Raw genomic sequence first — 59,655 nt, forward strand, 5'->3', positions numbered from 1 at the left:
AAGATACCTTTAGACCAAGTGCGCACATTTCGTCTAAATATCTTTCGAATCCTAGCAGAAGTGGACATATGTACGTATGATCACCATAATTTTCCAATTATTTAGTGTGAGGGTCATAAAAACTGACGTTGTGACTGACAAATTCACAAGTTCCGGTTGATCTTTGACAGGTTTTAAGGAAGTGGCTGCGCGAGGCATTCTGACGTGTCTTAAAGTATACGGTAGTAAAATGTAGAAGGTGTTCTTGAAGGTTTTCACGAACTGTAGACATAATTATGCACAATTATAGTTTAATAGCGCTAATATTTGTTTTTTACAATTTATGGTTGTTTCCGATTAATTCTTGAGCGCATACACATCCTTCACACACGAAGATGAAGTCTCAGTTTCAATGTAACTAATCAGGTCATAAGTATTGTCACACAGTAAAAACTTTTCTTTTAGAATGCTGGCCACAAAAAAGTTTATTGAATTCGAATTTGGAATTGCTCATGAAAATAAAAATGTATACTTTTAGAATTTTACTCATTTTTAAATATGGAGTGGACGCTTAAAGAAGACCGTGTTGCAGTTATTGCGTTGCATCGTTGCGGTTACGCGCCAATTCAAATTTTTAACATACTGAAAATTTTGAATATAACCAAAAGATTCGTTTATCGTACCATCAAACGATACAATGAAGACTCTAGTGTAGATGACAGGTCAAGAAGTGGTCGCCCTCGGTCTGTTAGGACTCCAGCAGTGTTAAAAGCTGTGAAGGCGCGAATTCAAAGAAATCCCAAACGTAAGCAGAAACTATTGGCCCTTCAGATGGCAGAAGCAGAACCACGGTGAAAAGAGTGTTAAATGAAGACTTAGGGCTTCGGGCATATCGAAGAAAAACAGGACATCGTTTGAATGCTCGTCTAATGGACCTGAGACTGAAGAGATGCTGCGCTTTGTTTAAGCGGTACGCGGGAAAAAAATATCGGGAAATTCTTTTTTCGGATGAAAAAATTTTTACCGTAGAAGAGAGCTACAACAAACAAAATGATAAGGTGTACGCACACAGTAGTGAAGAAGCGAGCAACCGTATTCCGCGTGTCCAACGAGGTCATTTTCCATCCTCGCTCATGGTATGGTTGGGAGTTTCTTATTAGGGCTTAACAGAGGTACATTTTTGTGAGAAAGGTGTAAAAACGAATGCAGTTGTGTATCAAAATACAGTCCTGACGAACCTTGTGGAACCTGTTTCTCATACCATGTTCAATAACAGGCACTGGGTATTCCAACAAGATTCGGTGCCAGCTCATAGAGCGAAGAGCACACAAGACTGGCTGGCGGCGCGTGAAATCGACTTCATCCGGCACGAAGACTGGCCCTCCTCCAATCCAGATTTGAATCCGTTAGATTACAAGATATGGCAACACTTGGAGGAAAAGGCGTGCTCAAAGCCTCATCCCAATTTGGAGTCACTCAAGACATCCTTGATTAAGGCAGCCGCCGATATTGACATGGACCTCGTTCGCGCTGCGATAGACGACTGGCCGCGCAGATTGAAGACCTGTATTCAAAATCACGGAGGTCATTTTGAATAAACTTTAGTGTCATAAGAATCTATGTTTTGTTAAGTTCATTTTGGTATATGAATGGTTACATAATGAATAAACTTGTTTCAATTATTTTATATTAAACATGTGACAGAATTTATGACCTGACTAGGTATAATCACTGCCCTACTCTTCAAATTGGAACTCATGTCTATATTGCGCAGAAATAGTGGTACTTACTTCGGTAGGCCATATAATTAGTGGTGTAGAGACCTCACTAGACGTTGTAACGTTCTAACCAATGAGGTGGACGGATGACCTGATCAAATTAGCTGGTTGGGACTGAATGCGAAAAGTAAGGACACAGAAGGAAATGGAGTGCACGTGAAGAGAACTTCAGTCAACATTACTTGAACACAGGTTGAAGAAGAGAGTGGTAATCATGCGGATTACAATTACGGTTTGCCGATAGTAAAATTGATGACATTAAAATTTCGCGACACCATGTTGCTGACCAGCCAAAGTATTTTTGATTGCGTTCTTGGGCTGATGATATCACGACCATAATTTGATTGTAATAGTGCCTATCCTCCCCTCGGGTCGGAATGGATGAGACCTTCACGCTACATCTAGGCTATTACTACCCGAGTAAGCTTTCGAAATGGTCTAGTTTTTACGTCTTAATATCCATAAGTCCGGCAATCCCGCAGCATTCAGATTTATAAAAACTTAAAGCTCAATTTGGTTAAAGCGAATACCGAACGATAAAACTTTATAATTTTTATAATGTAATTTATTATTTTTTACGTGTTTTGTACAAAAAAAGGGTAACTCGTGTTTTCGTTTTGATGTTATTCAATTTTAAGTATTTAACGTTAAAAGAAAAAACTTGTTTGTCTTGGTACCTATCGTGTGAGGTTTTGTGCGACTGGCATGATTGAATATTGGCGGTTTAAAAAAAAATGTATATTTTTATTAATATGTATTTTAAAACTGAGTCTCACAATTCATTTTTATTTATTTATTGCGTAGATGGGTGGACGAACTCACAACCCACCTGGTGTCAAGTGATTACTGGAGCTCATAGACATCTACAACGTAAATGCCGCCACCCACCTTGAGTTATAAGTTCTAAGATCTCAAGTATAGTTACAACGGCTGCTCTACCCTTCAAACCGAAACGCATTACTGCTTCACGGCAGAAATAGGCAGGGTGGTGGTACCTACCCGCGCGGACTCACAAGAGGTCCTACCACCAGTGTTTACGCAAATTATAATATTGCGGGTTTGATTTTTTTTAAAACACGATGTTATTCCTTCACCGTGGAAGTCAATCGTGAACGTATTTCATTAGAAAAATTGGTACCCGCCTGCGGGATTCGAACACCGGTGCATCGCTACATAATAATGCACCGGACGTCTTATACTTTAGGCCACGACGACTTCAGCTTTAGGCCACGACGACTTCAAGCACACGGTACATCCATTCCTCAGAGCACTCCCCATGGAACATACGGTACAAAATACAGAGGGAACCGAAGTCCCTCCGCAGACCCAGAGGTTCCAAACGATCCATGAGAATGGGATTATCGACAATCCGAACGGCCCTCCTCTGTATGGAGTCAAATGGAAGAAGCCATGAGCTTTTTGTTGTGGAATTATTCACGGAAATCGTTACATGTTATTAACGCCAGATTATCGATGTAACTATGTCGTTTCTACGCATTCCTACACTCTTTGGTGTAAGCTATAACATTAACTTAAAAGCCCCAATTAAGTTTTAATACAAAAGATCAGAGGCCTAGCCGTGAACTTTCAAGTAGGAAGCGGATTCCAACGGTAGGTTGAATTATTTAAATGATTTACTTCTGTAATTATTATATTATTATTAACGCTTTCGTATAGAACACTCTGTAGATCAATTTTTGTCGACATTTCAACTTGGACGAAATTATTGTGCCTCAATTGTGATACTACTTTAATTCTCGTTTTGTGAACGATCGCGATATACAATATACATAAATGTGGCATCCTCTATTCGATTTTGAGGTAATAAAACAGTTGATTGGCTCACACAAACTTGATTTTGATTCTTTATTATAGCAAAGTAAATAAATGATACAGGTTTTCCGATAGCCCAATGAGTTTCTCACCGGATCTTCTCAGTGGCTCGCGATTACGATTCGGTGATAGATTCTTGCTAGGGCTTATGTTAGCAAATTCTCTCAGGTTGAGCCCGTGAGCTCACCTACCCGTCCACAGGTAGCTGTAATAGCTCTTGAGGCTACCTGTGCATAGGTAAAAAAAGAAGGTTTTGTCTGTTTACCGTTGCTTTCCGTAACTACCCTCATTTTTCCTCAAAACTGTATGTCAAACATTTATTCGCCAACTCTCTAACATTCTCACACGACATCTCCTATCTCTCTCACTTACTCATGCTCCGTATGTGTCATTCATCTATACATTCCGTTCCTACTTAAAATCTATACCAATATATAAATCTACAGTAGTTTTTACGGATGTTCCGTTATAACTACTGAACCATGCATCCGATTGACTCGAAACTTGGTACCCGTGTAGAAAATATATGTACTTAATGGATAGGCTTATATTCATATGAGTGTTGGACTCCCTACACCAGTTGCGGGGGCGTTATTGATGAGAATCTTTGTGGGGGTGAGAAATAATAATGTTAATTTTAAATGCCCAGCGAAGCGGACGGGTACAGCTAGTGATTAATAAATTTTCAAAGGAACTCCAAAAGAAGATACGGTTGAATCGCTTCTCCAGTAATTATGTGGTCTTAAAGATCAATAAGGTCGACCCGTTCGTATCTAACTTGAATAATGGTGAGCCAAGAAACCAGTTCATTGACGAAATTATGATTAGCGAAGAAAAAAAAACTCACGAATGCCATAGTTCAAGGTGTTTTTTTTTTTGTTATTTACAGAAAAACGGCAATAAAACGATTTAATTGTACCTGTTTGAGTAATGTTTTTATACGTTGTCCTTCTTCATTGGTTTCAGTATTTTATTCTAATCATAACAATCTAAATAACCGAACTAATCTACAACTAAAGCGTACAAAAAGCGTACGTAAAGCGCTCTGCCGTAACTGGGGAACTTAGGACCTTAAGCAAACAATGTAAACTCTGATACAATGGCGTCGATTAAAACTACTTTTACGGATTTAAATAGCTGGTCACGAATTACCGATTAAATGTTTTAAAAATAATTTATAAATACAGGGCGCTAAAACCTTTATAGGGGTCAGCGACGTGAAATTGCTCAGTAGACTGACGCTCCGAATGATACTCTACAAAACTTGTGTATGCAAGCTTAGGTTTTTTTTGTTTTTTTTATTGCTTAAATGGGTGGACGAGCTCACAGCCCACCTGGTGTTAAGTGGTTACTGGAGCCCATAGACATCCACAACGTAAATAACCCTACAACTTGACATATAAGTTCTAAGGTCTCAAGTATAGTTACAACGGCTGCCCCACCCTTCAAACAGAAACGCATTACTGCTTCACGACAAAAATAGGTAGGGTGGTGGTACCTACCCGCGCGGACTTACAAGAGGTCCTACCACCAGTAATTACGCAAATTATAATTTTGCGGGTTTGATTTTTATTACACGATGTTATTCCTTCACCGTGGAAGTCAATCGTGGACATTTGTTGAGTACGTATTTCATTAGAAAAATTGGTACCCACCCGCCTGGGATTCGAACACCGGTGCATCGCTCAACACGATTGCACCGGACGTCTTACCCTTTAGGCCAGGACGACTTCAAAAGTATCAAGCAATCTGTAGTCTTTTTCTCATCATCTATCGACAGTACATCTGTTAACATTTAATTTGAGAGAACATGATCGAAAGCAGATCGAATTGAAAAAGAAGGTCGTTCCCACATCTGGCGCAATCAAATAAAAGGTCGTATCGACATGTGAGAATTTAGAGAATTCCTTCCATTTTTATTGTAAGACGTCTTGGGAGCCCGCACGGGTCGTTACCACTGCCTATTTCTGCTGTAATGTCGTGATTCGTTCTATTTTGAAGACAGCCGGAGTATTCAATTGATTCCTAGACCCGTGTCTTGATGAGAGTGTCGGTGTTTACCTTGTAGTGACCGTAGTCTCTAGTAACCATTTAATACCAGGTAATATCTCATTCATCCATTTAAGCAATAGACAAAACAAACTCCATGCCCCGACGGAACTGAAAAGGCCTTCGGGTTACCAGTAATTTTTCCATCTTAAAAAACAAAAGTACTTCTTTGTACAACGCTCGGAGATCTCCATGTTTGAACGTGATAAGTGTTCTACGGTAACAAGAGACCTTGGACTATGACATCTAAGAATCATTTCAATCTAAACAGATGTAATATAATGTTATTTGTTTTGTTTTGTTTGTGTGTTTGTGTTGTATTATTTGTTTTTTAGGACGCGAAGCAGTGAGCTACTTAGGATGTAATTTAAGTTTTAGCTTTTTGAGGGTAGGTACGTAAGCTTTTAGGACAAACGTTTCTAAGGGTTGAAGACTCAGGTGAGGGTTTGCAAATTCCCTAAAAGTCAAGGGGTATAGTAGGTATATTAAGTCTGTTAACTTTATCACCAAAATTCTGACTTTTTTTCTATCTACTCACGATAGCCTAAGGGGCAAAAAGAAGGGAAATCCCACATTTTCCGCTTACGTATGCGTTAGTAGACCAAGGGGCTATTCCAGCTTCGCGCGGGTAGGTGAGCTCACGGGCTCATCTGAGAGAATTTTCTAACACTAGCCCTAGCAAGAGCAGTGCTTCGCAGAGTCTATCACCGGATCGGAACCACGACCATTTAGAAAATCTGTATATTCTGATCATTCAACAACTTAGAAAAAATCTCAAAGTCAAATTACTTCTTTCTTTTATGCGAGCTTTCGTAAATGTTAGATGAAGAAACGACATCAGTTCACTTGTGCAACTCCGTTTTGTCATATTGTCGATGTGTGTTGTGTGTTTCTTTTCTCGTTGCTCCTGTAGATGGCAGTAACATATTACCTATCCTATATTTTATTTTTAATGAAGGATTTTGTAAATTTTCAGAAACCACTAATTGATAAAATTTGTCTATAATATAATATTTGTCTAACAAATAAAGACTTGTGTATGATTAATAATTTTTTTTTTCTGTATGTAGTTACACAATAATTGAATGTTATAACTTTAACAACGTATAAATTTACGGGCATCTCCAGGTTATCTACAAGATGTCGATATTATTATTTTTTATTGCTTAGATGGGTGGACGAACTCACAGCCCACCTGTTGTTAAGTGGTTACTGAAGCCCACAGACATCTACAACGTAAATGTGCCAAGTATAGTTACAATGGCTGCTCCGCCCTTCAAACCGAAACGCGTAACTGCATCACAGCAGAAATAGTCACGGTGGTGGTACCTACCCGTGAGGACTCACAAGAGGTCCTACCACCAGTAGATAGTTTCGATACAAAAAATATATATGTCTTTATAGTATCGCAGTTTCGGTCGTAAGCTTTTCTATTTGAACCGACGATCGCGCTAAGGAATCCGCCGAGCTAGCGCCGCCGTGCCGATAGCTCGTGTAACTCGAAGTAGTGTATGATAAAAACCGGTGTGTGTGACTTTTTTAAATCCCCGTTTTGTTGCAGCTCGAGCATCATTGGCTGAAGAGTGGTCAGTCGTGCGCGATAGCTTGCGACGCGCAGACGACCGGAGTCACTGGACAAGAAGAGGAGACAAAAAAAAGAGAGAATTGTGATTTAGTGCGGTGTCCGTGAAATGCTCAAAGTGTTGTGCTAGTTTTTTTTTTGAATATATATTTTATATTTTTTTTATTATAATTATTCACAATGCAAGGAAGAGATAAACTCTGTGCAAAGCTCACCAGCGCTTTCCTGAGGAAGTGGTGTAAGTATTTATTTTGTGAATTTTAAGTCGACACTTCAAGAGATTTTATTCAATGTTTTTTTATTTATTGCTTATGTGGACGAGCTCACAGCCCACCTAGTGTTAAGCGGTTACCGGTAGATGTCTATATCTACAACGTAAATGCCACCACCCACCTTGAGATATAAGTTCTAAGGTCTAAGTATAGTTACAGTCGTATGTATATGAATGTATTAGGTTTGATAAGATCCGTTCTCGAAGTCGCTGGCACGTATGTACGGACGTATCGCCGCATGCTGGGAGCTTACTTTGTCGATTGTTATGGTTGATGTTAATATTACAGTCAACGTAAATTTAAAAAAAAAACAGGCCTCTGAGAAAATCTAAGCGGCGCGGCGCCATGAAACGACATCGAACGAATATGACAAATATTTTAATCGAGATATAATAATAATTATCGATTGGAGTTAACGTCCCTAGTGAATTTGACACGTTAAAGTATTATCGTAACTAATCATCATTTAGTTTTCTTCAATTTTATCATTAAAAATTAAATGATTAAAAGCAATTTTACAAGTTCGGAGTTTTCGCACACTTTACAATTTTCGAGGTCACTCATGACAATTTGTTGATTCGTAAAGAATAAAAAAACGTGTGAATTTCTCGTAAACATAAAGATTGATTGCGGAAGTCAACGTTGTTTAATTTGACGCAAAACTTATCCGCCTTATATACTCTGACTGTATTATAATGACATACAAATTTAAAAACCAATATCGGATAATGTTTGTTTAAACTTTCAAATTTATAGAAATTTAAACCTTAACATCGCTTTAAGCATTCAAATTCATATACTGTATCGAATACACACAAGACAAACAATAAAGTTGTTTCGTGTTCACTTAAATTTCTTATCATTGCGACCGTGCATACATTTACCGTAACATCTAGGTAGAACATGGATATTTATTTGCTTTTTTTTTTATTTTTTATCTTATTCCTACCTAAGCTGATAGCCTTGAGAGGCTATGTCAGCGTAACCCTAACTTTAGTAGGTGAGCTCACGGGGCTCAACCTGACGATGTTGCTAACACGAACCCTAGCAAGAGCCGTGCTTCGCAGAATCTACCACCGGATCGGAAACTCGACCCACTGAGAAGATCCGGCGAGAAACTCAGTGGGCTGTGTCTGAGAGTTAGTTTACTCGTCGAGCCCTTCGTCGCAAGCGACGGGTTCGACGAGAACGGTGACCGGTGCTTGAATTACCTAAAAGCACCGTTAGTGGATCGGGAGGATCCGAGATGACGTGTTTTGGGCGACGTCGACTGCTTTCCATTCTGTCCGCAGGATCGGGAATGTAGTTACCGGCGGCCACGATGAGAGGGTTCTCGTGTCGTGCCGCTTTATCGAAGTGGCGCATGGACGCCGACTGCAGATACTTACTGATGGACTCTAAGTCCAGGTCGTCATGGAGGTCGACATTCCTGACGAACCACGGGGCTCCGACGGCTATCCTGCAAAAACGGGATTGAATGACTTGGAATGATTTCAAGTGTATGCGGGCCGCGTGAGCGAACACTACACTTGCATAGGTCATGACGGGGCGTATGCAAGTTTTGTAGAGTGTCACCTTATTTCTAAGGGACATTTTACTTCGCCTACATATCATCGGGTAGATTTATTTGCTAAATACGAAGCTAATAACTGGGAATAATCTTAATAGCATTCGTTACATTGAGCATTACGTTAATAAATCGACTGAGATGTCACACTATAGCAGGACTCTCACGGCGAATGTAATATCTATATATTAATACGTGAAGCAAAAACTTTGTATCCCTTTTACGAAAATTGTGCGGACGGTGAAGTATGAAATTTTGCACACTTATAGAGAATATAGAGAAGAAGTGCACAATGCTAATATTTTTTTAAAATAATGCATAAAAGATACATTAAATCAATAAAAAAAACATTACACACACTACCATGTATTTGACACAACACATACATATAAATATACTCTTTGTTTATTGTCAATTGTCAAACTTTTCTTATTATTTAAAGTATGTGGTCAAATTGAGAATAGATTAATATTGTTTGTCTTGAATACTATTTTTCTATAGTGTAGTTTTGGCGAAATCTGTGATTATATTATAGAAGTATAATAGTGTTTGACAGTTGAACATAATATGTAATGTTTGAACATAAAATTTCAATTAATTATAGGCGAATTTCAACTTCTGTGGGACCACTAGTTCATTGTTAAAACATGAGCAGTAGGTTAAAAGCTGTGAGGGAGTAGATCAACTTGAACAATAATTGTTTTATTACATATTAACTGTTAGAACAACATACACAATACACATCAGACGGTCCGATGCTAAATAATCAAACGGTCTAAATCATAATGTAAGCAGTTTGAAGAATCGCTGTTTTATTTTGCTAATTGCGACATAAGAACTTGCGTCGGATCTGACTGGTCGAGCCTAGTCAATTCCATCCACGCTTCTGCAATGTCACCATGGTTCGTGAGGAACGTCGACTTACAACTACGACCTGGGCCTTGATTCGATCCGGAAACACTCGAAGTCAGCGTCAGAACGGTACTTCAACAAGCCTATGAGTCATGATAATCGCCTTGTTGCTGTATACTCCCAGATTTCTGCTCACGGCGGAGCCAGTCACTGTTGACGCACTTGACACGTCCTTATGAATCCATCAGATTCATTAACTCTTCCATTAGATGCCTTCGGCTCTAACACTAGGAGCAGGCTTAGGGACCATGGTCAGCAGGTCACGATTCTGATCCGGTAGTAGATTCATTCGCGAAGCAGCTGCTCTTGAGTTGTTAGGTCTCCTTTGGAAATGCTCGAGCAGCGATTAGCAAATCTCTTCCCTCCTGGCTGAGCCTTTGCTCGCCCACCAGTCCTGGTAAAATTGAAACGGCCTCCGGGTCACCCATTATTCCGGAAAAAAAGTAATATCGAGCGCAAAAACATATCGCCAAGTCAAAATTATTTTAAACCTTCTTAGACGTAACATCTCATGCTGGAGGATCTTCATATTTCTTTTGTTTTTTATTGCCTTTGTAGGCAGACGAGCATACGGCCCACCTGATGGTTAGTGGTTACCGTCGCCCATGGACTTCAGCAATGCCAGATGTAGAGCCAAGCCGCTGCCTACAGCTTAATACTCTCCACAAGCCTCGTTTGAAGAAGGACATGTCATAGCGCTCGGGAAACACCGTGGAGGGGAGCTCATTCCATAGCCGGATGGTACGTGGCAAAAAAGATCTCTGGAAACGCACTGTGGATGACCGCAGTGGCTCCAGGTAGTATGGATGAACTCTACTCCGGAGGTGGGCGGTGCGATGGTAAAAACGAGACGTTGGTATCATCTCGAACAATTCCTCAGAGCACTCCCCATGGAACGTGCGGTACAAAATACAGAGGGAACCGAAGTCCCTCCGCAGACCCAGAGTACCATATTAGTGTATGCATTGCTTCATTGTATTTAAGGCCCTATCCTGATTTTTAAATTTATCTTATTTATATGTATGAGATAACGAGGACAAAATTAAAACTAATTATACGGTTTTTTTTTGCATTTTTTTTGTCAGTTGTCTATATCAGTTAACACAATATTAAAATTTAAAATAGACGTATAGCACCTTAGTCGTCCGTGGTGACCACACAACCTATAAACTGTTAGATTTAAAATCGTAAAATTAGTTTAAAAAATTCACACAACTCATAAAAGTCGAAGGATGCTACTCAAACCTGGACAATTATTACTACTCAACTCAAATATGAAACCGCATTAGCGAAATAATAATTTAATGTCGAAAATCAATTGCCAAAGTGAGTAAGTAACTTAATTAAACAACATTTTAATGACACTTTACCAAAACGTTGTTAAGAAATTTTAAACGATAGCAAATATCACTGTTTTGACTATGCTTAGGTCTTAATTGCATTGTTTAAATTGAACCACGTACCTACTAGCAGTAAATAATTCGCTTTTATTCACAAAATCGACTCAAATCGAAGGCAGTTTTTTTTTGCCCTTAATTGTAGTAAATTGGCAGACGGACTTCGTGTCTTGCGAAATTAGCACGGATGCCGTGACCCATCTTGAGATATAAGATGTAAGATTCTCAATTTTAAAAGTACAACGGCTGCCCCGCCCTTCACACCGAAACGCATTACTGCTTCACGGCAGAAATAGGCAGGGTGGTGGTACCTACACGTGCGGACTCACAAGAGGTCCTACCACCAGTAATTACGTTCTTCATCACTTTCTTTTACGTTATTATTAAAATACACTATACAACAAGTTTCAAATTTATTTGTTTTCAACGCTCATATCCGATACTCGCTATTTAATGGTGAAATCGTCAGCACACGTGTGTTTACAGAGTTGCTTCTCAAAAATTTTAATCTGCTAGTGATTTTGATACAGACTAATTTCATATGTACGTATTACTCTGTCGTGGTCTAAACGCCGGCCAAGCTACTATCGAACCGTTAATAAATTATGATCTTGTATTATTAAGCAAATTCAGTTTCATTAGTGTAGCAGTTAGATGTTTTAAGTCGTTTTAACGAAAAATTTCTCAAGACTACGCGGCCAAACACGTTTTACTGCGACCGGTTTTTTTTTAAAAAGACGAGATGTCATGAATATTTGCTGATTAGAGACCAAAGTACAAGCGAATGGTTCTGTTATTAAAGACACAACAACTTCGGAATTGTAAATAACGGACAATCATAGTGAGTTCTCGAAGCATTGTCGAGAATCCCATTCTTACGGATCGCTTGGAACATCTAGGTCTGCGAAGGGACTTCGGTTCTCTCTGTATTTTGTATTGTATAATCAATGGGGAGTGCTCTGAGGAATTGCTTGAGATGATTTCTTTTTTACCATCGCATCTCGTCCTTCGTCCGCATCGTGTCCTTCTTCAAACGAGGCTTGTGGGGAGTATTAAGCGGTAGGCAGTGGCTTGGCTCTGCCCCTGGCATTGCTAAAGTCTACGAGCGACGGTAATCACTCACCATCAGATGGGTCGTGTGCTCGTCTGCCTACAAGGGCAATAAAAAAGTCACAAAAAAATTGCGTGTTCAACAGGCTTAAAGTATATTTCTCAGTCATGCCTGCCACGGATACTCAAATCCTAACAAAGAACTTGACTCTGACTGGATAACGTCCCGAGTTCTGTAGTCAGGGCTAGATCGTTTTACTGGTGGTGGAATGTATCGTAAGGCTACGCCTGTATCGAAAGGTGCTTGGCTATTTCTGCCGCGAAACAACCGTGCGTTTCGGTTTGAAGGGCGGACCTTTAGGTAAAACGCGAAAATTCGACAAAAAAAAACTTAAATTCGAAATAAATATTTCGAAATAACTAAATATTTACCTTTCCAGAATTTCGGTCTTATAGCGATAAGACCGCCTATTGTTTTAATGAATCAGCTTGATGACTGTTTTTTAATGTTAATTGCGTTTTGGTGTGCCTTGTATTCTATCTCTCTCTCTTTCTCTCTCTTTCTCTCTCTAAATAATCCTTGAATTTTATTCCAATATAATTAACTAGTCGTTTTAGCCTAAAGGATAAGACGTCCGGTGTAAGATTATCAAGTGATGCGATTGTGCCGATGTTCTAATCCCGCAGGCATTTTTTTTTTCTTACGTTAGCTGATAGTCTTGAGAGGCTATTTTAGCTTCGCCCTAACATGTAGGTGAGCTCACGGGCTCGACCTAAGAGAGTTTGCTAACACTGGCCCTAGCAAGAGCAGTGCTTCGCAGTATCTACCACCGGATCGGAAACGCGACCCACTGAGAAGATCCGGCGAGAAGCTCAGTGGGCTGTGTCTGTGGGTTAATTCGCTCGTCGAGCCCTTCGTCGCAAGCGACGGGTTCGACGAGGACGGTGACCGGTGCTTGAGGTACCTAAAACCACAGTTAGTGGATCGGGAAGATCCATAATGACGCGTTTAGGGCGACGTCGACTATTTACCATTCGGTCTACAGGATCGGGTATGAGACCCGCAGGCAGCTACCAATTATTTCAACAAAATAATTATTTAAGACATGTACACGAATGACTTCCACGATCAAGGAATGGTATCGTGTAGTAAAAATAAAACTTGTATATTGAGTAATCACTATATCATTTTCGACATAGACCTAAAAATATTGAGTAATCACTTGGTATGCCATTTGCATCATAGACCTAAAAGTATTGAGTAATCACTAGGTATACCATTTGCGACACAGACCTCAAGTGTGAGGTCCTTCACCCATCTAACTAGATTCTTCCTCAAAACATGAACACCTAAGATTTTTCTTTACAATTATCAGAATCGATATTCAATTAAAATTCAACCTTCGCATTCGACTTGCGTCATTACATTAAACATAATTACTATATCGATTTATATGCAATTTGATACAATGCGATCGACGTATCGACTGATGGAACTACAATGTGAAACAGGTAAAAAATTAAGATAGAATCTTCTTTAAATGCTGTACCGTGAATTGCTCTGTACGATGTAGACGGATAAACATCTGCCTAGTTTCTGTTTCCACCTGTCCCCACCATTTGTGACTACATCTCGAATAGCTCTAGGGATATTTACGGACAAATTTAAGTCCCGTCTATGAGCTTAGCATCGGGAAAAGGGGTTAAAAAACAGTACCCTATGTTGTTCCCAGGATTCAAACTATTCGCATACATTATTTTGGAGTGATCGTTGGATATCCGCCATCAATCTGAAGTCGGTGAGTGAGTTATGCTGGGGTGGAACTTTATCTTTTTTTCTAATGCCTGTGTAGACAGACGAGCATACGGCCCACCTGATGGTGAGTCGTTACCGTCACCCGTGGACGTCAGCAATGCCAGGGCAGAGCCAAACCGGCTGTCTACCGTTTAATACTCCCCACAAGCCTCACGTGCTATTAAGTGGCCATCGGGACCCATAGACATCAACCAAGTTAACACCGTACGGACTCAAACTCCCTACCACCAGTTAACTATTACCCAACAAACAGCGTCTGAGTCTCGCCAGAGATGAAACTTGGTCGACGTCACTAAAATTGCAGCAAAGCACTTAATCCAGTTGACACTGAGCCCACTGAGTTTCTCGCCTGATCTTCTCAGTGGGTCTCGTTTCCGATCCGCAGGTAGATTCTGCGAAGCACTGCTCTTGCTAGGGTCAGTGTTAGCAAACTCTCTTAGGTCGAGCCCGTGAGCTCACCTACATGTTAGGGCGAAGCTAAAATAGCCTCTCAAGACTATCAGCTAAGGTAAGAAAAAAAAAGTGCCTGCGGGATTAGAACATCGGCACAATCGCATCACTTGATAATCTTACACCGGACGTCTAGACTCGCAGGAGCAAGTCACCGTCGTCACCCTAGACACGTCCTTACGGATCCATCAGATTCAATAAATTTTGCATTAGATACCTTCAGCAATAGCACTAGAAGCAGGCTTAGGAATCTCGGTAACCGTACTCGTCGAACTCGGCAAAGAGTTCGACGTGCAACCCAACCCATGCATCAGCCCGCTGAGTTTCTCCCGGATCTTCTCAGCGGGTCGCGATTCTGATTAGGTAGTAGATTCATTCGCGAAGCAGCTACTCTTGAGAGGTCTTCTTCGGAGGCACTCGGGCAGCTGTTAGCAAATCCCACCCCTTCTGGTTGAGCCTTTGCTCGCCCACCTGTACTGGTGAAACTGGAAAGGCCTCCGGGCCACCAGTAATACTTCAATCATAAAAAAAATGTCTAGCCTTCTCCGTAAACCGGAACGCGCAAATGCCTCGTGATAAAAATAGACAGAACGCCTGAAACAGGAATGCGGCTCCGCTGGTTAAAATACCAAACGAACACATTAAAAAATACATTTTATTGTACTTTCCATGATGACTTACGTGGTCGCAAAAACCAACGCTACTGACGTATGTATGTAAGTACGTGTTTATTTTGTTAACATGGCGCTAATGAATCAAGCGATTCTCTCGTTGACAAAGGATCTTAAAACGTTTAGTATGTAGATTTGAGAGTTTTATAACGGGTTGAAAGTCTGAGTCTAGTTTCAATCGTATATAACATTTTACAATTTTCCGATTTAAAGCGCATTTTACAATTTTGGCGGCAACGGATGACTGACAGTCTAGTTTCAATCGTAAATAACATTTTACAGTTTTCCGATTTAAAGCGTATTTTACAACATTCGTTGTAACGGATGACTGATCCGTAAAAAGTGTCCGGCGTCAAGTGACGGATCCGGCGTCAAGTAAGTCAACGGAATTTTTTCGAATTATTAACAAACGAACGCAGTAATTATGATTGCAATTATTATTTACTTCCTGCTTTAACTAAGTTAATGGTAAGCGAATGGTAAAATGTTCATAAACTATGTCACAATTTTTCTCGTCGGTATGTTTTATTTGAATACTAGCGACCCGCCCTCGCTTCGCTTCGGAAACTGTAATTTATTATTGATTTCTCCACTATGTAATGGATGTTATATATAAACCTTCCTCTTCAATCACTCTATCTATTAAAAAAACCGCATCAAAATCCGTTGCGTAGTTTTAAAAATTTAAACATACATAGCATCGATATGGTGGTAATATATCGATGATACATTGGGACAAACAGATATAGGGATAGAGAAAGCGACTTTGTTTTATACTATGTAGTGATTTGTGAATTTTCTACTCGAATTATTATTAAACATTGATTGATTTTTTTAGATCCAAATATCTACAAAAAATCTACTACTTTCACTCTTTGTTTTCTATTTTATTTGAATTTAATATTTAATAAAAGTTCATCACAATCGTCAGCTAACTCCGTGCGAGCGCTCGCTTTCGTCGTCAAAATGACAGTAATTGCATTATTGCTGTTAGCACAAATAGTTTTCGTTAAAAAAAAACAACAACAATAAAAAAAAATATAACACAGAATTAAGTAATTCAAGCAAACCTTTCGTTTCAGCGCTCGCCGGTCAGTCACGATCGGGCGGCCGCCGTAACGGAATGTCTTGTTAAAAACCGAAATTTTATTTAATATTTAATTAATTCGGCCATTTTTTTTTTTCTCGACCTGTCAAGTGTAAAACTTTTCCCCCGAAATGGCGTCCCGTTCCGTTACGCGTATGATCGAATACATAAAATCGAATCGGAGGATAAGTGAGTTTGATTTTATTTGTTTACGTGTCGCAATATGTCCGTGCCTGTGTGTGTGTCCGTGTTGGATTGTGCTGATTTTTTTTAAGTATCGTTTTATGGTTAACAACAGCTGATTTCACTCTATAACCGTGGTTGTGTGAAAAGAAATGCAGTTTTTTTTATTTATTTATTTTTTAACTCTAACCTATTTAAAGTAAATTATTTTGTGAAATAATATTTGAATACGCCGTGCCAATGAAAATATTTGTGACCATTAGCTGATTATTGCGCGATTGTGATATGAATTAGAGAAAGCTAATGTTAACGAAATTAATGTTAAAATTATTTCGAAAAACGTTCCGTCACGGTTGTGAGCATTCTGGTCGCTGGAAGCTCGTGCTATGTGGACTGTGGTTTGTGAGTTCCCAAGATCTCTCAGAGACTGGGCTCTCTCCAGGCTGCAAGACTACTCCGTACCTGATTATCCTCCGCATTGTGTGCGTTTGTAGCGGAGGCTCTGTGAGTCCTCCTGTCCACTGCGATACAAGCTCTCCACTTGACAATCCACAGGCTTATCCCGCACTCAACCAATGTGCTTAGTGCAAATATGTATAGAGTCGGAACGTCTGCCTTCGTTTGCCGCTAGGGGCGCTGTTCCAACTGCATATAAATTTGAGTTAACTTTTACGCTATCGAGAACGTTAAAAAACTCGCATTTAGCACAACGGGCACATGCAGCGTATGTTTGTAGTGACTCTTTGAACCGAGTGTTTGACAGAGCAAGTACATGTCTGCGGTGACGCAATCAGATTCTTTACGTAACCACTAGATTGCATGCAAAAAATATGTTGTGAAAACTATGTTGAGTTAGTAGTGTTCACGCGAGACTCCTAGTTTCGAGGTCGCGAGTTCGACGTCAAGAACGTGGTTTTTACGATAATTCGTTTGATCCGAAAATAATTATCTTTCATTTATCTTTGTAATTATATTCGTCATTACGGATCCTCCCGATCCATTAACAGTGCTTTTAGGTACCTCAAGCACCGGTCATCGTCCTCGCCGAACCCGTCGCTTGCGACAAAGGGTTCGACGAGTAAATGAACCCACTGACACAGCCCACTGAGTTTCTCGCCGGATCTTCTCAGTAAAAGGAAAAAAAAAGTAATTAAAGGTGCGTTTTATTTGGTATCAGCATCAACAATCCGATGTTTTTAATTGAACTACAATTAAGTTTACCCCATTCGTATACCTGAAGAAGTTTTTTTCGTTACGATATTTTCTGCAAATTTTAAACTTTAAATGGCTCTCCTGTAAAGTTGCAAAAATGTCGCTCAAACCACCACGCCTTTCGTCCCTCGTTATTATTAATAGTATTTTATCACGTATGCGAGCTGCAGGTATCTGTTGATTGTAAAGTTTATGACGAGCGACAATCATCAGCATTTAATACCTCTACCGGCGTGTTCTCGGAAACATTTGCGGATAATATCGTCAGCGCGGCGACCGCAAATGTTATTGACGTGCCGTATTAACATTGTCCACTCGACGTACGCGCATTTACGAGGCAGACACGATTTTATGAAAAATGACAATATAGAGCGAAATGAAATGAAGATGAAATGATATAGTATGAAATATAATCGTTTTACGTGATAACATCAGTAGCGGAACTATTGGAACTGCTAGTTGTGACGTCACGCGAGAAGAGATAAACGTGTCACAAGCCAACGCTTGGGCCGATCGTGCCTCTCTATCGCTTGTTCCGTGCTCTAGCGTACACGCTCAGGCTCGGGCAGAACGTGACACTTTTTCTTGCGTGCGGCCGGCGTCATAAGACGTTATAACATTGATAAATAGATAGGTCTCCGTGGGTGGACATTAAAAACATTTTTACGGTCCGCGACCACGTAAAGTGTAAATAATAATAAAGTAGAAATAAAGTAATCGTTGTAATACAAACATTTTAATTTGAAACTTGCGTATTCATTTTGCTAACATTCTACGGTGTGAAGGTTGTGCGTTCGTCATTGTAATTTAAGCAACAAAGACTATTAACTTCACTTATGTCTTGCATCATACGCAGGGCTTACCTACGAGCAGCTTCATCTGTAGTTAGGACTTAGTTTAGAAAGACAATAATCTATTCCCAATTCGGCTGTTTTAACTACCATAGCAAGAGTTTGTGGTATGATGTGAATATTAATGCGATGTAAGCTACTGTTTAGTACTTTACAGTTTTTGGGGGGTGATATTTGAGTGAATCTTTCAAATATACCTATGTGATATCTTTTAGGATATTATAATTGTGATATGTTTGTGTAAAATTAATATCTTTGTGAAAGTCATAATAATATGGTATTCGACTGTATGATTATCTCGTAACTGCTGAATTTTCAACTTTCAAATAAAATTCAAACACGCAATGTTTTCGAAATGATGCTAAATAATAAATTAACAGAATTAAGTGATTGACTCGCCTTCCCGCCAAAAAATCGAGACCATAGATTATACATTTTTACTTTTACTGGTGGTAGGACCTCTTGTGAGTCCGCACGGGTGGGTACCACCACCCTGCCTATTTCTGCCGTGCAGCAGTAATGCGATTCGGTTTGAAGGGTGGGGTAGCCGTTGTAACTATACTGAGACCTTAAAACTTATATCTCAAGGTGCGTGGCGCATTTACATTGTAGATGTCCATGGGCTCCGGTAACCACTTAACACCAGGTGAGCTGTGAGCTCGTCCACTCATGCTAAAAAAAAATACATTTGTGGTAAATTAAAACTTATTGCAGTATTCTATAGATTTATTCATAATTTTTTTTCACTTAAATTTCATTCCTGCTGTTAGATTAATTTAATTAATAGCTAAATTTCGTTTCGATGTAAAATGCATCGCCAACGGAGTTGACTGTAAATCATAGCTGCTTATTCACATGCACCCGCTGTTATGTTTAGTTTGGTAGTTTTTGGAACGAAGTTCCTTATGGGACGATGCGGAGAGGTACCCTAACCGAGAAAAAACGTCCGTAACGTAAGGTTTTTATTAGTAATGCACACAGTGTACGACTTAACTTTGTACTAGCGTACAAAAAATAACATTTTTTTTTATCATTCATTGACCACGATCTCAGAGCGTTCGTTTGCGCAATACACTAACTCTTATGCAAACAACCGTGAACGAAGTGTACCACAATAAGTTCGCACGTTACCGAATGACCGTGGGTTCTTGTGAAACCTCTAATTTTATTTTCTTTATACCTTGAATAGAACTTAAAATTAATATTTTTATAATAATAAACTTCGTTCCTATCCGGTGTCCCACGACACCACACATCTTTTTTTTTTCTTTACGATAAATTTCCAGTACTATTTTCCATAGTCATAAATTTGAAGTACACCACTATGGATTTCGTAGTTATTCCCTTTACTAGATCTCAGTAAAAGGAGGTCACAGAACGCAGACTCGATCTAGCGAAGCGGAAAACGCAAAAACATGAAATACAAGTTTTTTTTATATGAAATTTATATTTATTTACGGTACGAAATCGGGACTAGGTTATGGTGATTTATCGGTTTGCTTACCATAAGCCATCGAGGCCTTGGTATCAAGCTGCTGACCGCGTGGACTGACATCAAGCATCGCTTGAACGAGAAAGTTGCATTTATAATAAGCAGTTAATAATTACAGAATCCAGAGGTCAGAATACCTTGGATCATGATAGACTATTAGAAGTCATTTAGCAGATCAGTGCGCAGTTTCTCTCTCTCCCTGGTGGATAGCTTTTTCCAATAGTCATTTAATCTCTCAAAAGATTTTCAGTAACTTTTAGAGACAAAATTTCTTTTCTTATATGACAGATGTATTGAATGTAATTGGGAGTAGATCATATTGATTAGAAGTAAAGGGTCAAATGGGATGATCTTATTGTAGTATCTTACTGGCTCTGAAATATTATGAGGATTGACGAGGCATTAGCACATACGGCTCGTCACCGTCGCCTAGTCGATTTCTATCGCCAAATAATTGAATGTTTGCCTCCATTTTAAAGATGGTGGTAGGTGGTAGGATATACTGGATAAGACCTCTTGTGAGTCCACACGGATAGGTACCACCACCCTGCCTATTTCTGCCGTGAAGCAGTAATGCGTTTAGGCTTGAAGGGTGAGTAGGTAGTCGTTGTAACTATACTGAGACCTTAGAATTTATCTCTCAAAGTGAGTGGCGGCATTTACATTTGTAGTTGTCTATGGGCTCCGGTAACCACTTAACACCAGGTGGGCTGTGAAAAACATAATGTCGTCGTCGAAGATCGTCAGCCAAATACAAGGCGAACTTTTTAAGGCAAACCTGTGATATTCTTCACCTACACAGTTCCCAGCTATGTCTGGAGGTGACGTGTCTCCAATTTGAACAAATTGAGAACTGGTGGAAGTAATTGATTTTGACGAGTTAATTGAAAATCGTTTTAAAATTGGGCTCGATTAATTTGCCAATTGGTAAGGTAGGTAACAAATAACTATAGATATCGCCATGTTACCAATATCTGTCGCAAAGTCTGGCGTGATAGTTTGAAGTGTCAGTTTTTTTTTCTATATATGCTGATAGCGTTGAGAGGCTATTTCAGCTTCTCGTTGACGTGTAGGTGAGCTCACGGGGCTCAAACCAGGGTGCTGCTAACACAGGCCCTAGCAAGAGCAGTGCTTCGCAGAATCTACTACCGGATCGGAAACGTAACCCACTGAGAAGTGTTTTATTAGAGGAATCGGTAGCGATCCCCGGCGTTCCCGCGTGTGTGAAGTACGCCGAGCCTTACCCATTACGCCCCAAATAAGGGAAGGTTTTGTTATTTTCAATCCCAGCCGAGTTGATAAAATTGCCCGCTTATCGCGAAGTTTTAGTATTGTACAAGGACTTAGTCCAGCTAGCTTCCCGGATGAGATGGCTTCCGAGGTTTTTATTTTATTTTATTTTTATTGCTTAGTTGGGTGGACGAGCTCACCTGGTGTTAATTGATTAATTGGTTACTCGAGCCCATAGACATCTACAACGTAAATGCGCCACCCATCTTGAGATATAAGTTCTAAGGTCTCAGTATAGTTACAACGGCTGCCCCACCCTTCAAACCGAAACACATTACTGCTTCACGGCAGAAAGAAGCAGGGCGGTGGTACCTACCCGCGCGGACTCACAAGAGGCCCTACGACCAGTAATTACGCAAATTATAATTTTGCGGGTTTGAGTTGTATTACACGATGTTATTCCTTCACCGTGGAAGTCAATCGTGAACCTTTGTTAAGTACATATTTCATTAGAAAAATTGGTACCCGCTTGCGAGATTCGAACACCGGTGCATCGCTCAACACGAATGCACCGGACGCCTTATCCTTTAGGCCACGACGATTATTCTCGAAGCTTAGAATGCAAAATAGAGGCGAGTGGTCAGAATTGCAACAACGACGGTTGTCAGCTGTCATCGAATTGTTGCCACTCTCAAAAAGTCAAAGGGCCTTCGTAATTTTTTTAATAGGTTTTGCTAGATATTTATTATGGCACAATGAAGGGTCATAAACGTTTCGAGATCTGCGCTTGAAAAATATCTTTGTCCAGCCACAATCTTAATAGATAAAGGACAATATATTATCCATATAAACTAAAATACGTTTCCGAAGTTTCTTTGATGTTCAACCAAAGGGCTACTATATGCATTAGTAATGACGCATTGAGCATCTAAGTTCACAAACAAAGTGACTCAACTCTTATAAAAACATTGTTTAATCATGATTCAGAAGAAATAATAAGTTAATATAATAGTTCTTTATGTTAAATTCCTTCAATGACGCTACGTTAGAATAGACTCCTCACAAAATAGCCTCGAATAAAAACGTTTGTGCGGTGTGCTGGTATCTTAATGTAACTCCAACAAGGATCAAGGATCAAGTGTTGTTGAGGAAGTTCCACATCACGATATGTCTTACTAGAGCAGCATCCTATGAATAAATGCGACTAACAGATTCTTCGGTTAATGGGGAGCATCATAAATCGGTATTTGTTAGTAGTACACAGCGTATTATGTGTGTTTTTTATTTGCAAGCCGTTACTTCTCATGTCATTCCATTAAAATTTTATCAAGATCTTACCAGTTGTTTTTGGGTTATCCTTAATATAAATGTGTAATTGACTACATTGATGATAATCTCGTTTTCTTTAGTCGAATTTGAGTTTCTTCTTTGTGATCCTTTTTTTAATAATGACGAATTTCATCTTAATTTTAAGTTATGGACAAGCGATCTTGTTCCTTCGATATCAAGATATCCTTTCTTAGAAATGAGGAGGCATTGAAACAAAAAATCTTTCCAACATATATGATTTTACGTTAAAGTTTTATTTTATTCTATCTGTTTCTAGCAGATGTATGATTTTATGATAACGACAAAAGCGGATTGCGTATACAGTACCTACCGAGATGTGACGAAATCATTCCCAACGATTGCTTCAAGTTATTCGTCATTGAGCACACGACAGCGACAGGGAGAACCGAAGTCTCTTCGTGGCGTAAAACATTTTACAATGTAAATTTTGTACACCGTTTTATGGCAAATTATTTTAATCTTTAATTGGGACTAAAGTTTAACTTGCGCAAGTGTTTTAATGTCGTAAGCTTATACTGCGCTGCTGGAAAACGAGCTGTATTCATTGTTGGTGTTAGGATTTATTCCGTACCCGCGCGGGTAGGCACAAAGAAATTTGTTTTTACCGCTAAGCAATCCTGAAGGTACATTTATCTCGTCTTGTATTCTGGCATGGATTAAGTGAGATATTAGCAGCCTAGAACTGATTGAAAGAAAGTTGTACTTATGAAGAATCCTACAATTACGTTATTAGTTTATAACAGTTTTTCCATGTAAAACAATCCTCTTATTGTGGCCGCAGCTACTACATATCCGATCCAGGCGATAGGATAATGCAAAGCCGCCCTCACCCAAAACCTGTCTTGTCAGGCCCCTCGGATCTGCTTTCGGTGCTTTTAGGCCCATAAAGTATAGGTCACCGTACGAACTAACCCATAGACACAGGCCACTGAATCTGTTTCTAGACGGAGCTTCTTAGCGGGTCGCCATTTCAAACCGGTGGTAGATTGTGCAAAGCGCTCTTCTTTCTTGGGACTACTTTTAGCAAATTCTCTCAGATTGACCCCGTCAGCTCACCTCCCCGTTTCCACGAAGCTAGAATAGGTAGGCTACCAGCGAATAGATAGGAGAAAAAATATATATGTACTTTTTCGAAATGCACGGTATACCCGCAATCAAATTCTGAGTATTTTCACTTGTAACACAAATACTAAGATACCGAAACATGAATTGATCGATATTTGGATAACATTTCCACGTATGGTACGTTATACGTTATATATGTACGTACATATGTATGTGTGTTTAAAGACGCGATTCCCGCTTAAACAACATGGCCGACGGATGCTCGTGTTTTCATAATATTGTCTGTGGAAGTTTGGTCGTATGAATCACAACTTAGTTTGTTTTGTACTACCAACATGCCAACAAATTATGTTCTTCTTCTTCTCAGTCGTGTCACTCTTGACAGAGTGGTCGTGATCGTCATGTAGTCTTGGAAGGGGCAGACTTGATGCATCTCACGATGTCGCACCATCTCTCCCTGCTCGAGGCCATTCTACTGCACTCATTTAGGGGACCTCCCACTGCAGTTTTAATTTGGTCGGTCCACCGCATTGGTGGCCTCCCGCGTGGTCTTGTACCATCAACGCTTCCCTGTACAACGAGGCGTTCTATGGACCGGCCATCTCGTCGCGAAACGTGTCCGAAGAAATCCACCATTCGAGACTGTACTATACCAAATAGACGCTGCTTGATGCCGAGTTCCTGAAGTATCGAGACATTTGTACGAAAGTCGGTCCACGAAACTCCAAGCATTCTTCTCCAGCACCACATTTCCAGAGCGTCTATTTTCTTCCTTTCCACAAATTATGTACCCATAAAATAATTTTGTCCAGACTACAAATGTTTATTAGACAAAATAAACTAATTGTAATTATTATGTATGTAGGATTCGTAAGAATGGAACATATGGAAAAAGTGTGGAACGGATCGTTAAGATGTGAGTGATAGAAAACGGTAAGAAAGGGAAAAGAGATTGACAGAGAAAAGGAAGATGGCGAAGACGATTGAAATGAGCAAGGCGTAAAAAAAGGGTCAATTCTTTTTTTAATTATTATAATAAAGAAGATTTTAAAAAGGAAGAGTAAAAGTGCAAGAGTGGAATAATTTTATTTTATGTGATCCATCCCAATTCTACATTTTTAACAAGCTTTTTTTTGTGCAACCGGAATTTAATTTTTTGTTTATAGCAACATTTATCATTGCGTTCACAAACATAAAATTTGGTTTTGTTCAGCTTTAATAGAAAATTTTAATTCGTTACGTTGGTACAATGCATTTTAAATATGTATGTTATGTTGGTATTTACTTGCAATGACTATGCATGTCTAAAACTTCCGTTTGAATATTAATGTTTTTCATAGATTCTCCGGTTCGCATTTATTGCTTGCTTTGGGCGCGAATTAAATCAAATAATGGTTTATTGTCAGATAATGATATTTTCAGTTTAATTTAACCATTTTTTTAATTAAAAAACGAAATATGAAACTTCCCGCGCAAAGTACGATGTGTTATTAGCAGTTTTTAATAGTCGCAATAGACAATAAATAAGCCAATCCATATTCAACCTGTTGTTACTTCGATACTATTGATCAACGTAGAATATTAATACATGAGAATATCACACATGAACTTGCTAGTCGCAATAATAGATTCGCAATTACACGTACAAATTACAAAACAACCGAACCTGACGTTTGGCGCTATTTTTGACGTAAGCTCTAAGATGGCCGAATAATTTTTTAAATTCTGTCACGTAGAAATTTCCTATCGTGACGACACACATGACTACATGTTTAAATAGTTTATTTGCATAACCAGTAATGTTGCATTCGATTTAATATTTATTTGGTTTTCGTAATAGTTTGACCGTTTGTCGGAAATATTTTTATTTAAGATTAACAGTGAGAGGCAGCCATTGCTCTAAGCACATGTGCCCCGAAACAACACTTATCTACAATTTGCCGCTGGACTTAGCGTGATGTCTGTCATATTTTTATTAAAATCCCTATTAAAATACCACTGTGTAAAAACGATTGTCTCAAAGAATAACCTATTAGCGGTAATGCTGTCCATTGCACAAATTATACTAGCCTATTGACTAATATTCAATGAAAATTATGTTTTACTGGGCGATAAAGTAAGTTTATTGATATGGATTCTTCCACTGAGTTTCTCGCTGGATCGCCTCAGAATAATGCGTTTTGACTATACGGTATATTGGGGGGAATCGTGACCCTTTCCAATTTCAACACAAATTTTCAATAGTTTTCCTTGTTAATACCAATAAAATTGAGATTAAAATGGTTCCGGAGGTTTAAATTTTTATATACGACGAATTATTATACATAGTTCATTACAAAACATACACAAAAACAAAAAAAAGCTAGCTTGACCCGATTCACTTTGGCTTTTGGGTGAATCAGGTTACGTATGGGGACATTATAGTTTTTTTATAGGACTGGCACTATTTAGTTGTTAGGTTAGTACCTAACTTTAGGTAATTAAATTTTTAATATCTTTAATGAGTTACAAAACTTTGATGACTAAATTTAACTATTTAATAATCTTAAACACTAAATAAAAGTCAATTTCAGTTCAACAAAGTTAAATCTAACAACTCAATAAGAGTATTGTGACATCCCAGATTTGTCCCTATTCTACTCTAATCTCTATTCCCCCCAATCTACTATATCTTTAATTAATCCGTGCACGAGTCAAACGTCAATTTTGTTATGTTTTTATTGATACCCTCAAAATACTTTTCTAACGTTACTGTTTTGAGAAGATGTAGGTCGACATTTGAATACTATGCCAACTACGATATTTATGCGTTATTTTTATTGTAATGCTAGTTAATTAATCAGTTATTAACTTAATTAGTGGTGATTACAAAAAAAATAACAACATTATAACAAGCTTATGCTTGAAATAAATATTTTATTTTATTTTTTGTTATTGCCCTTGCAGGCAAGCGAGCATACGGCCCACCTGATGGTGTGAGTAGTTACCGTCGCCCATGGACTTCAGCAATGCCAGGGGTAGAGCCAATCCGCCGCCTACCTATTTATAATGACCAATATTTCAATACGACTTCGTCCATATTTTTTTTATGAAAAATATTTTTAGACTTGCGTTTCATTTCACGCAGAACGAACTAATCGTAATTGATGTATAGATTTGATTACCGTGAAGTGCTTTTGTATTTTTGTACACTAACATTCGCGTGGAACTTTGCTCGTGGACTACACACACATTACAAGCGGAGGCTCATCTTGAGTAGTACGGAGAATACTGATGTCTAACGGTAGGCAGTGGCTTGGCGCTGACCCTGGCATTGGTGAAGTCCATAGGCGACGGTAATCATCAGGCGAACCGTATGCTCGCCTGCCTTCGAGGGCAGTTAAAAAGTTCCGCTCTTATACTTTAGTATAAGAGCGTGGTTCACTTACGGTTAGCGCTTAGCGTGGTATGGACATGTGATGCGTAGGGAGAAGATGCATGTGACTAGGAGATGTATGGAAATGGTAGTGCAAGGTAGAGTGGGATGAGGTCGACCGAACAAGACATGGATGGAGTGTGTGAATGACGATATGAGAGAGAGAGAAGAGTGAGTATTGAGATGACAGCAGATAGAAAAGATTCGAAATTGGAAGAGAAATATTAGCTGTGCCGACCCCACCTAGTGGGATAAGGTGGAGAAATAGAAGAAGAGAATCATTTGAGACTTGAGAATCGTTTCAGTGGGTTGGACTGATCAGAGAGCTAATAACGTATTTATCTTGTCTGCTGTATCCGCTCTTAAATTAAGAAGAATTACATTTTTATATCAAACCATGACATATGACGATAGCGCGATAAAGAAAACTAGTAATGCCCTCTATCGTGCCCTACGCGTAAACGCGGTTATTAACTCAAATTGAACTTATTAAAAAAAATATTAACATACTATATCCAGTAGCTTTTGCGTGATGCGCTCAAAGCAGGGAAAACTTGTTCATTTTACTAAGTACTATATGGATTATTATCGGTTTATGTTATCGAAAACTACGGAGGTATCGCTATTATACTTATAAAACTTTTATTAAATGGTGGTAGGACCTTTTGTGATTCCTCACGGGTATTCCTCATCCTGCCTATTTCTGCCGTGAAGCAGTAATGCGTTTCGGTTTGAAGGGTGGGGCAGTCGTTATAGCAATGACTGACACCTTAGAAATCGTATATCAAGATGGTTTGCGGCATTTACGTTATAGATGTCTATGGGCCCCGGTAATCACTTTACATCAGATGGACCGTAAGTTCGTCCACCCATCTATGCAATAAAATAAAATAAATTAGCACAGTACTGATGGTAGAATGTCTTGTGAGCCTGCACCACTGCCCTGCCTATTTCTGCCGCGAAACTAACTGTAATGACTTCGGGTTTGAAGGGAGGAGCAGCATACTACAGAACTAAGATATAGAACTTGTAATGTGTACGGGGTCCGGTAAACACAACATCAGATGAGCTGTGACCTCGTCCCCTTATCTAGGGAATAGAAAACAAATATAAAAACTCGTGTTCAATTTCCAGGGTTCGTGCTCGCATCAGCAGTCATCCTACTCCTCCTAGGCATAGTCATTGCCATATTCCTCGGGACTTGGATTCGACTCTTCATAGACCATGTGAGTATTTTTGTTTCAACAATCAACCCCAAAGGACCAGAGCTTGTCTTTTTTATGTTTGAGACGTTACTGGTGGCCCGGAGGCCTTTCCAGTTTTACCAGGGCAGGTGGGCGAGCAAGGGCTCAGCCAGGAGGGGTGGGATTTGCTAACAGCTGCACGAGCGCCTCCAAGGGAGACCTAACAACTCAAGTGTAGCTGTTTCGCGAATGAATCTACTACCGGATTGGAATCGCGACCCACTAAGATGTTCCGGCGAGAAACTCAGCGGGCTGTTGTTTAGGTTAGGTAGCACGTCGAACTCGGCAGAGCTCGTCTGTGTCACGGGAATCACTACGCCCATCGTTCTTGCTGAAGATATCTGATATTCAGGGTCTGCACGGCCTCGTCTCGTTTGTGAGTTTCCGGTACACATAACATTCGGAAGATTCAATCAGCAGCAAAACCTTATAGATGGTCCTGTCTTGATGAAGTACATAGGGCCACCCTTATTCTTTCTTCTTTTATTGCATAAATGTGTGGACGAGCTCACAGCCCACCTGGCGTTAAGTGGTTACCGGAGCCCATAGACATCTACAACGCAAATGCGCCACCCATCTTGAGATATAAATTCTAAGGTCTCAAGTATTGTTACAACGGCTGCTCCACCCTTCAAACCGAAACGCATTACTGCTTCACGGCAGAAATAGGCCGGGCGGTGGTACCTACCCGACTATTGGTCATACTAATAACGCACGGTAACCAAGAGTCACGTTGGAAAGCGAGTCGATGCTCGATTGAGCGTATCGAACCTTGGCCTGGGGCAATGAGGACGATTAATATGCAACTGAGGTGATGGGTAACGGGAAACTGTGTTATAAGCTCACGAACACGACGACTCTAAATGATTTTTACGGTTTTAAGGAGGTACACACATTTAATTATTATTTTTTATTGCCTGGATGGGTGGACGAGCTCATCACAGCCCACCTGGCGTTAAGCCCATAGACATCTACAACTTAAATGCGCCACCCACCTTGAGGTATAAATTCTAAGGTCTCAAGTATAGTTACAACGGCTGCCCCACCCTTCAAACCGAAACGCACTACTGCTTCACGGCAGAAATAGGTAAATGCGCCACCCACCTTGAGGTATAAATTCTAAGGTCTCAAGTATAGTTACAACGGCTGCCCCACCCTTCAAACCGAAACGCACTACTGCTTCACGGCAGAAATAGGTAAGGTCTTGTTACCTACCCGTGCGGACTCACAAGACGTCCTACCACCAGTAAAATTAACTTTTGTTTTTTTTTCCTACCTAATCTGGTAGCCTAGAGAGGCTATTCCAGCGGAACCTTAATTAGTCGGTGAGCTCACGGGGCTCAAACCTGACGACGATGCTACCACGAACCCTAGCAAGAGCCGTGCTTCGCAGAATCTACCACCGGATCGGAAACGCGACCCACTGAGAAGATCCGGCGAGAAACTCAGTGGGCTGTGTCTGAGGGTTAATTTACTCGTCGAGCCCTTCGTCGCAAGCGACGGGTTCGATGAGAATGGTGACCGGTGCTTGAAGTACCTAGAAGCACCGTTAGTGGATCGGGAGGATCCGAGATGACGTGTTTTGGGCGACGTCAACTGCTTTCCATTCTTTCCGCAGGATCAGGAATGGTAAAATTAACCTTGGTGTACCCCATTTAAATAGCTGAAGAAGTTTTTGTTGTTAGTATATTTTTTCCAAATTTATGCTTTAAATGGCTCTTCCTGTAAAATTGCAAAAATTTCGCTTTACCAAAATTAAATATCCTTTCACCCTTCGATATAAACATTACTATACACAATGATGTTATAGTCTTTTTACTATAACATCATTGACTATACACGTTCGGTGCGCTTAGAACGAGTTTTTTAACATTCTCGATCGCGTAAAAGTTAACTAAAATTTGTATGGAGTTAAAACGTTTGCCTACGTTAGCCGCTAGGGGCGCTGTTCCAACTGCATACAAATGGGAGTTAACTTTTACGCTGTCGAGAACGTAAAAAAAATTCGCACTAAGCACACTGAATAAGAACATTCGGAACGTCGGTCTACCGAGCAATATCACCAGCTCGGTGGAAGATATCCGCTTTATTGTTTCTTTATTCCAAAGCTTAAAATCCATTGACGGTCAACTTCGAACCGCTTCGCGGAAGTTTCCAGCCAACTACCTACCTCCACATTGCATTGATGCTTCATAAAATATAAAATTAATGACGAAAGACACGTTTTTAGTTTAATTAAAATGAAACTCGATTTTCTGGTTTATATTCCGAGTGGTCTGCATTCCGATTCTGATTGTATTACTGCAATATGTGCATCGGTTTTAATGTTTTGAAGATCACTCCATTTTGTTATTTCTCTCATGTTTGCCACTAAACGCTCACCATGGAATATCCTCCTACACAAGGAAGGTTCGAAAGGTGGGGCAGCCGTAGTAACTATACTGAGATCTTAGAACTTATATCTCAAGGTGGGTGGCGCATTTATGTTGTAGATGTCTATGGGCTCCAGTAATCACTTAACACTAGCTGGGCTGTGAGCTCGTCCACCCCTTTAAGCAATAAAAAAAAAACAAGTCAAGATCGACTGCAAAACGAAATCAACTCTAACATTAGATGGATACGTTTGAATTTCATCAAACGCCTTCAATGTATCAAAGATACTAAGAGTTTCTTTAGTCCACGGTGAGTTTCTTGCGAAACCTTCCATCGACAAAACCACCTTGACCCCGTTCGGTCGTCATAGAGACAACAGACCGCGCTCAAACAGACACTATTACTAATTGTTAAAACGTGTTATTTGTCTCTAGAATTTTCTACGGATAACCGTTAAAATGACCTTAGAATAAAACTAGCTGTACCCGTCCGCTTCACTGGGCATTTAAAATTAACATTATTATTTCTCACCCCCACAAAGATTCTCATCATTAACGCCCCCGCAACTGGTGTAGGGAGTCCAACACTCATTTAAATATTAACCCATTAAGTACATGTATTTTCTACATGGATACCAAATTTCAAGTTAATCGGATGCACGGTTCAGTAGTTATAACGGAACATCCGTAAAAACCACTGTAGATTTATAATTAGTATAGATATAGATAACGTGAACGGGAATTTTTAAGACGGCGTACGACAAAAGAAAAATACTATATCTCACAACCCAGTGAGTTTCTCGCCGGATCTTCTCAGTGGGTCGCGTTTCCGATCCGGTAGTAGATTCTGCGAAGCACTGCTCTTGCTAGGGCCAGTGTTAGATCCACTAGGCTGACCCCGTGAGTTCGTTTACATGTAGAACTTAGTATAACTCTTTGAGGTTACTAGGATAGAAATAATGAAAAAGCCACTATTTCAGAGGTAGAGTGGTAAAAAAAAGCCACTATTTCACTGGAGCATTGAATCCCTTCAAACGACTGGTCAAGGAGAATTATTTTAACGATTAGTTGTCAATTTATTTAAGGTACTATTGTGAGTCCGCACGGGTAGGTAGGGTCCACCACCCTGCCTATTTCTGCCGTGAAGCGGTAATACCGATTTGAAGAGTCGGCCAGGAGTTGTATTGTAAAATTGAGACTTAGAATTCGCGTCCCAAGCTGGATGGCGACATTTACGTTGTTGATGTCCATGGGCTTCCGTAATCGCTTGTAAGGTGGGCTGTGACCTCGTCCACCCATATAGGCAAATAAAAAAACTTTTTAATCTATATCATTAGTATGTCCATAATATTGCATTTATCATAGGTATTCTTTGTGTAAAAATGTGATATTTATCCACAAATTGTTTAGTTATTTTTTGTGAAATATAGTTATAGTGTCATTGAGAAGTGCGCTTTTGGGATGGTATGGACATGTGATGAGACGAAATGAAAATGAGTTTGGTAAGAGAGTGTTAACTATGAATGCGGAAGGATATAGAGGAAGAGGTAGACCTAAGAAGAAATGGATGGATTGCGTGAAAGACGGCATGTTTAAGAGGGGAGTGAGCGAAGAAATGGTATATGATAGAGGAGTATGGAAGGAGAAAACATGTTGCGCCGACCCCAGGTGACTGGGAAAAGGGCAGGAGAATGATGATGATAATAACACCATAATACTATCACCATACTGTTGATATTCATTTATATACTAGTTGGCCCGGAAAACGTTGTTTTGCCATATAAATTATTTCTAGAAAAGGTAAATAACCTAGATACTGACTTCAGTGCCATTTGTCGCGCTGATTTGTAAATCTAAACTATTCTCGAATCCATCTGAAGATACACAGAAAATTTCATAAAAATCGGTCCAGCCGTTTAGGAGGAGTTCAGTGACAAACACTCGCACAGAAGAAATATATATATAAAGATTACTTTTTCAATCTCTAAATACAACGCGGTTAATTTCTTTTCTTAGATAAATCTAGTTCATCCATGATTGTGTGGAAGAGATCGTTCCTAGCGTTAAGAACGCCCATTGTAGGTACTGTCTTATTTAATGTTTTGCATTTGTATTAATTTTATATTGGCGTGTAATGAAACGAAGACACTCTAATTTGTGTGAATGTGCATAGTAATTTGATTGATGCAATTAAAATTGAAGAACGCAATTAATTACTTAACATCAGATATGCATAACAATATAATTAAATTTAATAGCATTAAAATTAATTCATAGTTATGCATTGTTCTAGTTATATATAATTGAGGCGCTAAATTAGAATAGAGTTTTGTTAAATATTTTTGAATAGTTCCCTGTCATATGCACAAAAGGTACAGTCCTTGTTGATTTTCGTTATTATGTCTCTAGAGATGAGTTTCTAACGGCTTACCACTTTTGAAATTTTTTTTTTTTTTACATCGAGACAGTGTTAAGTTTATAAGTTAAAAAAAGATGCGCGAGGAAAAATGACAGTTTTAATTTTGAAGAAGTAAATTTACTGTTACTTTTCCCTGATTGTGAAAAATTGTATCGGAATACATGACGTTTGGGTTGTGGAAGTAATTCAGCCGACTTATTGTCAAATAGGTTTCTTAACAGCCTCTCAAGGCTATCAGCTTAGGTAGGAAAAAAAAATGCTCATTACATTCTGGCTCGATCAGTCGAACGGAGCGGAGCTCTCTATTGTTATCGCTGTACACTTGAAAAGCAATAAATGGAATTTATTGGAAAAGTGAGTCTTCATTACGGCCACTACAAAAGTCAATAACAATAACGAACAGAATCATCATTTGTAATAACAACGCGGTGTCGGTCGCGCCGTCATCATGCACCGACGTCATCAACAATGGTGACGTCATTATTTTTAAAACACCACGGAACAAGTCACTCCGTCATACACAATAAATGATGTCCATTGCTGGTTTTAGCGGCATCTGGTCCGCGCTTCCTCTGCAGATCTTGACAAACAATTACTTTATAGCCGAGCCATGACGAAATCATGACGATTGCAGGCTGCAACCTGCAACTATTTGGTCATATTACGTTGCTAAATCTAAGCTTAAATTATGCGCATACGTTTCCATGGCAAGTATTGCGATAACTTCTTTAGGCGAACGCCGGAGCCGCCCCGGATTTGACCGCTCGGGCGATTAGAATTTCATTTTTCGACGCGACGGTAACTTTGAAATACCTAAATCGGTTAAAACGTCAAATATATCTTCGTGCTTTCCGCGGTCACGGATATCAGTGACGTATGATCGAAGTTGATCGTATAAAGTTTTGTCAATAAACCAAATAGGAAGAACCAAAATATCTTGCTGTTGTATTCTATGTTACCTTCCAACCCTCTAGTTCGATTGACAATGCCATTTACATCGTCAGCTTAAGCGGTGGTGCTTGTGGTCATAACGATGTGGATGAGGTCTCCGCGTTGAGACATCGAAGTCTCAATTTCGCAGTAAAAGAGCAATGTTTTAAGCCATCAAAGCGTTGTAGAGATGGTCCGAAGTCAGTCAGTAATCGGAACTACTCGAAGCGAAACAGCGAACGGATCACCTGAAGCGAAGCGGAATAATTGAACTACGATTTGTAAAGTGTTCTGTGAGTGTTCTAAGTGTTAAATACAATTATAAAGTTGTACTTTAGTACGAAACCCAGCGCGTAACAGATTAAAGGTTCACGGTTTGTTTATTTACTTATGAAATGTTTATTGTTCGCAGGAGCTGGTGCTTCGCCCAGGTTCGATGACGTTCGAGTGGTGGGCGCGGCCTCCGGTGCGGCCCTTCGTCAAGGTCTACGTGTACAACGTGACCAACGCTGACGAGTTCCTCAACAACGGCTCCAAGCCGATACTGGACGAGCTCGGACCGTATGTTTACTCGTAAGCAAATTTATACATTTTTTTTCCTACCTCAGCTGAGTGCCTGGAGAGGCTATTTCAAACTAATAGGTGAGCTCACGCGGCTCAAACCTGACGACGTTGCTAACACGAACCCTAGCAAGAGCCGTGCTTCACAAAATCTACCACCGGATCAGAAACGCGACCCACTGAGAAGATCCGGCGAGAAACTCAGTGTGCTGTGTCTGAGGGTGGTTTTTACGGATGTTCCGTTATAACTACTGAACCATGCATCCGATTGACTTGAAACTTGGTACCTACCCATGTAGAAAATACATGTACTTAATGGATAGGTTAATATTTATATGAGTGTTGGACTCCCTACACCAGTTGCGGGGGCGTTAATGATGAGAATCTTTGTGGGGGTGAGAAATAATAATGTTAATTATAATGCCCAGCGAAGCGGACGGGTACAGCTAGTCTCTTTTAAAAATAATATTAAAAATTAAACAGTAAACAGTATTAATAAACTGTGCAAAACTGAACTCTCTGTTTTACTGAATGCCATACTTCACTCTGTGACACTGAAGAGAAATTGTTTTTAAAAACTAAAGAGTTTTGAACAAAGGTTTTTTCATATTCATATATTTCAATACATTTTCCCTTACATACAATCCGTATAGGATTGTCTGGCACGTGCGTGTTCAATAATGTGCCGTGCTCCATCGTAACCTAGTAATTATATTATCAATGAAAATAATTAGCCGTCTTATCGTTTACACGATCTCTCTCGGGCAACCTCGCCAGGAATGTTTTTTTTTTCTTTTTTATGGCTTACATGAATGGACGAGCTCACAGCCCACCTGATGTTAAGTGATTACCGGGGCACGTAGACATTTACAACGTAAATGCGTTACCCACCTTGAGATATGAGTTCCAAGGTCTCAGTATAGTTACAACGGCTGCCCACCAAACCAAAACGCATTACTGCTTCACGGCAGAAATAGGCAGGGTGGTGGTACATACCCGCGCGGACTCACAAGAGGTCCTACCACCAGTAATTACGCAAACTATAAATTTGCGGGTTTGGTTTTTGTGACACGATGTTATTCCTTCACCGTGAAAGTCAATCGTGAACATTTGTTAAGTACGCGTATTTCATTAGAAAAATTGGTACACCGAAATTCGAACACCGGTGCATCTCGCTTGACACGAATGCACCGGACGTCTTATCCTTTAGGCCACGACGAGTTGACGTATTAAAGGTAGTTATGAAAGATAGCTAATTACTGGTTACGAATGGCCACGTAAACCGTAAAGTTTACGGAATGATCTCATTTGTAAAACAAATTAAAAGAACCTAAGATTTAATTGTTACTTTTGAATTAATTAATTTCGAAAGATTGACGTCGGATCTGTAGAATAGGTATTTCTTTGAATAATTCATTCGTGAGCGATAATTATTTGAGGAATTCGACTGCGGTGGATGCAACCACAAATCTCTGTTGATCGAGTTCTAGATGATTCATTACGTCCAGCGTTAACAATGTCAATTAATAATCAATTAATAACATATTTCGTGTCGATTATTCGTTGAATGTTGATCGTTTCTTAAAACACATAATCGATTGTTATTATCATTCGAATTAAACGAATCGATGTCAGATTTAATTACGAGTCGTAATGTACGTGTGGAGAACTGTTTAAGCTAGATTAGTTTATTAGGAACTGGGAAAGGGCCATATTTTATTAATAGAGTACCGTAAATTTATTAATATATTCCTTTTAATACTATATAAACTATTATATGTATGTATGTGTGTATGTATGTATGTATATACTTTTTGTAACTTAATATAAATTTCATTGCACCCACCACTATCCACTCTGCACTACCTTTGGTTGACTGGTAGAGAATGCCTTAGGCATTAAGTCCGCCAATGTAAATTTTACATGAAGTGTAATAAATAAATAAATAAATAAAGTGGCTTATGAAGCGACGTATCCACTGCCATTGAGTGTTTTTCCGTAAACGCGTGCAGTAAAATTTCGGTTATTCCCATATTTGCGTAATTACTGGTGGTAGGACCCCTTGTGAGTCCGCACGGGTAGGTACCACCGCCCTGCCTATTTCTGAAGTGAAGTAGTAATGCGTTGTAACTATACTGAGAGCCGTCGTGGCCTAAAGGATAAGACGTCCGGTGCATTTGTGTTGAAGCGATGCACCGGTGATCGAATCCCGCAGGCGGGTACCAATTTTTCTAATGAAATATGTACTCAACAAATGTTTACGATTGACTTCCACGGTGAAGGAATAACATCGTGTAATAAAAATCAAACCCGCAAAATTATAATTTGCGTAATTACTGGTGGTAGGACCTCTTGTGAGTCCGCGCGGATAGGTACCACCGCCCTGCTTATTTCTGCCGTGAAGCAGTAATGCGTTTCGGTTTGAAGGGTGGGGTAGCCGTTGTAACTATACTGAGACTTTAGAACTTGTATCTCAAGGTGGGTGGCGCGTCTATGTTGTAGATGTCTATGGGCTCCAGTAACCACTTAACATCAGGTGGGCTGTGAGCTCGTCCATCCATCTAAGCAATAAAAAAAAAAAAAAAAAAAAATACTGAGAGCTTAGAGCTCATATCTCAAGGTGAGTGGCGGCATTTACGTTGTAGATGTAACCAGTAACCACTTAACACCAGGTGGGCTGTGAGCTCGTTAACTACTATCTCTTAGTGCCTAGCTTCGTTTTCTCCGTTTCTTGTTAATATTATTATATTGTGAAATAGTATGATTGACTCATTTATTTCTGAGCGTAAATTTCCCACTAATGTGGTTTTTAATAACAAACCACACATCAACGATCACAAACTTTCGTATTTATGACGTTTTTAAGACAAACACGAATTAACAGCATCTTCGAATTTAAAATGCGCGTGCGTTACTAATGAATCTCTTTTATCGCCAACAGTGAGGAGTGGGAGAAGATCAACATAACAGACAACGAGAATGGCACGCTGTCCTTCCACTACAAGAGGACGTACACCTTCCAGCCGGAGATGAGCAACGGGATGGACGACGATGCGGTCGTCGTGCCCAACATACCGATGCTGGTGAGTGTACGCTGGGGTGTGCTGGTGATTTGGACGGGGACTGGATATAATGGCATCTGAATGCGTGAGACAACCAAGCCAGTGGCTAACTGTTTTTTATTTATTGCTTAGATGGGTGGACGAGCTCACAGCCCACCTGGTATTAAGTGGTTACTAGAGTCTATAGACATCTACAACATAAATGCGCCACCTACCTTGATATATGAGTTCTAAGGTCTCAGTATAGTTAGAACGGCTGCCCCACCCTTCAAACCGAAACGCATTACCGCTTCATGGCAGAAATAGGCAGGGTGGTGGTACCTACCCGTGCGGACTCACAAGAAGTCCTACCACCAGTAAGAAACTCTTGGAGTCTCCATAGAAGAAACGTGTGTCGCGGCATTTGTTCATTATGTTTAACGGTAGGCAGGTTAGCGTTCATCCACAGTGCGTTTCCAGAGATCATTTCTGCCACGTACCATCCGGCTTTGGAATGACCTCCCCCCCACGGTGTTTCCCGAGCGCTAGGATATGTTCTTTTTCAAACGAGGCTTGTGGATAGTATTTAACGGTAGGCAGTGGCTTGGCTCTACCCCTGGCATTGCTGAAGTCCATGAGCGATGGTAACCACTCAACATCAGATGGGCCGTAGGCTCGTCTGCCTACAAAGGCAATAAAAAAAATGAATTAGTCGATGAGAGCAGTGGTTCCAGGTGAGGATGTATCTACTCTGGTGATTAGAGGCGCGTCGATAAAAATTAGGTTTGGAAGGCGACGAGCATACAACCAATCTGATGGTATGTGGTCACGGTTGGTCACGAACGTCAGCAGTGCTAGCGACACTGGCAAACCGCTACCTGCTGCTAAGTATTCTCCGAAAACCTCGTTTGGAAAACAAACGTAGTTGGTCGAAGTAGTATGGATGAACCTTCGGGACTAGGCGGTGCGATGGTAAAAACAAGATGATGGTGTCATCTCAAAATAAAAACTCTCAGAGTATTCCCAGTGGAACTAACACGGAGAAAACCAAAGTTCCTTCATAGATGAAGAGGTTCCAAGCGAGCTGTCTCAGTAGCTTATAGATAGCGGCTCAACTCCACTCCAATCTTTGGGCGACCAGTGACTAACCACCATCAGAACTACCGTATAATATTCTTCCTTTAAGGACACTAACAAAACCTCCCTCTGGTTACGTCCACTGAATGAGAAGAAGATCGTCTTAATACGCAAACCTCCAAGAGTATATATCGTTGTTTTCTGCTCTACGTTATGTCCAGAGACACCGACATCAAGAAGCCAGTACAAAACTCTTAAGAGCGGCGTCAAAAAGCATTAGTTTCGGAGAAATTGCCTGTGGACGCGCTCTGTTTGGCGCGATGCGTTCTTTCGCAATTTTTACATCAAAGATACTTTACGCTCCGTCGTCTCCGTGCGCGACTCTAATACGTAATTTACACATCTTATAAACGAATTAGACGGGATAATTATTTATCTGTTTAATTGCGATCGTACCGGCAAGGAATACGAACGACAGTTATTGTATTATTGACACTACGTTTTGTTTCCTACCTATGCTGATAGCCTTGAGATGCTATTTCAGCTTCGCCCTAACACGTAGGTGAGCTCACAGGGCTCATACCGGAGTGTTGCTAGCACTAGCAGTGCTTCGCAAAATCTACCACCGGATCGGAATAGCGACCCACTGAGAAGATCCGGCGAGAAACTCAGTGGGCTGTGTCTGAGGGTTAATTTACTCGTCGAAACGAGAACAGTGACCGGTGCTTGTGGTACCTAAAAGCATCGTTAATGGATCGGGAGGATCCGTAATGACGTGTTTTGGGCAACGTCGACAACACTACGAAAGGGTCCTTTTGTATACCGAGCGGAAGGTGTCTGGTCTATGTGCTTTGTGCGAGTTTTTTAACTCAAATTCGTATGAAGTTGGAACAGCTTCCCTTCGTTTGCTGCTAGGGACGCTGTTCTAACTCCATACAAATTAGAGTTAACTTTTATGCTATCGAAAACGTAAAAAACTCGAACTAAGCACACTGAAGATTAGGGCAGGTATTCGAAATGTATACAAGCACATTCAGGATGTTTCGTCTACGGTCTGTCTAAGGAATCATTTAGGAATGTTCTGAGGAATTGTTTGAGATGATACCATCATCTATAATAGCTTTTACCATCGCACAGCCCGCCATCAGAGTTCGTCCATACCACCTGGAGCCACTGCGTTCATCCGCAGTGCGTTTCCAGAGATCTTTTTTGCCACGTACCATCCGGCTATGAAATGGGCTCCCCTCCACGGTGTTTCCCGAGCGCTATGACATGTCCTTCTTCAAGCGAGGCTTGTGGAGAGTACTTAACGCTAGCTTGGCTTGGCTCTGCATTGCATATGTTCGTCTGCATACAAGGGCAATTAAAAAAAGGTTTCCTCTACACATGCACGTCTACACACACTCTAGATGTTATGGTACGCGAACGTCCACAACAATGGTCCGTCGCACACGTCACTCCGGGTGAAAGTCGACCCACATACGATCGTCTCGCTTACACACCGACCGCCCGGCGCAAGAATTATAAATATGAGGACCTAAATAACGTCCGCGAACTAATATTACCCGGAACGAATCGTTTGGTTGTTTGTTATCCACAACGGGGACATAGCAAACGACCAGACTTACAATATGTGATTTTATAAAGCCACTGCCCTGAAGCAGTAATGCGTTTCGGTTTGAAGGGTAAGGCCACCGTTGTAACTATAGTAACCTTAGAACTTATATCTTTTTTATGTTTGAGAGATTATTGGTGGCCCGGAGGCCTTTCCAGTTTTACCAGGGTAGGTGGGCGAGCAAGGGTGCAGCCAAGAAAATTCATATCTCAAGGTGGGTGGCATTTACGTTGTAGATGTCACACATCACACCAGATGGGCTGTGAGCTGGTCAACCCATCTAAGCAATAAATAAAAACAATTTTTATATAAAGCATTATTTTCGGTATTCCCGAGACCTAATGAATACTACATTTACAGGTAGCCCTACTATACTAACACGAAAAATTCCCCAAGGCCCTCTTATAACACGGTAATTCTACAACACGATAACAAGATTTTTGTTTAAAATTATTTCGAAAATTACTTTATGCAATATGAACACACAATATATGGGAATAATTGAAATTTTTACTGCTTATTTTGATGTATAATAGCTAAAGAAATACTTACAGGCATAGTTGAGATGTTTCGTTTAGAAAAATTACTCTCCTTTTTGTAGTGGCTTCTAATCTCATATAACGCGGTTTCGCACAGCACGCGTCTTTGTAGGACCGTATTTACCGTGTTATAGGAGAGTTAATTGTACATTAGAAATTTTGCGTAGATAATTATCATTTTCTTTTTTCTTTATCGCAAACGGAATGTATATTTCGTGCATTCATTAATATCGCCGCGGCTTATAACGATAACACACCCGGTGCGTAGTGACGAGTCTGAACTTCGGATCCCACAGTCATGCAACAAAATTTTCCAGATAGATACGTACTCATAAGCAACTTAGTTGTCAAATAATATAGATGTCGGTAAATGCCACTTAGTCACCGCCGTTTTCTCTATTTATTTCTGCGCGAAGTGGTCATGCGTTCCGATTTGAAGGGTGGGGCAGCCATTATACAATACAATAATGATGATAACTTCGACCTGATGTCTGAAGGACTCTCACCTTACCATTCAATACCAGAGGAACTCGTCTGCGCAATAAAGAAATTTCATCTGAAAGCTCCGATTTTCATGTAACCCACAGGAATAGATGGGGAACTGCAGTAGCCAATACACGTGTGAAGGGCTCCGATAACTCAATACTAGATGGACTAAGACTAGTTCATGCACGTAGAACTCAAAATTTCGAAATGTGCACTTTTTCCCACCTATGCTAGGTTACGAGAGGATAGATTAGAATAGCCTTTAAAGGCTATTTCAACGTTACCCTAGCGTGTAGGTGAGCTCATGGGGCTCAAACCGGAGTGTTGCTAACACTGGCCCTAGCAAGAGCAGTGCTTCGCGGAATCTACCACCAGATTGGAAACGCGACCCACTGAGAAGATACGGCGAGAAGCTCAGTGGGCACTTCACATTAAAAAGCATTAAAAAAATTGGCTTTAATGGTCACACTTTGAATGACATTTCATGTCTGTACTTCTGACCATTTAGGAGTTAGACAGACAGGGCCCTGTTCTAGTTAAAAAGCTGCAGCCAACGACTATAATAGTATACTGCGTACGCAAAATCGCGTATCTGCGCCATTGATCCTTAACAAGTTCCTTCATTTTGACCCAAATAAGATTCGTCAATCAAACGGTGCGGCCGTAATAAGAGTTAGTACATCACCAAGCGACCTTCGGACTCGTCGTGTCGATCAACGGTGCGTACTGACGACTGGCACCGCACCCCGTAATTTGACACGCAGACGGACAGCAATCGGACGCCCATTCGAAACGGTGATCAGGCGCGGTGGTGAATGCAAAGTGAAATCACATTACCTTACGCATTTACCCGTTTACGAGACACGTGCTATTAAAAGGAAATCATAATCATAGAAGTTGTATTGTAAGCGTATTCACGTTCAAAGTCATTTTTTATCACTTCAGAAAGCTTAGGAATGAATTCCCCTCCACGGCCTTTCCCAAGCGCTACAACATGCTCTTCTTCAAATGAGGATTAGCGGAGAGCCCTAAGCGCCTCCCTGGCATTGGTAACGTCCATCAATGACAACAACTACCCTCCATCAGGTATACTGGTCTGCTTCCATAGACAATGGAAAAAATTCTGTGAGAATGAATCATGATGATTCAAACCATCTCTACGGAGCTCGACTTTCCTACCTTTCAAGACATTTTCATCTCCTTTCTTCCAGCTTTGTAGTTGACAGTCTTCCGCTGTGTTTCCTGACCCTAAGTTCTTAAGAGTTTGGTCAACTTGGACATCCAATACCTATTAAGCGGACCCTTTTACCCGCCCAGAATAACAGACTAGAATCTGGTCTGAACTTGTAAGCCAGCTCGATTATCGATCGAAATCAATGAGTGTTATTGAACTTATTTAGCATTTGCAATCTTCATGTTTCCGAAGCCCAAAACACATTGTAACATGGGATAGTTGTGGACTTAGACAAGTTCAATGTATTGAGGTGTGAATATGTAAAACAAATTGTCGAATCGGTTCCTTGACAAGGCAGCCGCAGTCCGAGTTAGCCTCGGACTAACGGTGAATAAAACTCGAATTCAATAATTCAAGCCGCTAATTTCTGTTCTTGGATATAATCTTTACTTAAAGAAAAACTTTTATTTAGTTAAGATAAGATTTTTCTTAGACGGAATCCCTCAGATGTTTGTCATTTAGTGAAAAGAGAGTTTTGTACAGTATAATAATACTGTTTAAAATATTAATTTTGAAAGAGATTCAGGGCTTTAAATGTTTTTTCATAATAGATCACAGAAAACGCAATTAAGTATTTTATTGTTTATTCATTCTGATGTATACTGTGTCGGCTGAAGTTAGCTTAACATGCATGTGTAATAAGGTTTCAATGTATCGAGCCAGTATGAAGTAAGCCAGTCGCACATTAAATCGTCAACCAATACAATCGAATTGTATAATATTGTTACGCCAGTAAGAGTAACGCCATTTATCGCCGAATAGTCGAACGAATATCGAAGGATCTAGTACCACCTAGAGCGCTCGAGAAGTACAACGCCATCTATGGTGGTAGGAGGGTGATAGGACGTCTTGTGAGTCCGCACTGGTAGGTATCACCACCCCGCCTGCCGTGAAGCAGTAATGCGTTCCGGCTTGAAGGCCCGGGCAGCCGTTGTAACTATACTTGAGACCTTAGAACTTATTTCACAAGGTGGGAGGCGCATTTACGTTGTAGATGTCTATGGGCTCCAGTAACCACTTAACACCAGGTGGGCCGTGAGCTCTTCCACCCATATAAGCAATAAAAAAACCTATGCATATGTAGTTTTTTGCTAAGAAACACAGTCTATTTATAGTCTCGCGTGTGTGCGTTCGTAGCTCGGTCGTTGAACCGATAGCGAATCCAGACCGGATAAGCTAAAACCCATCTTAAATCGTCACGAGCAAAGCGGTTTATCGTATACCCACACAGTTTTACATAATACGTTTTGTGAATGCGTAATGCTTAAGAAATAACTGCATGTTCTCACGCCTCTCGTACGAGTTCACGGCTCGATCGTTTTTAAGTTGTCATCATAGTCGATACCAATTTTATTGTATCCCAAACAAAACATATATAGCGGTTTTGTACCAGAAATAAGCCGTGCCGTGAAGCAATAATGCGGTTTGAAGGGTGGGACAGCCGTTGTAACTATACTGAGACCTTAGAACTCATATCTCATAGTGGGTGGCGGCATTTACGTTTTAGATGTCTAATCTCCGGTAACCATTTATCACCAGGTGGGCTTTGAGTTCGTCCATTATCTATGCAATTAAAATAAAAAGTAAAATGTGCAGCGGACAATAGTGGCGTACAATGTGCGGCCACGCGTGAGCCGGTCGCTCGGGTCGGAGCCGCTAATGAAGGAAATTGTTTTAGCAAACTGACCAGCCTTAACGTGTCGGCTCCAGGCGTGGGCGGCACGCCGCAACGGACACTGAACTGACGGCATAAATTATAATAACATACAGTTATATGTACTAGTTCTTTTATTGCTTCGATGGGTGGACGAACTCACGCCGACCTGGTGTTAAATGGTTATCGAAGCCCATAGACAGCTCGACACCAGAATCCTCTCTTTGTGGCCGCCGGGAACTACAGAGTATTAAGCGGTAGGCAGCGGCTTCGCTCTGCCCCTGGCATTGCTGAAGTCCATGGGCGACGGTAACCACTCACCATCAGGTGGGCCATATTCCCGTCTGCCTACAAAGGCAATTTAAAAAAAACAGCCGATCCTGCGGACCAAATGGTAAACAATCGACGTCGCCCAAAACACGTCATTTCAGATCCTCCCGATCCACTAATGGTGCTTTTAGGTGTCTCAAGCACCGGTCACCGTGCTCGCCGAACCCGTCGCTCGCGACGAAAGCGCTCGGCGAGTAAGTTAACCTTCAGACACAGCCCACTGAGTTTTTCGCCGGATCTTCTCAGTGGGTCACGTTTCCGATCCGGTGGTAGATTCTGCGAAGAGCTGCTCTTGCTAGGATTCGTGCTAGCAACGTCGTCAGGTTTGAGCCCCGTGAGCACACTTACTAGCTCGGTGAATCTAAAATAGCCCCTCGAGGTTACTAGAATAGGTAGGAAAATAATAATAGACACAAGGTAAATGCCACCCACCTTGACATATGAGTTCTAAGGTCTCAGTATAGTTACAACGGCTGTCCCACCTTTCAAACCGAAACGCATTACTGCTTCACGGCAGAAATAGGCAAAGTGGTGGTACCTACCCGTGCGGACTCACACACGTCTTACCACTCGTAAAAAAACCAGTGTGGATACCGTAACAGAAGCGCGTCAGAGATTGTTAAGAATTTTCCATATCTTTGATGCAACAGTCGATTACATTTTGCAATTCAAAATGGGAGCAATTGAAACATGATTCAATGAAAAAATTATAAAATCCTTATTAACACAATTTCACAATAGCTGATAAAACTCTAAAGTACGTACACGATGAAGTAATAACATCGTGTAATGAAAAATCAGACCGCATTCAGTTATAATATCCTTAATAACTATAATAATATTTAGTCACTAGACAGTCAAAAATGTATATCTAATAACACATAAATTTGCAGCGGATAGCTAGCATAGAACAGAAGACATAACGTGACTGATGCGTTAAACTGATTATAGACATTTTCAAGATAGTTTGTATATACACAAGTTCCGAACAACAACATTTGGACTTGATTCGCGAAGCAGTTGCCCTTGAGTTGTTAGGTCTTCTGAGCGCTCGGGCAGCTGTTAACAAATTCCAGCCCTCCTGACTGAGCTCGTCCACCTGTCCTGGTGAAACTAAAAAGGGCCATAAGTAATATTTCCTAAAAAAAAATATGTCGGCTGTCGGTCTACCAAACATCACCCGTTCGTTGGGAGATTTTCCCTTTGTCGTTACATTTTTTATTTGTTTATTGCTTAGATGGGTGGATGAGCTCACAGCCCACCTGGTGTTAAGTGGTTACCGGAGCCCAACGACATCTACGAAGTAAATGTGCCACCCACATTGAGATATAAGTTCTAAGGTCTCAAATACAATTACAACGGTTGCCCCACCCTTCAAACCGAAACGCGTTACTGCTTCACGGCAGAAATAGGCAAAATGGTGGTAACTACCCGCGCGGACTCACAAGAGGTCCTACCGCCAGTAAACATCCCAAACCGATGACCTACGTTGGGCCAACAGCTTTTACACTGCATCGTCAGCGCGTCAAGAACTCCGACCACCACAGACCCCGCAGTGTCGTAGTTAACAAGTCATCAACTTCAGCTTGATCGCAGCCGAATCATACTATCCTATCCTATATAACACCTAATTCATTTTGATTAAAATTGCTTTGGTAACCAGTCTGACGTCACGCTCGCGCGAGACCTTCAGCGGCCGGGTCGTGTCTAATCGAGGAAGAACATGTTGCTAACCTTTCCAAATTGCCCAATTCACATAATTAATTTGTAATAAGTGCGCAATATAAAAAATGTTAATTCGTTTGTGGTGCGGCCTTGTCGCAACCTCGCTTGCTTGTCAAATTCCGCTTAGTTCTGGCCCTTGTGAGAAGGACTGTGTTTTTTTTTTCCTACCTAAGCTGGTAGCCTTGAGAGGCTATTCCAGCGTAACCGTAACTAGTAGATGAGCTCACGGGGCTCAAACCTGACGACGTTGCTAACACGAACCCTAGCAAGAGCCGTGCTTCGCAGAATCTACCACCGGATCGGAAACACGACCAACTGAGAAGATCCGGCGAGAAACTCAGTGGGCTGTGTCTGAGGGTTAATTTACTCGTCGAGCCCTTCGTCGCAAGCTTCTTCTTTCTGGCTTCGTTCTGGCTTAAATGGTAGGAAATCACACCCGAAAACGCAGCTGAAATTTCGTTTTCTTTGTGATATCAATAGTCTTCAGTAAACATTCAACACCGGCTTGGCTTTGGTCGCTTATTTACTAGTAGATACCTTAAAGCCCCCTAATGCAGCATTCGATTTGTCACGTTTATGGACTGATCAAGTTGAAACCTTTGTGAAGTTCGTATTGTCTTCGATTGTGGCGCATCTTAGACATAATTAAAGCTGTATACCTTTACAGCTTAATTTCGGGTGGTGGTACCTGCCCGTGCGGACTCACAAGACGTCCTACCACCAGTAATTACCTACGCAAATTATAATTTTGCGGGTTTGATTTTTATTACACGAAGCTATTCCTTCACCGTGGAAGTCAATCGTGAACTATTTGTTAAGTACGTGTATTTCATTAGAAAAATTGGTACCCACCAGCGGGATTCGAATACCGTATACTTACGAATGCACCGAACGTCATTCTTTAGGCTACGATGACTTCTGAACTCAAATAACCACATACATAGCTTGATAATGCTTAGATTTGAATGTGACTATAATATTTGGTTTTGTTTGTTCCCAGAGCGCGACATCTCAGTCGAAACACGCCGCTAGGTTCCTGCGTCTCGCCATGGCTTCCATCATGGACATATTGAAGATCAAGCCTTTTGTCGAGGTGTCCGTCGGTCAGCTGCTCTGGGGCTATGAAGATCCGCTCCTGAAGTTGGCCAAGGACGTCGTGCCCAAGGAGCAGAAGTTGCCTTACGAGGAATTCGGACTTTTTTATGGCGTAAGTACTATTTCTTTACTCTGGTATAGGATGGAGACGACCAGAAGCAGAATTAGATATTACTTGTACCTTTAATCTGTCTATATTTCAATGAATACCTTAAAAGATGTTCACAAACAGATCAGATAGTTTCATTTATAGACATTATTGATGGATTGACGTTCAAACTTCGCTAACACTAAAAGCCCGACCGCCTCACAGGTTGAGTGGCCAGTGAATCCGCTAGCAGATACCACGGGATAGGGTTTAGATTCACAACAGAAATATATTATCCGGAATCCGAACTTGCGTGGCGTGTTTATCAATGTTTTTTATTGCTTTTGTATGCAGACGAGCATACGTCCTCACATGTTGGTGAGTGGTTACCGTCGCCCATGGAAGTCAGCAATGCCAGGGGCAGAGCCAATCAGCTGCCTGCTGTTTAAAAATGTTGATTATAAATGATGGTTCTGTTTAAAACGAGCACAGAAGAACGGCACCTCTCCGGACGTGGTGACGATGTTCACCGGCGCGACGGACATGACCCGGTACGGCATCGTGGACCGCTACAACACGAGGGACCGGCTGCCCCACTGGACCACGGACCAGTGCAACAGTGTCGCCGGCTCGGACGGGTCCATCTTCCCGCCGCACATCACCGCGAACGACACGCTCCGGGTCTACGACAAGGACCTCTGCCGATTGCTCCCGCTGAGGTACGTCTCTGTGAGACTTCTCCCCTCTTTTTAATACGCTTTTATTAGCTTCAGACGTATGTATGTATGTAACGGAATCTTTGAACATGATTATGACCCCCTTCAAAACGTCGGTTTAACTCAAAATTCGGTATACTTATTAAGGACCAATGAAAAATCAATATTAAAAAAAAATGAAAAAAAATATTGAAAAAATTGAAATTCAACTAAAAAATTGAAAATAAATTTAGATAAATTTGAATTAAAAATTGTGTAAGAAAAAATTATTTTATGTAAAAAAGCGTGGGGTGCATGTAAGTAGTAAGTGGTGCAAGTAAAAGGGTTGTTTTGATAATATCCTGAAAAGCACCCCACACTTTTTTACAATAAAATCATTTTTTCTTACGCGAGTTTTAATTCAAATTTATTTAAAAAATATATATTTTTAGTTGGATTTTCTATAAAAGTGTATTTTGTTAGTTTTTTTAAACCATTATTTATTTGTAGTGAAACTTCTTTAGGCGCGTTGAGAGGAAAATTTAACTCGCGACAGATCCGTTACGGCTAGAGAGAAAAGATACAATTTAGGACGTGCGAGAGTGACAAAATAGACAGAGCGTCTCGCGAACCATCGACCGTGGAGAGAGTGACAACGCGAGCTAGGTCATTTCTCTCATACACAGCATTCGCTTTTACAAGAGAAATTTGATTTAAGGATGAAAAATGAAGAATACTACACACCGCGAAAGAAGTTTCACTTCTTTCCCAGGCCCTTGCTCGCCCACCAGGACAGGTGGGCGAGCAAGGGCTCAGTCAGGAGGGGTGAATTCTTCTCCATCTCCAATCTACCCATGTGTTGTGTTAACATTCGAGCTTTTTAGGTTAATTTATATTAATTCGATGTATTGTGCTGTTGATTTTCGCGCAACACTCGTGCGGACAGATGCGATTGTGGCCTTCAAACCTAATTATCTATTAATAGTTCTTATGGAATACGTACAAAGTATAATTGAGCGTAAAATACCATTATTGGCAATAATTAATCATCATTTATAGTTTTGTTTATTCTACATTGATATCCATTTGTTAAATTAGTAACATGAAACCGTTATTCTACCATAATTAATATTTAGTAGACACTGTTTCGATGTGAAAAAATGTTGTGTTTAATTTATTGCTTAAAAACACAAATTACCGTACTTAAAATTTTTTAGCTTATTAATATTTGAGTATTTTAATACTCATTATTTTAATACTCAAATATTAATAAGCTAAAAAATTTTAAGTAAATTCTGTTACAATTAAAATTAATACTTTGAATAATTATCGTAATTGGAAATGCAAATCATTTTGTTGGCGCCATCTTTTCATCCGCCTGGATAATGATAATGTTTGTTTGTATCTGTTTAAAGTAGGTAATTTATGTAAAATAATTTACTCGGGAGTCATGTGAAACTGACTAAAATATTTATTCTGAATATTCAAGCTACATTTCATGAATTGTTTCGCGTTAAATTCATTTGTTTATATAAAATAAGTTGTAGTTGCTAGAACCATTACAAAAATGCTAATTGTTTAAAAATTAAGATAGCGCTTTTTGTAGTCTTCACGCAATATTAACGTTTCATAGAATTGTGTTGTATTTTCGTTGTAATGACTTTTACGTGTGAAAATCCTCTTGTATCGCCGAAATAAATACATATAGTCGTCGTGGCCTAAAGGATAAGACGTCCGGTTCATTCGTGTCGAGCGATGTACCGGTGTTCGAGTCCGGAAGGCGGGTACCAATTTTCCTAATGAAATACGTACTTAAGAAACGTTCACGATCGACTTCCACGGTGAAGGAATAACATCGTGTAATAAAAATCAAACCTGCAAAATTATAATTTGTGTAATCACTGGTGGTAGGACGTCTTGTAAGTCCGCACGGGTAGGTATCACCGCCCTGCCTATTTCTACCGTGAAGCAGTAATGCGTTTCGGTTAGAAGGCCGGGGTAGCCGTTGTAGATGTCTATGGACTCTGGTAAACACTTAACACCAGCTGGACCGTGAGGTCATTCACCCATCTAAGAAATAAATATATACCATTGAATTCAGACATTGACCAGCGCTAATCACTGACATGAGATGCATCACGACGCAGCTTATTAAAATGTTGTGGAACTTATAATTTCCGTGATGTAACATAACGTTTCGAGTACCTACGTATGTTGAATTTGCTTTGTAGTTCATATTGCGCAATCGTTCGCGACGGTGTGAACAATCGTTACTACTAAAAGAAAATCTTAAGATTGTTTGCGCAGCGTCCGTATGTTACACCGTGTTGTAAATCATAATGAACGAACATAAATTTTATTTTGAAGTTCGGAAGTATTTTCCGAACTTCAAAATAATCTGGTATTAAACATAAAAAAAATTACTACTTCTAACATTGTATGTGGTAGTCTGTGGTTCTTAATAATACGGACATCAAAATTACATTTACAATTAAATCCCGCATTTATTATTGTCATTGCTTACGATGTATCGAATATTTAACTAAAAAATACATTTAAAAAAACTCGCGAAAATCGAAGAAAACACTGTGACAATTCTGTGCTTTCAACGAGACAGTAAAAACGTGTGGCGGTGGCCATCACAGAACACATTATATTTGACAGATGCCTGAATCTCGCTTACGACATTATCAAGATAAGCTTGCATATGTACAAGTTCTGAACAACAACATTCGGACCGTCGGTCTACCGAGCAATATCACCCGCTCGGTGAAAGATCTTCCCTTTCGTCGTATACCTACAAACTGTTGACTCCGTCGTGATTTGAACACACAACGCAAAATTATGAGTAGCTATGAGTAGTTATTAGTAGTAGTAATATATTATAGTATTATGAGTATAGAAATTCTACTGAAGTACAAATTAACACACCTTTTCTCACAAGTCGAGTATTTTCGATATGCGTTTCCGCCATTTGCTATTCGACGATAGATGGCGTTGCTCTTACCGGCGTAACAATATATTGCGAGTCTCTTTTGAAAATTGCTTACGTCATTTCGGATCTTCCTGATTTATTGTCGGTCCTTTTGGGCGATCTAAGCACCGGTCCAAGCCTCGTCGAAGTCATTGATTATGACGAGCGAACTAACTAACCCATAGACAGAGCTCACCTAGTTTCTCGCCGGAACTTCTCAGTGGTTCGCGATTGTAGATTTAGCGAAGCACTGCTACACATTTAGTAAAGCTATACCATAGGCCCACAATGAGAAGATAGGCAAAAAAAAAGGTCATTTTTTGGTCCATTATTTTGTTTTCATTGGGAAAGGATTCGTTATCGGTGGAAGTCCAACATTAGGCTTCATAGTACTACATAAAACAACGATTATTTTAATGGTTCGCTGCGATTTTTATTCGAACTTGCCCCTTAAATAGGATTACTTTACGGTGTGAATGTAAATCGTGTGGATAACTCAAATGTCTAAGTGTCTTTATTGTTTCGCTTGGCAATTGTTTGTTCACACGTTCACTTTTCAATTCGCCATCTATCTTGGCGGTTTCCTGCTAATGCCGATCAGAATTTTTCTAATGGCGAGGGGTCTGATGAGCCAGCATGGGCTCATGATCTGTTTAAGCTAGATTAACTTATAAGGAACTGGGAAAGGATCATATTTTATTTATAGAGTACCGTAAAGTGGCTTATGAAGCGACGTATCCACTGCCATTGAGTGTTTTTCCGTAAACGCGTGCAGTAAAATTTCGGCTATTCCCATATTTGCGTAATTAATGGTGGTAGGACCTCTTGTGAGTCCGCACTGGTAGATGCCACCACCCTGCCTATTTCTGCCGTGAAGCTGTAATGCGTTTCGGTTGGAAGGATCGGACAGCCGTCGTACTGTAAAACTGAGGCTTATGTCTCGAGGTACCTTGTTCACATTCTCAGCAATGACACAATTAAAGCCAGAAAACAGTCTTATAGTTGGGACCGGTGACCAGCGGTGAGGGAACTTACACCTTAATATAAGAACGATTATTCAATTCCAGGTATCTCGAAACGGTGGAATCTTCAGCCGGAGTCGAAGGCTATAGGTTCACTCCCCCTGAGGATGTCTTCGCTAACGACGAGCACAACAAGTGCTTCTGTCCTGCCGGTCCCCCCTGCGCCCCCGACGGACTCTTCAACGTCTCCCTCTGCCAATACGGTGAGCAGATTCTTTCAGCTTTGTGCTGATGACGAGCTCTACAAACAGTCCTACGCAACTATAGGCGACTCCTTTCAGATTCTCCCATAATGCTATCGTTCCCTCACTTCTACTTGGCGGACCCGAGCCTGCGGGAGGCAGTCGAGGGCATCTCACCACCAGTAGCAGAGAAGCACAGACTGTACATCGACGTGCAGCCCGTAAGCTTGAATTTGGTTTCGTAAAAGCTTCATTAATGTAATTCATAATTGAGGCAGTCAGTGCAAAAGTGTCCTAAGCTTATATATATATTATGTTTTAAATAAATTGCAATTATATGAGCGCGAATATGAAAAATTGTGGGTTAGGCCACTTGTGCACTGACGGTCTCAATTTAGCCTAATGCAAATTGTTATGGGTTCAAACGGGTCGGTCGATTGGTACACCAATTTATACCGCAACGCGAATCCAAATGGTTTTATAGCAAATGGTTTTTTTTATTGCTTAGTTGGGTGGACGACCGCACAGCCCACCTGGTATTAAGTGGTTACTGGAGCCCATAGAGATCTACAACGTAAATGCGCCACCCATCTTGAGGTATAAGTTTTAGGTCTCAGTATAGTTACAACGGCTGCCCCGCCCTTCAAACCGAAACGCATTACTGCTTCACGGCAGAAATAGGCAGGGTGGTGGTACCTAGCCGTGCGAACTCATAAGACGTCCTACCACCAGTAAGAGTTCAGTGTGTGCTGCGTTATTCACACAACGTGCTTGCTAAGCACGAGGTCTAGATCACAACTAACCTGTCAAAGTTACGCTTACGTGGGCCAGACTGGTCAAGATCCGAGGGATTCTGATTCCAAGGGCGCGGAGGATTACCGCTGTAAGCGCACTCGTGAAATTTGAGCTTCTGATAACTTCTCTCAGAATGTCCACTGTGCACTACCACATCCCAAATATATTGCAATAATATGTACCATAATCTGTTCCCGGAAAGAAAAACAGACGCTGAATCCTAATATATCTTAACCAAAAACTAGTCTCCTATTATCATACGTGTTCTGTTTCCAGGAGATGGGTATAGCAATGCGCGCTCGAGCTAGGATCCAGATTAACCTGGCCGTCTCCCAGGTCTTGGACATCAAGCAGGTGGCCAACTTCCCAGATATCGTCTTCCCCATATTGTGGTTCGAAGAGGTACGATTTGACGTCAATAAGGTTCTGTGATTCGGTATCTTAGAGCGCATTTTAAGGCGGCGCGGGTATTTTTTTTATGAACGCTGAAATGGATGAACTCACAATCTACCTGGTAAAACAAGGTAAAAATGCCCAGAGCCGCTATCCTACCCTTCAAATCAGAAATGGTGATGCTCTGAGGAATTGTTTGAGCTGATCCCCCCATCATCTCGTTTTTACCCTGGCACCGCCCGCCACCGGAGTAGAGTTCATCCATACTACCTGGAGCCACTGCGGTCATCCACAGTGCGTTTCCAGAGATCTTTTTTGCCACGTACCATCCGGCTATGGAATGAGCTCCTCTCCACGGTGTTTCCCGAACGCTATGACATGTCCTTCTTCAAACGAGGCTTGTGGAGAGTATTATCTAAATCTAATTGCTTCAGGTTTCTACAATCCTTTCTATATATGTTTTGTACAATTCAAACAGACCTTAAGTCTCAAGACGCGTGGCGACATTCACATCTAATCACTATGTTTATAAATGAACATCGTTTCTGCAAAGATATACGAAATGGTTGGCGTGGTTGTTAGATCTGAAAGCGGGGGCACACGATGCGTTGCGGCGCCGCACCGCAAGGATTTCAACGTACCGGCGCGCACATGACCGTTCTGACCGCTCTTGTGCCCGCCGGTACGTTCTGAATGTCGCCGCTTGTGTCGGGTGTCGCAGTGGGTGAGGTCGCGCGTTGTCGTGTCGCAGGGTATAGACGAGCTGCCGGAGCAGGTGTCGTCGCTGCTGCGGCTGGCGACGCGCGTGCCGGGCGTGGCGCGGGCGGCGCTGGCGGGCGGGCTGTGCGCGCTGGGCGCCGCGCTCGTGCTGCTCGCCGTCACCTGCCTCATCAGGTACGCACACCGCCCCAACATTACATAGAAAGCTAATAAAGAATATATGTGCAATAAAGCTTACTATAAAGTCAATGATTATCTAGAAGATTGCACAAAGTGGGAATGAGTTGCTCGCTCCGGGAATTTGAGACCACCTTGAGATATAAGTTCTAAGGTCTCAGTATAGTTACAACGGCTGCCCTACTATTCAAACCGAAACGCAATACAGCTTCACAGCAGAAATAGGCAGGGCGGTGATAACTACCCGCGCGGACTGACAAGAGGTCCTACCACCAGTGATTACACAAATTATAATTTTGTGGATTTGATTTTTATTACACGATGTTATTCCTTCACTGCGGAAGTCAATCGTGGACATTTGTTGAGTACGTGTATTTCTTTAGAAAAATTGGTATCCGCCTGCGGGATTCGAACACCGGTGCATCACTCAACACGAATGCACCGGACGTCTTATCCGTTAGGCCACGACGACTTAAATTTAGATTTATTTCGTTAAATTTTCAGTAATTTAGCCGTGTTGTTTTTGATTTTCACAGATCGTCTCACAGACAAAGCACTCTCAGGCTGGAGGCTCACGTTGTCGCGAAGCCGCCTCCACCCAAAACACCGAGCAAAGAAAGCGCCTACGAACTGAACAGCCGGAGATAATATAGATAAACAAAATGTTATTAACATATTATATAGATAATATAGATAAGGATTTTCTTTTCAAACTCATAAGAAACAAATCGGAAAATTCTGTTCTTCAAGGATTATTATATAAAGGAGGGTAGTCTTTAAATGTTCGAATTCAATTTTTTTTACCAAAAAATTAAAAAAAAGCGTTAAAGTTATCTACTACCAAAGTTAATTTGTCATCAACAAGATTTCCAGCTTAAGTTCGTTTAACCAGGGCATATTTTATTATTCAAGGACATTTTGTAAAATTTCACAAGTAAAATTTTATTTTCATATACCTACCTGGTATTAGCAGTTCCAGAGAATTTAGTTATACAGCACATAGTAAGGATTAATAAATAAATAAAAAACGGGAATTGGTGCGTCCCTAGTTTTTAGATTTCTTCATCGAATATTTATTTCGATCCTCTGTAAAATGAATACAACTTGTGCAGAGAAAAAAGCCCGTTGGGCTAAATTTAAATAAATAGTGAGTAGCGGAATAGAATTTGAAACTTTTCCATCAGCGATAGGTTTTCATTAAATTACGGTCACATGGTCTGCCATTACGACGAATCGATTTATAAGGGCACAAAAAGTATCGAATATTATTTTATGATTATTTTTAGTCGATTTTTTACCGATAGTTACTAGTCTTCACTACGCGGTCCGTCCTTATAGATGTTTATAGGTTTTTTTTTATATTACGATGTAATTTTTCAAAGTTTTTATTGGTTGCGTTATTACTTTACATGTATAGTAATGGGAATTACAAGTATTTTTACAAATGATTACAAAAATAATCGGCGATTATTTGAAAAGGTTTGAACTTAAAGTAAAGATGACGAGGGCGATGAGTTTACTAAGTTTTTGCGTCTATAAATTTAAACATAAATCTTAAGTGATTGGGTCAGTTTTATAGTTTGTGTGACAGATTGAAAGCTCACAGAATAATATTTTGAAGCATTGTTTTTTTTTATATGTTTGTCACTTTCAATTCAGTTGTTTAATTTTTAAATCAAATTTCCATTATTCCCGTTAATTTACAAGGTAATAAGAACTTTGAATGCTATGACTGAAAAATAAAATCTGTCGTTATTTTTTAAAGATATAAAAATGTCAAAGAAAAGTGACAATATTGCCTGTTTCTTAAAATCCTGAATTGTATTTTTTGAGGATTCTACTTTAAATACAGGCAATCATAGCATACCCTTAACTTTACGGAACAACTGCGACATTGGGTTATTCAAGAAAAGAGCATATTCTTATCTGAAGGGTAGGCAACGCACTGGCGTAAACGCTGGTGACCGTGGGCGGCGGTGAATCACTTACCATCAGGTGACCCGTCTTGCTCGTTTGCCTATTAGTTGTTATAAAAAAGAAAAAAAAAAGATACATTTTATTTAGGTAAATCAATACATTCCCATAACTTCTTAATCCCACTTAAATAGGGCGGGTTTTTATTTAATTTAAAGTATTTTCAGGGTTAAAATGCCGCATATTAATACATTTTTTAAATGCATATGTGTTCAAAATGCGATATTTCATTGATTTCATTAGAAGCACGAGTCAAATTTGACTTAATTCCTTTCGTGTAGCACAGATCAGGATCACGAGGTGACAGGACGATTTTGTATTCTTCAGTGCTGCCAATTTATTGTTTGTTCAACTACATATGTATTAATAATTATTATAACGATTATTAAGCTTTTAACATTTGAGAGAATGCACAATAACAATTTGTTATCCCATTGCTTCATGCTTAAAATGAAGTACCTATTAAATTACTTAATTTTCAAAAACTCGATAAATTCCCGCCATTTATTTATCAAGATTATTATAATTACCATGCGCTAAAAGATCGGGTATTCAATAGCCGTAAACGAATTAAAAAAATAGTGAAATATTAGTGCTCTATTAATAGCCACCTTAAATTGAAATATTTTGCGAATTGCCGTACCCGACTGCTGAAGGATGGGTGATTTTATTGTCATATGTACTGAAATATAATATAACTAAAAACTAAAAACAGATTCTCAAAATCTTGTAATTTTAACAATAACATTTACGATTTAATGATGCTCCGAATTTTTAAACAAAAATACTTTTTTTTCATCTAGATTCACATAATTTTTTTAGAATTTATACCTTTTTTTAAACTATTTGCTAGATAATATATTCTCTATGCATGATATTTAAAAGCATAGATTTTTACCTAAGGGAATTTAATAAAAAATATATTTTTGCAAAATATTGTATGTTTTTTCACAAATACGTATCTGTTTAAAGATTGTTTTGGTGGTAGGGCATTCAATTCTTAAAAAAAGGGTTGACAATTCCGTCCCTTCATATTTAAAACGTATCACAACGTGCAGGTACGTCGGTCACAATGTTATATTTTTTTACTTAAATGAGAATTAAGAATTTATATAATGAATTTTGCTCAAAAGATACTTGTATGATTGCTGAATGACAGGTTTAATATATACAAATATATATATTTAGTAATGGCCTTATACATAATTAGTTGGAGTCCGATAACTCATTATGTACAAGACCGTCTTAATGGCCGCACGGCGCCGCGGCCTAGGTAAAGTTATGTTTTAATATGGCAACTGGAATTTTTGTAGGAAAACACATGGACGTTTCGAAGGAAGCATATTAATAATTTCGCTGGAATTTGTCACGCATTTAAAATTTTCTGTTAGTCCTTATATTGCATTCTTTACGTAACATCCTGTAAACGATAGGACACGTTTCGCGAACCTTCCGGTGTGCACACTCCGGTTTCAAATTTATTTTGATTTATCAGAATTATTAGACGCTAAACATTTTGTTCGCGCCTTTTTAATTACATTTGACGTCCATGTTGTTTTCTGGTGATGTCGTAACGTAAAATTGAACTAGGGTTACTTTATAATGTAAAATATTAATAATACAATATGACTTGTAAATAAAGGTGTATGTTATAGTTGAATGTTGTTTTTTTACGTATGACCTGACGAATGCGGTGACAGATTCCCTCTCCCGTCATTTTCTGACTTGAGGGATGGAAAAGTTGTAGAATCGTCGTGGCCTAAAGGATAAGACTTCCGGTGCATTTGTATGTAGCGATGCAACGGTGTTCGAATCCCGCAGGCGGGTACCAATTTTTCTAATGAAATACGTACTTATCAAATTTTCACGATTGACTTCTACGGTGAAGAAAAAATGTCGTCTAATAAAAATCAAACCCTATGGGCTCCAGTAACCACTTAACACCAGGTGGACCGTGAGCTCGTCCACACATCTAAGCTATAAAAAAATTAAAAAAAGTTAACGGCCAAAGCAAAATACACCACGTCCTTACGGATTCACCTGAGAAACTGACACTGTTAGACGCTTACAGCTCTAAAGTTGGGAGTAAGCGCAAAACCTCTGGTAACCGTACCTATGGAACTCTACGAGATACTTAACTTATAACATTAGCCCGCTGACGGTGAGTTTCTCGCCGAACCTTCTCAGCGAGTCGAGATTTCGATCCGGTAATAGATGCATTAGTAAAGCAACTGCCCTTGAGATATTAGGTCTCATTCGGAGTACGTGTTTTCCAAAGTTACCAATTTCGGGTCTGGTATCACTATATCACGTCAGTTAGGAATATTAAAGCTAAAATTTAATCAACTATCGCAAACACTGTCTCCTAAAATTGTCAAAAAGAATCTTTTAAAATTGTAACATGAAACCGCTTTTTAAATTTAATTTAATTGACTCACCACATATATCAATGTTTAATTTAACTTAGGTAATTATTATGCGTTGCGTTTAAATTGAATGAGCAATCTCATATACCTATAGATATTTTTTTTCAATTATATTATTGAGTGCAAATTTTACTTGTTTCACTTTTGGCGGGCTTTCTATCTCTACCACAGACTATAACACTGTATCCTGGGAACACTGGTCGTGGCTGTACGCCTACGATCTCTCATATTTAATAGTTTTTTTCTCTATTACGGATCCATCAGATCCAATAACCTTTGCATTAGACGCCTTCAGCTCTAACACTAGGAGCAGGCTTAGGGACCTCGGTAACCGTACTCGTCGAACTCGACAAATAGGTCGACGTACAACCTAACCCAGACATCAGCCCGCTGGTTTTCTCGCCGGATCTCAGCGGATCGCGATTCCGATCCGGTAGTAGATTCATTCGCGAAGCAATTGCTCTTGAGCTGTTATTAGGTCTCCTTCGGGGCAGCTCGGGCAGTTGTTAGAAAATCCCATCCCCGCTGGCTGAGCCTTTGCTCGCCCACCTGTCCTGGTGAAACTGGAAAGGCCTCCGAGCCACCAGTAATCGTTCAATCATAAAAAAAAACTATTACAGATTCCAGGCGCCCCCGAACCGGGAAC

General features: G+C 40.2%; 1 protein-coding gene across 2 annotated transcripts; it reads left to right on the forward strand.

The window, feature by feature from the left end:
- Positions 1-7,210: 7,210 nt before the first annotated feature.
- emp (epithelial membrane protein) lies at positions 7,211-55,446 on the forward strand. Of its 2 annotated transcripts, none has more exons than XM_028182448.2 (11): positions 7,211-7,459; positions 28,376-28,467; positions 34,619-34,779; positions 37,709-37,850; positions 47,469-47,675; positions 48,144-48,370; positions 52,388-52,545; positions 52,624-52,745; positions 53,596-53,721; positions 54,464-54,606; positions 55,146-55,446. In XM_028182448.2, the coding sequence occupies exons 1-11, from the start codon at positions 7,402-7,404 to the stop codon at positions 55,255-55,257; spliced, it is 1,548 nt and encodes a 515-aa protein (XP_028038249.2). In that variant the 5' UTR covers positions 7,211-7,401; the 3' UTR covers positions 55,258-55,446. The 2 variants fall into 2 exon arrangements, with proteins under 2 accessions (XP_028038249.2, XP_028038250.2); XM_028182449.2 differs by lacking the exon at positions 7,211-7,459 and adding an exon at positions 16,455-16,632.
- The last annotated feature ends 4,209 nt before the right edge of the window (positions 55,447-59,655 follow it).

This window comes from Bombyx mandarina, chromosome 23 (genome assembly GCF_030267445.1).
Source record: "Bombyx mandarina strain Sakado chromosome 23, ASM3026744v2".
In the NCBI taxonomy this organism is placed as follows: domain Eukaryota; kingdom Metazoa; phylum Arthropoda; class Insecta; order Lepidoptera; family Bombycidae; genus Bombyx; species Bombyx mandarina.

Bases quoted from the DNA above. Each gene is read 5' to 3' on its own strand.
- emp (XM_028182448.2), top strand. From the start codon at position 7,402: ATGCAAGGAAGAGATAAACTCTGTGCAAAGCTCACCAGCGCTTTCCTG. The intron at 28,468-34,618 runs GTGAGTATTTTT...TATTGTTCGCAG, and splicing joins TTCGACTCTTCATAGACCAT to GAGCTGGTGCTTCGCCCAGG. The intron at 53,722-54,463 runs GTACGATTTGAC...GTCGTGTCGCAG, and splicing joins CCATATTGTGGTTCGAAGAG to GGTATAGACGAGCTGCCGGA.